We start from the raw sequence: 64439 nt of genomic DNA, 5'->3' as shown, positions 1-64439 counted from the left end.
TTGCTCGCTCGCTCGCTCCTCACTCAGTCTAGTCTCCGTTTCTATAAAAGGGCAGCAGCGCAGTGGCGAAGCGGCAGTTTGGAGGGGAGGGGAGGGGGTAGGGCATGTACATGGATGGGGAAAAAAAGGGTAAAACGGAAACAGACGGATTCGAGGTGGCCTTGGTTGGACGTGAATGATGATAAGTTAGTAGTAGTATAGTTTACGGGATCAAGGATGTGGAAGGGACCAAGCAGGACCAAGGTTACTGTAATGTTACTTTTCGTATGGTAATTTACAAAGAATAGATTGCCGGGCGGCAGCGCGTATGTGGGTTTTTCCCGGATGCGGTTGGGTTGGCCTTGCAAGGTACAGCGGGGAAGGAGGGAAGGATAGGGCGGATCGACGATCTAGTGCGTGGCGCGGCGTGTTTGACGCTTGACCTGTTTTGCGGCGGCCTTTCGTGTTGCTTGCGCGGGTTTGTTGGTTTGGTTTGGTTGGGTGGGCGGCTGAGCTGGGCGTGCGGTTTAGTGGACTTGTAGTTCGTAATGGGTACCATTAACTATAATTGGTGTTGGCGGGAACGACAAACGGCGCATGGCTGTGGAGCTGTGTTGATCTTCCATTATCTCATCGAGGCGTCATGGTGTCGTTGTTTGTCTCAAATGTCACAAGTCTGGTCGCGTCGGCTGGGTGATGGACGGACCTCTTTCGTGCGAGAAGAGAAGAGGGGAGGGGGCAGCGGACTGGCTTGAGCTTTGTCTTGTTTTTCTTTGTTAAATAGGCTGTTTTGGGATGGTGATGACGGGGACAGGAAAAAGGGTAGGTATAGCTGTGTTGAGTTATGGGGATAGATAGTTTTTTGCCCGTTTGGGGGCTGATTTCGGGAGTATCGCTACCGCGAGCGCTTGGCTTGTTCAAGGGCTGAAGTATCGCCCCTCCGCAACCTCCTTACATTACTGCCTCGCTGTAGTGGCAACGTGTGTAACTTATTTTACGCATAACAAAGAGGAAAGAGACAAAGAAAAGTCCCTGCATCTCATCCTCTTTGCGCTGCATGCACAGCTGGCTGAGATAACGGGGAGAGAGAAAGGGGCAGGTGATATGCTGACCCCTTACCCCCGTTCCAATAATCAGCATTGTATACCCTATGTTACTTTTTTCGGTCTTGACTACAGTTGTCATGCTCACACTTGTACATGATTGCTGCCCTTTGGACTTGGCGACGTAATGTGATGGTCGTTGCTAAGGGAGCTCAAGTGTTAGTGGCTTGAGCCACAGGTACTTACGTAGGTATGAGAACAATGAAAGGGGCTTTGCTCCATATGATCATATAAACAAGGTTGAGAATGGGAGAAGCGCGAACTAGAAGTTGTACACATACAGGCGTGCTTCTCATCAGATGTAAGTACCAATTGCATTGGGCTGATATTTATATTCATATTTTTCTCTGCCCTATACTTCAAGACATCCATTATCATTCTTCGTCCCTATTGCTAACATCCAGGTATACTGTTACTCATACACACACGCGCTCATTTCGCTGTTGTGCGTCAATCCAATCGGTATCTCGTTCATCGTTTATACACTACAACATTCGCTGTTGCCGTCGCCCAAATTACTTGGTACATGCCTACCATCAATACCATCATAGACACGTGGCGCATGAATTGTAAGAAAAAAAAAGGAAGAAAAAAAGCATAATATGCAAAGAAGTTTGGAAATGTTTCTCATAACAACAAAAAACCAATCAAGCCCACAATATCCTACTATCTGACGTAGGTGTTGGAGTTGACTTGGCTAGCCATGACCATCATCCAGATGAGAAACACTGTTCCGATGATCCAGAAAGCAAATTGAGCCTGCCAGCATTGGCCTGTTTCCAGCCTGATTAGTCTCTCCCATCTTGCGAAAAGAACGCATGGTTACTTACAGATATTCCTCTGCTGCAAGAACGCCAGCGTTTCCATAGTGGGTCCCCTCGCATTGTTATTGAACACATAGGTATTGCATTGATTGTTGATATTGGGTCCAGCGAAGAGCTGTATCGCAGTTCCAATGACGCCGGCGAGGAAGAGGACGAGTAGGATGAAGGAGAACAACATCATGACGCCAGGAAGGAGCTTTCGTTGCGCAATGTAGATGATTTCGATAATGATGAAGATGATAGCGAGAGTGCCTACTGTGACGCCATAGGGCATGATCCTATGTGGAGCTTGGGTTAGCAGTCGTCTCCAAGGAGAATTGAGTCTTGTTTGCATTTGCTGCTTAAGTATCGGTGATAGACTTTCACGTACCATGGCGTTCCCAAACCCATTCGATTCTGTATCTCCATGAATTGCGCATTCACGCCCAATATCAGCCCTGCTGTTGCCAGCATAACTATTGTCCAGATGTTCAGTTGTAAGTCTGGCCAGTAGTACTTTTCCCGTACTACTATCGCCGAGCCGACGACTGTGCCTGAGTGTCCTGCGCGCGCCATTTTTTCGGTATTTTGAGCTTTGAGGCTTCGTCGCACGTGGTCTGCGATAAATTTGCGTTCAGTTGGGGTCGCGCAGGGCGGAGGGTTTGTTGCGCTTGTGTTGCTATAATGGTATTCCTGGGTGTGGAGCTTCGTTGCCTTGTTTACCGTCGGTTATCCGGAGCCTGACTTGGCAGTATCCCAATCCCTCTTCCCCTATCCAGCAATTGACCAGATGTGCGTCTCTTCTGTTGATATCCGGCCTCTCGCGGAGTTGTCTCCGAGACTTTGTGCGCTGTCGTACAGAGGCTGTGGGGGATTGGCACAAGCGAATGAGTGACGTGAGGGTGCTGCTCAGACACGGCGGTATTGTTGCGGGGTGGAATGCGGAGAGCTCGGTGGAACCAGGACACCCCTTTCAAAGAGCAAAACTGAAGAGGAAAAAGAAAGGTAGGGAAAGATGGGCCGTGTAAGAGGAACGCAAAAGTCGTCCGAGCCCCTACAGAACCTGTTGTTGTTGATGCTTCCGCGGACCGCCGCGACCCCATTGAGGAGGCTGGGCTGGGATGGCTGGCATGTCGCAAATGAGTCTATTGGCCGCGGCACGAAGCTCGATCGGAAAATAAAGGCCCAACCTTTCGACTGTCTCGGGTCTTTTGCAGCATCCGACAGCTGTGACGTTGACATCACGACACGCAGGTGCTTTGCTTAATCTTGCACATGTTGGGAATTACTGAATTTCGTTGTCACCCATGTCTTTAATTGAAGGTTAATTGTTGACTGGTGGAAATCATCAGCATACAGAAAATGATCATTTCCAGAATGAAACGGTGCGCAATCCCACATGGTTCTTTGTAGACTTGTTTTGGTGACATGTCAAAACCTCGGTATCTGGTACCTTTCAAGCTTTTAGTGATGTGGCGCCATCTCTCTCAACCCCAATAGTCAACCATGATCACCACATACACAGCTTCTCAGCTTTCCGTCTTTGCGATTGCTTGTAAAATCGAGAGTAATTTGGCTAGAAAAATAACAATCCGCGCATCCGTCTCAAGGTGTCCGCAACAGGGCGCCATATTTTCGACATGTTACAGTGATTCCATCGCAACTCCAAAACGCCGACAAATGATCATGGTATCGGTGGGTAATCGTAGGCTCGAGCCGAAACGGCAGCGCAAAACGCAGCGCTTCTCCAGCGTGAGGTGATCGTCGTCCCTGGCCGAAGCATTTAGTATCCTCCTCGTCCACGTCCACCAAAGCCACCACCACCACGTCCACCGCCTCTTGAGAAGCCACCGCTTCCGCCACGACCTCCACCACGGGCACCAAAGCCTCCGCGTCCAGGAGGTCCACCCCGTCCACGCGGTGCTCCACGGCCGCGACCTCCAAAGCCACGAGAACCACCTCGTGGTGCTCCACGGCCTGCGCCAGCGGGCTTCTTGACCTTTGTAACGCCGCCAACAGGCTTGGGCTTGGGCAAGAACCTATTTTTGTTAGCGCGCTAGATGGACAGCCAGGTGAGCCACGTTACCTGTCAAGAGGGAGCAGCTTGTCGCCTCCAATGTAGAACTTGTCGCCAGCCTTGAATGACTTTGCTTGTATGCCCTCTTGCGGCTTGATGGTAAAGTAGACCTGGTTCAGCGGGCCCATGATCTCGTCAACTTTTCCGATGGGTGTCTGCAGATGGGTCAATCCTGTTTTCTCCTTGGCTTCAAGATTCGCAATATATGTACCTTGTTCTCCAGGTAGATTGGCGCATTGAAGTAGGGAATCTTGGTGTTTATCGATTCGCAGAACATCTCGTTTTCGCAGTCGTGAACAAATTTTCCCATTTCTTACAAAAAGTCAGCTCCAGCCTCTTCGCATCAAGGTGCTCTTCTTACCAACAACAGTGTCTGGGGGTCCGAAAGAAGCTCCCATTCCACCGCGTCCTGTGGCGCATTAGCTAGGAAATTCTGTACAGCTCTGAGTGTGCCACATACCTCCACGCGCAGAGAATCCACCACGTCCGCCGAAGCCGCCGCCGCGACCGCCACGAGGAGTTCCGCGAAATGCCATTGTTTCTGTTGTGTTGAGAGTGGTCGGTGCGCGAAAGGTGAGCTTGTTCGAGAGCTTCGCGAAAAGTTCGAACTGAAAATGAAGTTGGAAAGTCAGGGCCAATCGGTCCCACGTTTCGCCGATGGATCCTGCCGCCGCATAACCCCACCAAATGCACCTGCCAAGGCCAAGTGGGCTGTCGTGGGCGTGGACCTTTCTGAAATTGTGTATGAGTCGGACGTTGCTTTGCATCCGGACCTGATCCTCCAGACTGGTTTGGAGTCACTCTACCCGCGGCACGGTTCATCGCATTCACATCACGTTCTGAGTCATCTCATCTTGTACGGTGCTTGACTCACCACTGCTGTATACATACAATTTCTGCCCCGCGTGCTTGAGACTCGACAGTAACAACAACATGGCGGACGCAGTCAAGGATGCCGTCAACGCGGCTGTCGAGGGAGTGAAAGACCTGGCCGTATCTGCTGAACAGAAGGCCGAGCAAAAAGGAAACAAGGCCCCGAAACCGAAGAAAGAGAAGAAGGCCAAGGGCGATGCTGGTGATGGTCGTCCATTGATGCTCGACCCTGCACCAGCTTACATAGACCATCGCATTAAGATTTTGTAAGTGGTACTTGGAGTTTTGCGAAGTGCATGCTAACCACGTCCCAGTGAGAAACTCAAGGCAAAGTACGACGAAGAAATCGCCCAGAAGCCCCGCGGTACGCTCGTCACTTCGACGCAAGACCCCTTTGCATAGTACTGACTCATTACTCTCGCAACAGAGAAAATCACCATCACGCTTGAAGACGGCAAGATTGTTGAAGGCGAATCATGGTCCACCAGCCCTGCCGACATTGCGCGAAATATCTCCAAGAGCCTGTTTGAGCGCACCGTTGTCGCGCGTTTGGACAAGGGAACACCGGAGGAGACACTGTGGGATCTTGAACGACCATTGGAGAAGAGCTGCAAGCTTGAGCTCCTGCCTTTTGATGACCCTGAAGGCAAGAAAGTCTTCTGGCACTCGAGCGCGCATATCCTGGGAGAAGCCTCGGAACGCAGATTTGGGTGCGACCTGTGCATTGGTCCTCCTATCGAAGATGGATTCTACTATGAGGTTTGTTTTGTCATAAAATTTCAGGGACACCGTTGATTATCCTACAGATGGCCCTCCCCGATAACGCTGCCGTTGATCCCGCCGACCACAAACCGCTAGAGACCATTGTCAACAGTATTGTCAAGGAGAAGCAAGTCTTTGAGCGTCTGACCCTGTCCAAGGATGATTTGTAAGACTTTCTATTCTTTTGTGGCGGATCTATCTAACTTGTCTTAGGCTTGAGATGTTCAAGTCCAACAAGTACAAGCAGCACATCATTAAGGATAAGATTCCCGACGGCAGTTTCACCACTGTGTACCGAAACGGACCGCTAATTGATCTCTGCCGAGGACCCCATGTACCACACACCGGACGGATAAAGCAGTTCAAGGTCATGAAGAATTCCGCATCATACTTCTTGGGTGATGCCAAGAATGACAGTCTGCAACGTATCTATGGTGTTTCATTCCCCGACAAGGATGCGATGCAACAGCATCTTAAGTTCCTCGAAGAAGCTGCCAAGCGTGATCACCGCAAGATTGGAAGGGAACAAGAATTGTTCTTTTTCCACGAGTACAGTCCTGGTTCGTGCTTCTTCCTCCCACATGGTCAGATCATCTACAACACACTACAAGCTTTTCTGCGCGAAGAATACTGGAACCGTGGGTATCAGGAAGTGGGATCACCGAACATGTTCAATTCTGCGCTATGGAAAATTTCGGGCCATTGGCAACATTATGCAGACGACATGTTCACTTTCGATGTCGAGAAGGAAAAGTGGGCTCTGAAACCCATGAACTGCCCCGGACACTGCTTGATTTTCGGGCACCGTGAGCGCAGTTACAGAGAATTGCCTATTCGCATGGCCGACTTTGGCATCCTACATCGAAACGAAGCCAGCGGTGCGCTTACCGGCCTTACCCGTGTGCGCAGATTCCAGCAAGATGACACCCACGTTTTCTGTACCCAAGATCAGATCACTGAGGAGATCTCTGCGCTGTTCGACTTCCTAAGAGCTGTGTATGGAAAGTTTGGTTTCACGTTCAAGCTGAAGTTGAGTACACGTCCTGAGGGCTTCCTTGGTGACATTGACACCTGGAACAAGGCCGAGGCGAAGTTGACCGAGGCTTTGGATCAATTTACTGCTGAGGGCGGTGGCGCTTGGGAGCTTAACCCTGGTGACGGTGCCTTCTACGGTCCTAAGATCGACATTACCATTTCGGACGCTTTAAAGCGAGAGTTCCAGTGTGCTACCATTCAGCTCGATTTCCAGCTGCCCATCCAATTCGGACTTGAGTATATGACTTCTGAGGTCGTTCCTACAAAGGCGAAGGAGCAGCCGAAGGAAGCCGAACAGGTCGAGCAGAAGAAGGAGAAGTCAGAGGCTACTGATGCTACTGCGGCCAAGAATCCCAAGGAACCACAACCAGGTTATGCAAGGCCCGTCATGATCCACCGTGCTATCTACGGTTCCTTTGAGCGATTTATTGCGTAAGTCTTGACTACCATTCATGGTGAGAATGTTCCCACTAAACAGATCCAGTATTCTCACGGAGCACTTCGCAGGTAGGTGGCCGTTCTGGCTGTCACCTCGCCAAGTCATGGTTATTCCTGTGATGCCGAGCGCAAACGACTATGTCAAGGAAGTTCAGGCTGTGCTCCGTAAGAACCGCTTCCACGCCGACATTGATATTAGTGGCAACACTATGCAAAAGAAGATCCGCACAGCACAGTTGGCACTATACAACTTCATCATGGTCGTTGGTGCAGAGGAACAGCAGGCGAGGGCTGTCAATTGGAGAAACCGCGATGACCAAGAGACTCAACAGCGTGGCGTCATCGTACCGCTTGATGAGGCTGTCGAGAAGCTGATCAAACTGAGAGATGAGCGCAGGCTTGAGAACAAGGTTTAAGTTGGGCGGATGGAGAAGGAACTATGGCCTATGCATACGAGGCGTAAAGGGGCATGAAGATAGGAACTGATGAAGTATAGTGAGGCGGCATGACTGGCATGTGTCTGTTTGAATATCTGAGAGAACTGGAGAGTGCGAAATAGTACCCTCCAATACCCCAAAAGAACTCCATAATGAATTTTGCTCAAGTATCAGCTGTTCGATTTGGTGTATTGTGATGGAAGAGTAGTAACGATGCTCATGCGGCGAAATGTGATTGGAAAAACTTCCCCGCTTTACTGGAAAACCCAAAGCGGCTGGTATCCTAAAGTCACGGATCTACTCCACTTGGTATCTATGATGATAGTATTTCACGGTCTCAGCACAGCTCGAACGTTGGTCGTTAATAAGCTACCTGGGTTTTCTATGCCGATTTGGATGATTACGGCGAAGGTGCGCTTGGGTTGCCAGGTTCGATGGTTCTATAATTGAACCTGTCACGACTGGCTTATTTGCCAAAAGCTTAGCACCTAGCTATGCAGATAGAGTTCGAGATCATAGTATGCAGCGTAGATGCCGAAGATGTACTGGGTACTTACTTACGTATAGGAAGAAAGTTCCAAGACATCGGTAGCCAATCAAGGGGCGGGGAGACGCTAGGGTAGGACCCTGCGTCCAAGTGCGCAGCCAACGGTCAGAACAAGCCCTTGTGGACTCGAGAATGAGGCGGGGAGATTGTACTGCCCCAAGCTTACAGTTGAATAGGGGCGGAGTTATGTACTTAGGTTACATGGTATGACGCCAGGATTTCGCCTCACGGGCGTGCCTACTGTCGTCCATGCTTGCTTTCTCTGCTTCAATCGACGCTTCTCGGGTACACGCTACGTCATTCGTCACTCGTCACGGGCCCGGCCGTCCCTGTAATAAACTACTTGCCCAGAAGCTGTGCTTGCTCTCCTAACCTCCATACCATCTTCAAAAAATACCCAAGTCAATTCACATCTTCCAATCACAATGACAGCTAATGCGCCCACGCTGATCAATCTGCCACCGCCGCCATCTGGAGACGAGACTCCAGGCGACACTCCGTAAGACATCATACGTCCCCGGCGGGGCTGGGTATCGAGCAAGTCGACTAACACCACATACACAGGGGCACACCCAATTCCGTTACAACTACCATGTCTGAGTTGTCTACTGTTGCAATCAAGGACGGACATCGAGGCCACTTTCCCCACCATCGCAATCCAGCTGAAGCTGAGCGCGCGGATCGCATTTCACGCCTGGCTGGCCTTGAGCGGGTTGCAGTCTCTGGTCGCTCTTCTCAAGGACTCAACCCAGGTGTCGCAGCCAATCACCCTCCAGCTTACTTTGACGCAAACAACCAACCCCAGCTGTTCCGTGAGCGCAGTACCGTCGGCAGTGCTAGTGCCACTGGATCTGTCGGTGGCCGCACAACCTGGGCTAGCGGCAGCGATGTGTATGAGCCAGACCGGATGAGTGAGGATCAGGACATGGACACTTCAAGCATGGGCGGCTTCAGCGACGAGGCGGCTTCTCTGGTCGGTTTCGGTGAGGGCGCGAGGACGCCAGCTCGCCACAACAGTCAGCTCGGCAGTCCGGCTGTAGGCAAGGCGAGCGCATTGCCTGGCTATCTAAGGGACCAGACCCCGGCGAGCCCTATGTCGAGCGTCGGCGTCCCTCCCAACGCGGGATCGACACAGACTATGTCAAGCACTGAGCAGCAGAAGAAAGAAGCACGCATGATGAACGGCATGACGTACGACGACAAGATCGTCGACACTGCTAGCAATGGGCCTGCTGCCAGTGGCCGGGATGGCGACTCAACCTCAGGAGACGCCATCCGCGAGCGCATGCAACAACGTCAGGCTGACCAGGAAGCGCTGGCGCCTGAGCAGCAGAAGGAAGCCTAGGCGGAGGGTCCTGGTTTCGTTGAGTTATAATTTCAGGCGGGAGTTTGGAATGCTGTCATGGCTACGGCAGGCGGTCTTGATGATTTTTCACATTTTCAGTATGAATACAACGCAGCATGATTATTGAAAACAGCTTGTGCTTGTTCTGAGCAAGGAAGCCAATAGCGATTTCGATTGAATTGATTGCATGAAAATACATATATATATATATATATATATATCTTAACGCCTGTTGGCGATCAACGCTCTGGCAAAGTTCAGTGGCAACCCCGCATTCCGCCTGCAGCTGGTGATAGGAGATAGCAGCTGCAACTGCGGGCAAGCGCCCCCCGCCCACCTCGGTTCCGCTTCACATGCGGCGACTCTGCTGTAGAACAACCGATAGCTTGTCGTCTCACATCCGTATCGCCGTGTCCTGAGCACATGCATACTTGACGGCATATAGCTCTCTGCTCCACACTGACATAGCTCTTAACTCCTGCTGCGGAGCCCCGCATCCCGCAATACGCAATACGCGACACGCAGGCGTCGCAACCATGACAGACCGCAACCACGACGCCGATACCAAGTATGCCTCCCTCAGTAGCTCCACCTCATCCATAAATCGCAACGCTCCGCCTGCTCTCAAGATGGGCTCTGCTCCAAGTCCCCACTCGTCGCACCGCTCAAGCTTTGCTGAGCATATGCGAGGAGCCCCCACATCACCGCGTGCCTCACGCCAGCCCTCCCTCACACAACAAGCCCTGCAAGAACTTCTCAACAACCCCCCAACAAAGGGTGGTGATTCCAAATTCCAAGGACGTGACTGGAAGACCGTTCATCTTCGCGAGATTGTCGACCCGGAGCTGGTCAGGTTTGTCGAGTACGACACCAGTGTCGAGGATGCTACGAGTGTGAGGAATACGACTGCATCCTCTTGCTGCACGCCCGATACTGATATACACAGATACTCGTCAAGAACGGTGCTCCCAACGTCGTCCTCCTTCGTGAAAATACCAATTCACGACATGCAGTCGGGACCTTTGATTACAGCGATCTGAATGCCTACCTTCTCCTCGTAGTCGGCCTTGCACAACCCGAAGAGAGAGACATTGCATCATTTGACGAGCTTGCGAGGAAGGGTCGAGAAGGCAAGCCAATTCCCCTCAAAGATGTCAAAGAGGTTGGCGGCAACAAAGAGCCGTTGATCACCCTCGATGAGAATACAGACCTGTGCAAAGCGATTGAAGTATTTGGCAGTGGTATACATAGAATACTCGTCGTTGAAGAAGGCTCACAAAATGTCGTTGGAATTCTCACACAGTTGAGACTAGTGCAGTTCTTCTGGGAGAATCGGTCGAGCTTTCCAGCCGTCAACCAGCTCTACCCACAGCTGATCAAGGACCTGGATCTTGGCTCAAAGACGGTCATGGCCATCAAGTGAGAATCCATAGCACTGATCAACGCCTCTGAGCTGACCGGACAACAGTGGAGACAAACCTTTAGCGACAGCTCTCGAGCTTATGAACAACGAAGGCGTCTCGTCTCTACCAGTCCTCGATGCACAGAACAACGTCATCGGCAATATATCACAAGTCGATGTTCGGGTAAGCTTCCAGGTTTCTGGCCTTTTGTATCTGTGACTGACAATATATCAATAGCTCTTGACTAAGTCCACATCACTTCCATTACTTCGCTCATCCTGCATTCACTTCATCTCCGTCATCCTGTCTGAGCGGGGAGTGAATGACGGCAAAGACTCGTTTCCTGTGTTCCATGTAAACCCATACAGCACTCTTGCACATACAGTGGCTAAGCTAGTAGCTACCCGCTCGCACCGTATGTGGGTCGTTGATGCACCATCACCTGCCTCATCAGGGCCTTCCACGCCTGCAATAACACCCGCAATTGTTGTGCCACCTTCACCAATCACGCCGCTGCCTGGGTTGGCCGGTCCAACTCCGGTAACCTCTACGGCACCCACACACCTTGCTGCTACAGGAGCCGTTGCCCCGTCCATCTCGGCATCAGCAATCTCAGCTATGCCTGGAGCTAGCCTTTCAGGCAGACTCAGTGGAGTCATCAGCCTTACGGACATCCTTAATCTCTTTGCAAGAGCCAGTGGACTAAACCCCCATGATCCAGATGAAGCTAGACGGGCCAGACGTAGGTCAAGCTCCAGCAGCATGAGGAGAAGCATGGATAGCTCGCGCAGTGAAAGTATCTCGGCCATTGCAGGCAGACGCAGCAGTGTAAGCGAAAGGGAAAAGAACGGCCCAGCACCTCAGGGTTTGGGTATTTCCAGGGGTCGCGGCCCGTGACAGATGGAACGATTCGACCGGGGAACTTCAATCCTTCGAAAGAATATCATTTCCTTTGCAATTAGAATCAAGCGTGACGAACGTTTTCCGCGTGTTGTCTATCAGCAAACCGACATCCATCATTGGCGAGAGTCGTGGCTCATGACTATTAACACACTCCTTTTCTTTTTCATTTTTAAATGAGCATTATTTATTTTACTTTGCCCAGCCAGTGTTCATATTAGCGAAAGACCTTTTTTCCCCCAGACATATAGCGTTTTTCAAGTGAACCATAGAAGACCAAAGAAAGCAGAAAAACACTGTTATTTTCTTCTCTTTTTCGCTTTTTCCTTTTTGTTTCAGATCGCAAAATGCCAAATATGTAAGCAATTCGTCACGTGTGGATATTTTTTTGGTTGTAAGTAAACACTAAGCCTCACCAACAGGTGTTATCGATGGTCTTTGTTCCTGTGGAGAAACGAAATGAGCGATTTGCACAAAAAAGAAAAAAAAGGAAAGTGATATCATCGCATACTATATATAAAGTTTTCGCCAATCGAACCGTCCGGGATGTTCGAACGATGAAAGTCGGCCACGTTTAACTCTCGGACAGGGAAGAGGAGGATTGGAAGGGGAAGGGGGTGTGACCATGGGGGGGTTAATTAGCGGGAATGAAAGTTATGACGATCAGTACTTGTTGCCGATCCCCTCCCACACACACGCACACATTCCCCGTCTTCTTGCGTAATAAGTGAAATGTGGAATTAATTTGTCTTGTGTGTCTGATTCAAAATTCACAAGGGTTTTGTGATTGAAAAGGTTAATAAATATCACGAGGAGGGGAGGGAAGGGGGATGTATGGCATGAATTCAGTTCTGTCTGGGTTGTGAAAAAGACGTATTTTTTTGGGGGTTGGGGGGATTCGGGCAAAGTTACTGTATGCGAAAGGGTGTGGGATGGATGAGTAGCGGTTGTTATGTTTGGTGTGGTGGGAAGGGATGTTCCCTGCGACGTATACAGGATGTGTGTGTATATGTGTAAAAGGGAACGTGGATCTTTACAGGTTCGGATGCATTGTGCCGGACTTTGTAAGTAAATACCTTGTCAATATGTGCCTTGCAAGGGGGCAAGTGAGTAATGTAGGTTTGGCCAGTAGTTATTCTTGTTGCTTTGTGCTGCGATAAGTAGACATTGTTTGTATGGATGACGGGGAGAGTCTTGGTTGAGATACTCGCCAGGAGCAATATTTGTGCTGAGCTATTATTTTTCGCAATCATAATAATGCAAGTAATCGCATGCAAGTAAAGTTTGCATCCAAGCCTCTTTTTGCTCGGCTTGTGCGGGCGCCAAAAAAAGGATAGCTGGCGTTACTTTGAGTACGGATTTGCGAGCAAAAGAAGGAATTACACACGGCTGTAACGAAGCGCAGGGGGGGGGGCGCTTAGAGAGAGGTTTTGGTGGAGAAAGAACAAAAGATATGCAGGAGAGCGGGACGAGTGGGCGGGTTGCAAGGCCCCTCAGGCGTGAGCCATCGTCTCAGGCTATGCAAGCCTGGCTGCAGGTTGTGTGCCTGACGGGATATTAGGTGTGTCTCCCCTTCCTCCCATTCTCTCCTCTTTCGTGATCCTTCCCGACCGGGACCGTTGTTCGGTATACTTGTCGTAAGCAATATTGCGCGTTCGCTGGGATGCGTGACTCAGGAAGACCGCCCGCTTCAATGGATGGTGCTCATCCCGTACATCGGCCAATAAGCCCATCAGCCGGCGCTATCGGCTTGTGACCGCGCCCGCCGAGATGACTGCTTGGGAGGATTTTGGAAGCACTGGCGTTCTTTTCTTGTTTTCTGGTAACTGAGTCTTTCGTGTCAATGCCGTGTTTGTTGCCAAGGCGGTGGTAATATGACTGAGATACACATGGTATTTGTCCGCGAATACTGGAGACTTTGTCTTGGCAGGAACAAGGTAGCATGGGAGGTTGCATGCATACAATCTACATTTAGTATATTTTTTTGCTTTCGTTCACCGCTATGTGTTTGTTTACATGCTGATACTACTGCTTGGGATAGCAAGTAGTGAGCAGTTCCAGTCGAACCGGCGCTGATCCGACAGAAATTTATCTAACATGTAAAAGTAGCAGGCTTACACGTATTTGTCTTCCGTAGTTGAAGCTAACCCGTGTGTATTTACCGTTTCTCAATTGTGAACTAGTCTGACATGCATGACACAACGTTGAGTAGGATGAAGCTGAGTGGAGTCTTGAATATGCTGATATGTGAGGATTCAAGAGACTGCAAAAGGCCAAGTATACTCGCTTTCTTGTCTCTATGACAGTCGAGCACACAAAGCGCCGCCTTCTTTGGTTAGTACGCGTCTATATTCTAAAACCCTGCATCCATAACTTTAGTTGGTTTGGTAAATATCTAGCTAGGTTTGTGTTCATACAGGTACTAGCGTCGACTAGTGTGCTACGCTTTCAGATAGTGGTCATCATTACAATTTCTCATGTGACTTTGCTGGTCCACTGGGACAAAAGTCTACCGTGGGTGACATTCCGACAGTACGGAATATTGAGATGTTTGTGCTGCCTCGATAGGGTGCGGAGGACCAAATGACACAGGGAAACCATGCACTGCGGTTGATGATAGTGAGATTAGCTGCTAGTACGTCGTCGATCTCCAGAGTACATGTGATGTAGCTGAGTATTGGTTTTTCCCCTACGAGGTGTTCTCCGCGTAGGTGCAGCCTGTCATTTGAAAGCATGACTTTGTTACGCTGCTATGTTTTGTTTGTACGGCCCGTGTGAGTTTCTATTGTTGGTTGGTTTGATGCTAAACTCCGAAGCTGTACAGTGGACATGCAGATTCGGCTTGTAAAATTGATGTGAAGCGCATAAAAGCAACCCAACAATCTATCTAGCTCGGATAAGTAAGTTTGCAGAACCAGAGAGACAGGTTGATCCCAAATGTTGTTGTATTAGCCACGGAAAGATGGCTTCTAGAACAAGAGGCCTTGAGCTGTGGAGGTCGGCGGTTTTGTGCCGAGCGCCTAAGGGAGCTAGCTAGCTTTGTGCTACAATCCAATCACGACAATTGGACTGCCAGACGGTTCTTTTTCAAATGCATAGTATTAATTATTGCCGAGCCAAGGGGCGGCCGGTCGGCTTCTAAGTAACCAAGTACGCGCACGCGAGAAGAGAGCCTACAAACAAAAAGAAAACTAAGCAGTATGGGTTGTCACGAAAGGCAAAGTCTACCTATTACACCTGGCCGAGGCCCCTGCCCAGCCCCCCTGCAAGGTTCCGCCGTCTGTGCCAGGAGGTGGTGCGCCCTCTTGACTGGCGAGCGAGCAATTTGGAGCCCGGGAATTGTATTCGCATCTCGTCCTGGTAGCGGGTCAGGGCGTGCTTGCTCCCAAGACTTTTTTGACTCGTGGCCGCGACCATGGCCATTGAATCTGTTCGACGGATGGTCAGGGATGCCATGACAAGGTTTGGATCGCCTGCACCTCCATCTCAAAAGCTCCTAGTCTGCTCTGCGTCCCTCGTGCATTGGAACTTGCCCTGGGGCGAACGGCCCTTTCTTTTCTACTAACTGCTGTTCTGCATCTGGTCGCGATACCACCCACCCGCGGCTCTTTGTTCTACATACCCCAGCCAACTTACACCCTGCGGACCCCCCCTTCCTCTCTCACTGCCTACTTTGGATTCCGCCCCGACGCCGTTGTATGCGCGCTGGGCCCCCAGTTCTTGTTAGTGCTTGCGCGTGGCTGTTTCTGGCTACATCGTGCAACACCACGAGAACATCGACCGTTTGGGCCCCCTGAAGCACCCCCCGCAACCTTCAGCGTAAACTTAGTTTAGACCGACTGTTTGCTGCGCGTGTCATGCCATTGCAAGACGCCTTGATTCGCCCCTAGCATTTTGTGCAGGCCTTTTGTACATACACAGCACATTGCGTATGCCACATCGACGACGATACCCGACGGCCGTATCCACGCTCCATTCCGCTACTGAGCTTTAACTTCTCTGGGCCGAGCCATCTGCTGCCACGCCAAGTGCCTCAAGGCTTCCAATCGTTCCCGTCTCTTGGGCGGAAAGCTACCAGGGCACCCCCGGAGCATGCTCCATTGCTCGAGTGTGGAAGGTTGCACCACCCCGACATCTTCGCTTCGTCGCATCGAGCCATGGCCGACCACTTGTACCTTGACGGTCCACCTTCTACACCTCCAGGTCCCTCGAGGACAAACCGATCGAACAAACCAATGAGGGCGCTCAACACCAACCAGCCGAAGCAGGAGACTTTCTTTGACGATGCGACTCCAGTCGACCGCCTAAGCGACAACGCAAAGCACAATCCCGTGCGCGACTCTCATGACCTGTCATTCACAGAGGCCGGTGTTAGAGACTCGGTCGTGGATAATATGCTTCTGTCACTGGATCAGTTTTCTTCAGGAGGCTTGTTTGGCGGCAGCTCAGGGCCTCGATACCAAGGCTACGGAGAAGACGACTTCTTCTTGAGAGACACATCCTTTCGCCCACCCGGCGCGCGCCATCGAGGCCACACGTACACATCGTCGCGCTCCTCCGACTACGACCCCGACGACCACTCGCGATACGCCGCGCACCACTCTCGCGCGCGCCGAAGCAACAGCAGCAACAACATTAGCATGCCCATTTCGAGAAAGGGGAGCACACGAGACATTCATTCAAGCAGACAACTCAACAACTCATACGGGCAGCTTGGGCATCTGAGAGGGGGAAGCAAAAAGGGCAGCATGGGTAGCGGATCCTCGAGCATGGATTTTGGCCAGTCTGGTGTCTTGGGCAACCAGCGGCTCGGGTTTGGAAAGCGCTCTGCGAGTTTTGATCATAGCAATGCAAGTGATCGGGGGCGTATCTCACCCCTCAAAGTGGAGTCGGTCTTGGACAGAGGCAGGGTCGCCTATCAGAATTACCACGATGATTACGACGCAGCACCTGAGCCCACCATTCCAGCTGGCCCTCGAAGGGTCCAAGAAGCGCCTCAGTCCCCGCTAGCACTTCCCCCGCAACCCCCCTACGCAGTACCACAGGGCCCTAGGCCCGGACGCAGAGGTAGCGTCCACTCAAACACTAGTTACAAGACCTTGCGCAAAAACAAAAGTCAACCCGGGCCAAGCATGCGAGCACAGGCGGAGGAGTTTGTCAACGCGAGCAGATTACGAGAACTTCCCCCTGTGCCGGCCTGGCACGATTCATCGGCACCATCATCGAGCGTAGCTGCTAGAGTACCATTGTTTCCTCCGCAACCCCCAGCGGCCTCCAAACCTGGCTTCTTCCGCCGTGTCTTTGGCGGAGGCTCTGCAAAGCCCCAGCCGCAACAGCAAAACCCGCCACCTCTGTCAAACGCGTCGCAAACCGAGCCAACGCCGGCACCCAGCAGCAGACCACAAGCCGCAGATGTCAATTCGATATACTCGGCAAACCGACCGCGCACAACACCAAACACTGGCAGCCAAGCTCCCGTCCAGACCAAGACGTCAGCAAAGGCTCCTCAAACCGCGACGTCATCTTCGCATGCAGACACGCAGCCGCTGTCACAACCACCAACACTAGGCAAGAAGCCCTCGTCCTTCTTCAGGCGTCGCAAGAAGTCAATTTCTGAAAACACAAGGCCCCCGGTCATGAATCTTGAGCATTCGCCGCCGCCGAGACCAGTGCTACCTGCGCAACCCAGTCCAGGTATAAGCAGTCTGCGCAAGGTTATGAACCCTTACCTGAACGAGTCAGGACGCACCGGAGACAGAGTCCCGAGAGATGAACAACAGTCTGGGGATGACGTTGCAGACAGCGAGCGACCACAAGGCTTCTCTCCCAACTACAAGCCCCACAAGGACGCAGCTGTCCGCACGGTCAACGCTGACGCTCCTGGCAACGATCAGACGCCACCTGCATCTCGCCATGAACAATTCAAGGCCTCTCATTTGAATAGTGCAAATACACCCAAGCTGAAACTCAAAATGAAACACGGCAAATCAGCCGCCCTGGCTCCACAAGAAGACAGCTTCCTTGCGGATAGTAGCAGCGGTAATGAGGATCAGAGTGGTCGTGCAACACCAACAGGAGAATGTAGCGGTGCAGATGATGTGCACAAAGCGAGCATGGGCCCCACCTGGTCATTGCCCAAACAGGCAGAGGGAAGGAGCAAGCCGGCTGATGATCAGCGGCCCGACCAACTATCACCCCATGAGAACCCAACTTCGAGAAACGGATCTATTTCACAGTCGGCATCCGAAGTCGAGGACGACGGCTGGATCATTACCGAATCATCAGACATTGTCTACTCGTCAGGCAAGAGGAGTGCAGCTTCAAAGCGTGTATGGCTCGACACCACCGTGCCGGATACTCTCGGTGATACTACTGACGATCTGAAACTTCCTTTGGAAGGCACACGCTCATCCGAGCTCTCACTTGAAAAGTCGCTGCCTTGCTCTCCTGATACCCGGACGCCAACCACGCCCAATGAGATTTTTCACTCTGCAACTGAACTTCCCATCGTACAGGTAGAAAGCCGAAACTCTGAATCCGACACCATGCCTGCGGCTGTTCAAGACCGATCGATGCACAGTGAGCCTACTGACGCAGAGCGTGGACGTGCATTGCAAATCTACAGCGGAGACGAATCTTCTGGTCTCAAGGCACAAGCTGCTGCCATGTTGGGTGATGTCACCCTTTCAAGCACACGGACCCGAAAGGCCTTTATGGATCTATTCGACTGGACCGGATTCAACATCCTCGCTGCCATGCGTGACCTTTGCGGCAAGATTATCCTCAAGGCCGAAACTCAACAGGTTGATCGTATTCTCATGAGCCTTTCAGAGCGCTGGTGTGAGTGCAACAGCAACCATGGTTTCAAGGCAGTCGGTAAGTAACCTGCACACCTTCTTGTCCAAACGGGTACACACGATTAATCCGATTCCAGATGTGGTGCATACTATTTGCTATTCCATCTTGCTTCTGAACACGGACCTACATTTGGCCGACATTGAATCAAGGATGACCCGCAGTCAATTTGTTCGCAACACGCTTCCCACTGTTGTGCGTGTATGCCAAGACGCAGTCAAGGCTGCTGGCGAAGAAACACTAAGACCGCAGTCGACCCATCTCCGCAGACCTTCCTTGCCCTGGAATGAACGATCGGAACCAAACTCTCCCGGTCCTGAAGTCACTAACTTCACTGGAGATGCTTCCGAAGAGCCCGCTGAGGCTAGGAAGACCCGTAGTCGACTTTCCATTCGACCCCCTGCTAAGAGCGGCAGCGAAACACTGGTTTCTTATGACGGCACAGGATCAGAGTTTAACACGCTCGTCAACACGCCCTACAATGGCCCCATGAAGGGTTGGGAAATGCAGATTGAGACAGTGCTCAAGGAATTTTACGACTCCATCCGCAAACAACGCCTGCCGCTCCATGGATCCTCGGACCTCGTCGTTCATCATCAGCCTTCCAACAACAATCTTTCGGTTACTGGGATGCTACGTCGGACCCCAAGTGTGCTTAGCAAAGCGCCTTCGGACAATACTAGTTACCGAGGCAGATCACAGAATGATTTGCGTAGCATGGGCAACCGCTGGGCTTCTAAGAACCGCTCAAAACAGAGACTGTACCCTTCGTCTACTGTCGCATCAAGCCGCACAAGTCTGGATGATCAATCTGTATGGAGCCCTGCTGGTTCCAGCACTTGGAGTCGATATTCGTACGGAAAGACCGGCACATCAATGTCAGTGGATTCACTTGGCTCTCATTTCGCGCATGGCGATTACCAGCAAGCTATCGGCTTTGCCAATGCTCTTAGCCAAGCCATTATTCGTGAAGAAGGCATGACTATTGCCAGCGACGAAGAATTCTCTCGTGTCGCTCCTCTCTTGGAGGATGAGAGTCTTGAGCTTGTTGGAGCGCCATGGGCGAAAGAAGGTATTCTTAAGCACAAACGACACCTCGAAACAGTGGGTCGGAAAGCCAAAGACCGCACTTGGAACGAGTGCTTCGCAGTGGTTGAGAAAGGCTGCATGCGCCTGTTTTCTTTCAGCATGAACTCCAAGGCAGCGAGGCAGAAGAGCAAAGGGAAACCATCAACTGGTGGTGTCGTAGGTGGTGGTAACTGGATGGATAATGCCGAGGCCCTGGACAGTTTCCAACTGCGACAGACGATTGCAAGCGCACTACCACCTCCTGGATACTCGAAGACTAGGCCACATGTTTTCGCTCTTTCACTTCCCAACGGCGCCGTCCATTTATTTCAAGTTGGAACCCCTGACATTTGCCGGGAATTTGTGTGTACTGTCAATTACTGGTCTGCCCGTCTCTCCAAGGAGCCCCTGACTGGTGGTGTCAGCAGCATGGAGTATGGCTGGGGTGAGAACGTCATCAACCCAGCCTTGATTCGAAGGGACAGCACACCGTCGGTGCAGGGGCACATGCCTCGTCCGAGTGTCACAAGCTCTCTTCGTAGTTCGATGGACCATGCCACTGGCGCCCCCAAACCCAGGCTTCCTGGTGACAAGGTTGTCCTCTCTGACTGGAGCCCACCGGCGTCGAGCATGATGGCTAGCACTCTTATGGAGGTGGATCAGCTCAGAGCCTTGACTGATTACGTAAAGAACATTGAGAACGAGCTCTCCCATCACAATGAATTGAGAGCGCCTCTGCTTATAGCGGTAAGTCTTGCCACCTTTCGTATTCGGAGCAGCTGCTGACTAACAAAACCAGTTCTCTCCTCGCCACCCCAATGCGGCAAAAGCCATGGCCAACTGGGAGCGCAAGTCGCAGTACCTTCTCCGGGAAATCGTCAAGTTCCGGACGTACATTGACACTCTAGCCAATGCACAGGCCCAGAAACAGAAGATCTATGCCGAGCGCGAAGCTCGCGAAGCAGAAGCGGACGAGACGAACAAGGATGGGGAGTCGAGTGGCAAACTCAATGAGGATGATGGTGCGAATGAAGCCTCCAAGCCTTGTCCATCCGAAACCTCACCCAGTCCTACCCTGACCACCCCTTCTACCCTTTCACATGCATGAAGGCCATTACCACATGGCTTTGTGCATACTGATGATTAATCTTTGTTATGAACAGTTACCCCTTTAAGGTGCACAGTACGGCGTTTGCGGCTTCTCCATTCGTCGCGACCGAGCTTGAGACAACAGCGCCCTCATTCAGTGGCTTGAAGCCCCTCAACACTTTAATGTAATATGTACGATTTTGTACGTTTCGATATGCTTTTCTTCTTCTTTTTCTCCTTTTTGATTCTCTTCTCTTTCTTCCTTTTCTCTTTTCCGCTTTCTTTTTTTTCTCAAACGATTGCGTACAATGATCGTTAGAGCTGTTAGAATTGAGACGCCGACCCCATGTATCTTCTTGGTTCCTGTTTTTTTTAGCATTGCGTCGGACTCGGGAAACTTGATGGTGCATCTATGGTATCTATTTTTCGTACTGTTTGGTTTGAGCGTTTATTCATATGGACGAGGATTGGCCAATAGGGACGAGAGAAGCTTTGTTCGAATACTATATACCCCATGTTGCGAGACCCATACGACTACAGGCACTGCCCGCGCGCTTGACAGCTGGATGTGATACCTAAGATGCTTCTGACATGTCTATGATCTAAAAATGATGGATGACTGCATTAGCAGGCTGTAGGGCATACCGACGCCGTCGGTCAAGTGCATCGAGTAGGGCATCTTGCAACGCTCGGCTATGCTAGCTTAAGACTAATCATTCAGCTACGATGGTTCAAACAGAGGCACCATGCACCCACGGGGGACGAACTCGTACAGGGCAAGAAAAAACGTCCCAATCAAACGCGTCCGAGCCCTCGGTCCTCGCCGTTGGCGTGGAACAGGCAGCGCAAGCCACCAGACGGGCTGGACCCTTTTAGCGCCGTCCTAGAAGAGGTTTTCTGGATGGAGCTAGAGTGCAGGAAGGGTGTGCGGCAGTTGGATTCGGCCGTACGAGAGCGTGTGTTTGCGAAAGGGCTGGATAAAAAAGGTGAGTTGGCATGGGGTGTTGTGGACGGATTGGGAACTGGAGCTGAGTTGGAAAGGGTGTATTGTGTATGCGGGTATCTGTAAGCGGAAATGGAAATGTAGCAGGGACAGGGGGGTTGTCAGCAGCGTCGCTACGGAGGTTTGGAATCGACTAAAGGGGGGGCGGAAATAGGCGAGCGGAAACAGACATGGCTGTAGGGCGAGGGACGAGAGGAAAGAAGGGCCGATGGAAATTGAGAGGTTTTGTGGGCGGAAGGGGATTTGATGGGAGGGGGAGGGTTGCGAGAAGGCGTAGGAAAGTTTGGGTGCTTTGGTAAAGAACACGACTCGATGTCCACAGTAACACTCGCAGTTGCGTGCTACCCACTGAGTCGGTAAACATTAAGCAACACAACCCACCCCCCGGCTCTCCAGAACCGTTCTCACGGAAGGCTCGCTTCGAGCTCTTCGGCGATGCCGTCTGCTCCGCCTTGTGCCACGACGTCAAGCCACGAGGAGGCTTGACAGCGGCCCAATGCACACACACCCCACGAGTGTAAATTAAGCAGAGCGTGATAGTGGACAAATGGCAGCGCAGAGGTCCGATGAGACACGGCACTGGGGCATGGACTTGCAGATGGTGACAGACACGTAGGATCGCGCTGGATTGAAGGTGTTTTTCGGTCGAGGAACGGGACGTTGGACCTGACTTGGACATGGTCTACCTAGTCTACCAGCGTTGGAGGCAGAGATAAGAATGGTAGAAGAAATACGAGGTAGGTACGCCAATTGACAGCGAAACGTTGCAAGTCGTTAGCTGCGCTTGTTTCGGTTGCTCTGGCGGATCGAGGTTGGAGTAGATGCTTGGGACATGGTTAGTTACTGCAGGTAGATGGGACTGGAGATAGCGGCATGCAAGTCAAGCCGCATCGTGCACCAGGGGAGGAAGCGCCGTGGGCCCACTGCATGTCGTCGGGTGGCTGTGGTATTCATGTCCCTGTGCCGAAATCGTGCTCGTCAGGCGATGGTCGCGGCGTGGTAGTATATGTTTGTTGCTTGTTGCTCCTTGTTCCTTGCTCTTCCTCATCCTGCTCCTCCTGCTCCTCCTGCCGCCTCCCCCTCGGCTTCTTCATCGAAGTTAAGCCGCCAAGATACATGTGTGTGTTGGTGTCTCGAGTTGGCCCAGGGGGTTTGGAAGCTTGTTAATAATTCGGGTCGGTGCTGGTCAGAGCTCAGGCCTTACCCAGCCATTCATCCCTACCCACTGCTACTGTGTTCGTACCAGCAAAAGACCAAGCCCGCCGCCCCGCGCTACCCTACGTATCCACTCCAAAGATCATCTGCCGACCGAACCGTCAGCCGCACACCACCTTGCATCCTGCGACTTTCTCTGGCTCACCCTACCCTCTTCATTTCCCACTCAACCTAGCATCCCCCACCGCGGCGATCCCTCTTTAACCATTGACCACCATCCCCCCCAATCGGGTATTTCCTCGACGATCGCTCCGCCAAAACTGCGACACGCCAGACTTCCACTCTCCACCACCTCTTAGTTCGACATGTCGTATTATCCCGGACAGCAGTATCACGGCGGCGGCGGCGGTGGTGGCTACGGCGCACCTCCGCCTCAAGGTGGCTATGGCGGACCTCCCCCGCAAGGATATCCACCGCCACAGCAGAACTACGGCGGCCCTCCGTGAGTGGACACCAACTGGCTGCTCTTCGACAACCCGCTGACGTATTTCAGGCCTCCACAGCAGTACGGAGGATACAACAACTATGGACAGCCTACTCCTCCGCCACAGCAATACGGGTACAACCAGGTACGCACAGCACTTGGTCGAGAAGACACCAAAAGTCATAGTGGATTTTGGAAATTGGATATTGAGATTGAAACCGAAGAAACAGGCTGACAAGCACAGGGACCACCACCACAGCAGTACGGAAACTATGGAGGTCCACCCCAGCAACAGCCTCCGCAGCAGCCTCCACGGCCAGGCAAGTTCCCAGTCTACCCGGACCAAGACGGTAGAACTGACAGTCGCACACAGGCATGATGCCCACAGTCAACAGCAATCAATGGACACATGGAAACCATTCTGCTCCTCCCCCACCGCCCAGCGGCGCTCAGAACTTCGGCCACGGCGCGCCCAACGGTTACTCGTTCCAATACTCGGCATGCAACGGTCGGCGGAAAGCGCTGTTGATTGGTATCAACTACTTTGGCCAGCGAGGCCAGCTTCGAGGATGCATCAACGATGTTAAGAATATGAGCACATACTTGAACGAGTTCTTCGGATACAAGCGAGAGGACATGGTCACCTTGACCGACGACCAGCAAAACCCTATGAGCCAGCCGACCAAGGCAAACATTCTACGAGCGATGCACTGGTTGGTCAAGGACGCACGGCCAAACGATTCCTTGTTTTTCCACTACTCAGGTGCGCTGCGCTGAACTTGGCAAATCCAACCACAACATACTAACATTCATGCAGGCCACGGCGGTCAAACAAAGGACCTTGACGGTGATGAGGACGACGGCTACGATGAAGTGATTTACCCAGTGGACTTCCGCACTGCTGGCCACATTGTTGATGACGAGATGCACCGTATCATGGTTGCGCCTCTCCAACCCGGAGTCCGACTGACCGCCATTTTCGATTCCTGCCACTCTGGTTCCGCCCTCGACCTCCCATACATTTACTCCACCCAGGGTGTGCTCAAGGAGCCAAACCTGGCCAAGGAAGCCGGCCAGGGATTGCTTGGCATTGTATCGAGTTATGCGCGTGGTGATATTGGCAGCATGATTGGCGGCGCTACCAGTTTGTTCAAGAAGGCGATTAATGGTGACGAGGTGTACAAAAAGAACCTGAGGACAAAGACCAGTCCCGCTGATGTCATCATGTGGAGTGGATCCAAGGATACCCAAACTTCGTAAGTTTCGTGCCATCACAATGAGTACATAACACGGAATACTGACTTGAACAAACAGAGCCGATGCAAGCATTGGCGGTGAGGCCACCGGAGCCATGTCATGGGCCTTTATTACTTCACTGCGCAAGAACCCCAACCAGAGCTATGTACAGCTGCTCAACAGCATCCGTGACGAGCTCGAGGGCAAATACCAACAGAAACCCCAACTAAGCTGCAGTCATCCACTTAGTAGGTCTTGTAGGCCTGACGGTTAATCGAGGAGACATGCTGACTGGTACAACAGACACGGACCTCCTCTACGTCATGTAGATGTGCGTGAATGATGTAGAGCATGGACAAGGGAAAAGAAGAGTTTAACGGCCGTTCTATTGGTAGTGGCTGCAGCATTTGGATGGATATTTTTGGCATAATGATACCCCTAGCACCCCTTTTTTGAATCAGGGGGATGCGGGTAACGAAATGAAGGCGCAGAGAATTAATAAAAATGATAATAATCCAATCACATTGTGCACTTGTGATTGTAAAATGTGAATGTTCTGTGGCGGTGTGACACGAAGGATATCACATCACTTGTCATGCCGATAAAATAACGTTTCCCTTTCCAGTATTGCTTTTTTCCCCTCGTAACGAGACCACATGTGCATACATTCCGCTATTGAAGGGGTTCCTTTTTTTAAAAAAACAGAAAAAGAAACAAAAGGCGGGATCCTACCGTTATTCCATCACATGCCGATGTCGAACAGGCACAGGGATACTTGGAACCACACATAACTCTATTTAGTCTTTAGTTTTTTGTTTTTTTTGCATCCGTATCGGCATGTTCCGCCGCCCAACTCGGTTGATACTCGTCGTGTAATTTAAATACCGTTTCTATCCACAACCCGGCATATAGTTACCAGAGCCATATGATCTAGAAATGTATATGCATGGAGGATGGCATCTCTATGTAAACGCCGAAAAGAGAAAGAAAAGGGGAAAGAAGTATGAAATCCTAGAGAAGAGATAATTGTTCAAGCAAAAAAGAATAAAAAATCAAAAGTTCATGAAACCAATACTACTACTGCATTAAAACTCTCTCTGAACTCATTAACCCCCCGATTAACGAGCATACTTCATCTACTCAGTGACCTTATCCCGCCACGCCTTCCACTCATCCCACGCAAGACTAACCTTCTTCCCCTGATACCGCACAACCTTGATCTTGACAGCCCTCCACTCGCTCTTGCGGCCACCCCACCCCGCCTTGCGCATCAGACTAACAATCGTTTCCTCCTTGCTCCACCCTTGCTCGCGCGCCACATCAGGCAAGTAGGTGCTGCCGTAGCGACGGCCCTTGTCCGTGAAACTGATGCGCAGGCCGTGGATACCAACCTCCCAATCCATGGGGTCGTCGACGGGCTCAAAATGCGTGAGGAGCGTGACTGCGCACTCGAGAGATGGGAGTTCCTGCTTGGTGATGGGCGGGAAGCGCGTGTCGTCAAAGGCAGAGGTGAGGGCGTATGAGGAGAGGCCTGTGGAGAGGGGGAGGGGCTCAAAAGTGCCGATGCAGCCGCGAAGTCGCCTTTCCTGACTTCCTGGTGAGATGGTGTTCCAGGTTACAAATAAAGGGTGTTCCTCTTCCTCATCCTCGTCGTAGTCTGATTCTTGTTCTTGTCTCGTCGTCTTATCATCTAGGTTGGTTGTGCTACTGTTTTGGCTTGTCATGCTGCTGTTTGTTTCACTGCCGCTAGCTCCACTAGGTGTAGAACTCGCACTTGGCAGACTTGAAGAGCTGCTTGATGAAGATGGCGAGGCCAGGATGCGTGATATAGCAGCAGGCTTCAACGATGCGCCTGCTGCTTCAACAGATCCATCTTCTATCCCAGCGTTGAATTTTCTCCACATGACTTCGGTCTGGGCCAGACTCAGGGCAGGCCGCTTCTCGAGGCTCGCAACCAGGCTTTCAAAGCAGTATGCGCAGTGGGCTTGAGTCGCCATGGTGTAGGCTGTTTGGAAGGCGTGACGTAAGAGCGGGCGTAGGAATAAGAGGTAGGCTATTTGTAAGAGAATAATAGCAAAAGTGAGAGCATGAACAGGCTTCAACTTTATTCGCGATAGAAAGAAGCAAGGTATGACGGCGAGATCCAAAGATACGAGACGGGTGCCAGCTAATCGAGCTGCAAGAGGGCTGTGCAACCAGACCGGGAACCGGAACGGACTCGGCTGACCTACCTCTGCGGTGAGACGTGCAAGAGCGTGAGGAACGTATTCTTGTTGGTATGCAGTCTTGACGCTCTTGCATCGACTCTAGAGGGTCAGCAGGGACGGAAGGATGGCGGGATGGGAGGATGTGGGAAGAAGAGTAGATGTTGAGGTCACTCGGCTGCCCCACCTGTTCGGCAATACACGCGCTTGGAAAATCGTCACCTCAACAAGCAATGCCAGAGGGTCAGAAAGTAAATCATGTTTCATATTAATATTCAGTCTTCATACGCTACCTCTCGGTACCGTTTTACTTGTAAAAGCTGTTCTGAACCATAAGAAAAATGTAACCCCATCTTCATGCACACGTGCCCTACGGGTCAAAGGCAGTGTGTTTGGTAATGATGGGGTAAGTTGTTCTTGCCACGATAATTTTCCTTCAGCAGGTCGAGCATTGAAGAGCTCTGTTGCTGTACACACTAATGGCTGGGTTGAGGTTTGCACCTCGGTCACTCATCTCACTTACCTGGCTTTACGTTGTCCAGGAGTCGGCCAATGTAACACATCACATGGATAGGCGTGCGCTGGGAGAACCGAGCTGACTTTTCGACTTATTCATTGTTCATGCCTGCGGTAGGCGTGAAGCCACATGCTTCCATCCCTTGAGTTCGAAGCTGTCAAAGAAAGTCCGAATGCCATTGACGCCGACCAGATGTCTCATAAAGGAATCGAAAACCGCCATCGTCGCTCGCTCGTAGTCGTATCGGCCTTTATGCGCTCTCGCGCTTGCCCTCCTTAACCTCCTTCTGTGCAGGTGTTAGCAGGCCGAAGCTGACCTCGGAAAGTGCATTGTTGCTACGCACCAGAGCGCGCATGGTGCCGTGAAGCGCATGCCTGTGGTTCCTCCTGAACTTGGGGTCGGTTCCCTTGAGCGAAGGGTAACGGTGGGTCTTAGGCTTCTTGATACTGTATTGCAATCAATCAGTCGTTGCTCTCAGATTCATTCATCGACAAGCGTTCGATCCAACGACATGGATGGACCATCTGGGGGGATTATGGCGCGCGTGCAACCGTGGTAAGGGATGCGTACCCGTTTCGGTGGTTCTTCTTGGACTGGTTGTGCTGAGACGAGTTCTTGGATTCTGCGCAGCTGTGTTAGTCTTGTCGTACGCTCCATCGCGAGGCTTCGTCAACGTACTGGCCATGGCGACGGTTGTGGATGTCGATTTGGCTGTGTGGTATTGTCGAAGAGCTGAGGTTCTGAGCCACGAATTTCCACTGTGGTGTTTAGCGAGTAGAAAACCGCGCTAGCAACTCTTAGCGCGGCTCCCAGCATCGACCGCCTTCGGGTCACGATACCACCACCAACCCATTGTGGCTATTTCAGATCAAGATAATCTTTGCGATGAAGAGAATTTTTTTTGCAGGAGATATTGGTTTTTATATGTGCTTGCCGTTGAAATCTAACTAACATTCCCGCCTAGATGGCCGCTGCTCCAAATCTGCTTCTGCGCACCAATGCAGGACCCATTTCGCTGAGCTGAGCTGGTTAATGATGACTCTCCAAATAAGCCTGTGCCCTCATCCTCTGCTGTAGAAGCCCCTCACATAACTGTGCAGTTTGTTGCAGGCTTGTCGGTGTACTTATACTTGTAATGACTTTTGTGCCTGCTTTTCTTGCGACTGCCATCCACATAATACCCATTGTCGTAATGTCTCGGTCTATTCGGAATGATTGCTGGTCCATATGGCCCTGTAAGCCTATGATCGTATGTGAAGCCTCGGTTCATGCTATTTAGGTGAGACGCACTGCCAGCCGTTGCAACGCAACTAATCGCAGCGCTTCCTGGTCCACTTAGAGCCAGTTGAACATTACCCCACTGGCCTGGAATTGCATGATTGCCCCCAACATGGTTTCGAAGTAACTGATTACAGCCCCAAGGGCCCTGGACCATTTCGATCGTTTCTTGGTCTGCAAAACCACCATTGCACGTTGGACATGTGTACGGTGGTGCAATCAGAGTCTGGTAAGTCTGGCGATAGGGACAATTGAGGAAGTCGGAGAGAAAGCCACAAGGCTGACTCATAGAAAGCCAGGAGTGACCGCATGTCGGCGAGTCATAGAGGGTACATCCACACATCCTATATATCTCCAAGTTCGATGTCTGAAAAAACCTTTTGGTGATACTGGGTTGAGTTTGTATGCGCAGATACTTCTTCGAGATCAGGCAAGATGCTGTACGGATATACAAACTCTAGCAGTCATTCATGTAGGCAATGAATTGGGCCTCGAGACAGTGATATCGTTGGCGCCCCCGGATAGCAGTGAAGGAGCGATGGCAGGAACGGACGCAGAAGTGTCGGATACTGTAATGATATTGCTGATATATAATGCATCTCTCTAGATGCGAGAAAACGGAGCAAGATTGCGTATTGTTTACGTCCCCGTTTTGAGGCGTGAAGTCTCTAGCGTTTGTCTCGGAATGGTTGATGCGTGGCTTAATTCAATATTTCGCAATCACTGGTCCGTTGGGGGCTTCTTGTCAAGCATTTCCACTACTCTCACGTCTTCGGCATCAGCGTCTTCCTGCGCCTGGTTCTTAATCTGCTGCATTAGCTCATACAGCTGGCCGATTTGTTGATCTAAGATTCAGTTAGGAGTGCCTCATGTAGAGAAGGCTAGTACATGCCGCTCATTTTATCAATCTTTGCTTTATCCATCTTTGCGTCTTTCCATGAATCTCCTTCAAGCATCTGGCAGTATGTTTGCCACTCCGACAAAAAGCCGATCTGTGATTGTTAGCTCGCTGGCATTGTGGTGCGCCTTTTGTGAAGATGGCTTCACTCACAATTTGTACGGGGTTCTCAACGTCCCTGTGAGCTCTGAACTCAGCCTTCACATACATGTCACCCAGCAGGCGTTCCTCTGGGCCTAGCCTCTTTCGATGTGACCTTAGCAGACGCCGGTAGAGCGGTATTGGCGGCAACAAAGCCGCAGGCGCCGGCTTGAAGGGTCTCGATGCACCTGCATCAGTCGCAGTCGCTAACAATCGTATGCCAGCTCTCATTTCGGCAAAGTTTGTAAAAACAATAATATCTAGGGCGTTGCGGTAAAGGAAACGGAATGTATTGAGGAAATGATGACCTCAGCCTCGGCTTTCTAGACTAGAGTGCTCCAGATCTCCTTCCATTCCAATTGGCCCCACACGCCACACCTCCGATCTGGAAACAAAATCACAACCATGCTACCCACGCCCTCGACATCGCACGTTTGTTTCGATCGCGTCTACGAACCGGCTGAAGACTCATATTTGCTGCTTGACACAATTTCATCTGCATCAGAAACCACATATCTAAAGGATCGATTTGGTGATGCGTCTTCAACCCCGCCGCTGGTGCTCGAAGGTATTGTCATACCAACAGTACCCAGCATTACCCTGTCGCTAAGTCTGTGCTCGAAGTGGGCGTAGGATCAGGAGTTGTACTGGCATTTGTTGCTGCGAATGCGCAAACTATTTTTGGTCGGCATGACGCACTGACGCTTGGTGTTGATATCAACAGCTTCGCCTGCAACGCTGCTGCGCACACTGTTCAAAATGCAATCCAAGAAAGAGAAAAGGAACGCTCGATTTTCATGGATATCGTAAATGGCGATTTGGCGAATGCAATTCGTCCAGGTACTGTCGATGTCTTCATCTTCAACCCGCCATACGTACCTGCTGAGCTGCCTGATCTGTCGAGTCACGAGAAGTACAATGTGATCCCAGAGGGGAAGAAAGCTACCTCATTTGAGCAAGATTCGTACCTTTTGGAGCTATCCTACGCCGGAGGTGAAGATGGCATGGTGGTAACGAACAGGATGCTTGAGCAGATTCCGGATATACTGAGCGCGGATAGAGGAGTTGCCTACCTACTGCTGTGTGCACAAAACAAGCCCGAAGTAGTTAAGCAGCGGATAAGAGAATGGGGGGCAGGATGGATGGCAGAGACTGTTGGATCGAGCGGCAAGAAAGCAGGCTGGGAGAAGTTGGTAATTGTGAGAATATGGCGCGAAGCGTGCTAAATATCAAACGTTGGTCGGATATCAAACGATTAGCAGATGAGTTTTCAGTGGCACCTTCACGTATTGGCGGAGAAGTCGACTTCCATGGCAGGATCTGCATTGTTGCCAACCTTCTGGAGCTTTTGCTCCACAGCGAGGCTCATGCCGTGCAATAATCGCTCTGCACTGGGCTGCCAATTTGCAATGCGGGCCGAGTGTCGCATTAATTACTTACACACGTCGTTGCTGTAAGAGTGGTTTCCTGGGCCTATATTCTGCGCCCACTTTCTTGGTTACCCGGCGGTTCGGTGGTATAATCCAACTTGGCTAGGGCTGGAAGAGACTGCGGGCTAAAGAATGTTGATAGTACAGAATGTGGTGCCACGCTGCGGGTCAGGAGTTCTGTAATGACGAACAGGAGAGAACGTATGAGCGGTAATATCTAGTACTCATGCATGCTCTTCTTATCGAGGCTGATGCCGTTTTTTCAACAAGGTTGTGTCTTGAAATGTCCATAGTGCTATCGATGAATAGTTCTTTGGAAACGGTTGGATATGTCAAATCCTCCAAATAATTCACACAAGCCATTTTCTCGTATCATATCTCATATTGTACACATTCTTATACATATGCTGTGCCCAGCGTCCGCCCCTTTTTATATCCTACATTCCTGTATATGCTACCAGAACTTAATATTCTTCTGGTACCAATACCCCCAACTTCTTCTCCTTTCTTCTTCTGCCCTTTGCTCCCTCTCCAACCGGTCTTGTTCCTCTCGTGCCCTCCGCCTGGCTTCCTTCTTAGCCTCAATACTCGCGCGCTTCTTCTCCATAAGTTCTTGTGCTTGTTTTATTCCGGCCTTTTCTTTGGAGCGATAGTATTGGCATACTTGGTAGGAAACGACAGAAACACCACACCAAGTTGCTACGGCCCAGTTCGAAGCTGTGATGACGGGTTCTGTTCCAACGTTAGCATTGTGCCACACCTAGCCTTCACCGAGTGCCAGCCTGAGTAGTCTCGACATACTGCCTATTATAGCTGCTAAGCTTCCTCCTGCAAAGCCGGCTGTCAACCCTTGCAATTGACTGTCTCGTACACACGGTCGCTTGTGAAAGTTCAAGTAATATTCTGGCCCTAGACTTCGTACTGCGTCGATGTATGTAGGACCGGCATCCGATGTCTTTTCACCTCCTGCTGTATGCGCTGTACCGCCGGGCATAACATTTGCAGGCGCGCGGGGCTTTGGTGGAAGCGCATTTAGGTCAACCGTCGACCTCGAATCTTCAGACATGGTGGGGCGAGAAATAAGCTGTTGATACGATGCGGGCGAGTGGAATTGGGCGTTTATAGGTGGATATTTCGAATGGAGGTATGGCGCAGATTTTGCAGTTGCTATAGGCGCGTTCGGTGCGGGAGGAAGATGTTGGTTGCTCACTTTCTGGTAGAGCGGAATAGGGCCGAAAATATCCAGCATCCATGATTCCACGATATGTGCACGGCCACACTTTGTGGCTGAAAATCAATTTGCCGGGAAGGGAATAGCGCGCAACACGCTCCAACGCGTCGCGCTTGACATTTGCAGATCCACATCCGCCCTTCAACTCTCCTAGTCCCTGCGCACCACACGCTCCCTACCAATTGCCGATTCAACGTCTCTTCTGTCTTTGCGCCATACCTATGATACCCTGTTTTGCATAGTTCTCATAATTAGCATTTAATACTCTTCTACTTTGCACCCCCACCGCACAATATGGCGCCCCGACGCGCAGGCCAGCCCTTTCGCCGGGTAGGCAAGAATGGAAACGCATCCTATGGCCCACGCAAGCCCAAGACGGTTGACGCATCGACATTACGAAGCGGAGAGGCCACTTCACAGAACGAAAAGCTGGAATCTACACGCCTGGCGAACCGCATCGATGAGACTATGGGCTTCGCACGTTTCGATTCGGGGAAGAAGAGAGTGGGATGGCTTGTAAACATGCACTCGACAACAGTCGAAGATGAAGATGTCCCAGGTGGCAGAGCTGGTGTTGACTTCTACTTCATTGGCGAAGAAGGAGACACATTCAAAGCGACCCTCGAATACGACCCATACTTCCTGCTAGCGGTCAAGAAGGGGAGGGAACAGGACGTGGAGGAATATTGTAAAAGGGCATACGAGGGCCTGATCAAGGCTGTGAAGATCGTAGAGAAAGAAGACTTGAGCATGCCAAACCACCTTACTGGTTACCGAAGAAAATTTCTAATGCTTACCTTCGCGAATGTCAACGATCTTCTTGCTGTGCGGAAAGGCGTTGCTCCGATAGTAGAGAAGAACAAAAAGAACGTCAACGCCATGGATACCTATGCCGAGGTGGCCAAGTAAGTGTGGCTCGCTCTTCGTGTGACGCATTGCTAACACTACTCAGTGGCAATGCCAACTTTGATTTTTTCGATAATGAAGATTACGAATACGAGAAACGACTTACGACTACCGTTGATGCAAGCGATTTCATTATAGATATTCGGGAATACGATGTTCCCTACCACGTACGAGTAGCCATCGACAAGGACGTTCGAATTGGAAACTGGTACACAGTCGAGGCCAAGCATGGTGTAGTGAGCATAAAGTGTATAGAGGATCGCCTGACACCTGCGGACCCTGTGGTGATGGCCTACGATATCGAAACGACGAAGCTCCCATTGAAATTTCCCGACGCAGCCATTGACCAGATCATGATGGTATCGTACATGATCGACGGCCAGGGATTTCTGATTACGAACCGCGAGATTGTCTCAGAAGACATCCAGGATTTTGAATATACACCGAAACCGGAATACCATGGACCATTCATGATTTTCAATGAACCAGATGAAAAGGCCCTACTGGAACGATTCTTTGAACACATCAAAATAGCCAAACCTACAGTCATGGTCACATACAACGGAGACTTCTTCGATTGGCCTTTTGTGGAGGCAAGAGCCAGCGTCCAGGGTATCGATATGTACCAAGAAATCGGGTTCAGGAAGAACAGCGAGGACATTTATCAGTCGGACTACTGCGCACACATGGATGCTTTTGCTTGGGTCAGTCGAGACAGTTATCTTCCACAGGGTAGTCGTGGTTTGAAAGCCGTCACAATGGCCAAGTTGGGATACGATCCAGACGAGCTTGACCCCGAACTCATGACGCCTTACGCAGCCGAGCGACCTCAGACTCTTGCCGAATACTCCGTTTCCGATGCCGTCGCAACTTACTACCTGTACATGAAGTATGTTCACCCCTTCATTTTCGCGTTGTGCAAAATCTTGCCCCTTGGACCGGACGATGCGCTACGTAAGGGTACGGGTACTCTCTGTGAGATGCTGTTGATGGTCCAAGCGTACCAGAAGGGCATTGTATTACCAAACAAACATCAAGCGCCAAAAGAAGCTTTCTGGAATGGCCATCTGCTTGAGTCAGAGACTTACGTCGGAGGTCACGTCGAAGCTCTGGAAGCTGGCGTGTTTCGAAGCGACATCGCGTACAACTTTGCAGTCGATCCTACCGCTATCGATGAATTACTCGGTGATCTTGATGCTGCGCTCAAATTCAGTATTGAGGTGGAAGAGAAGAAAAAGATGGAGGATGTTATCAATTACGATGAGGTCAAGGCTGAGATTGTCGACAAGCTGATGCAGCTCAAGAACACACCAAATCGTAGCGAGCGACCTCTTATCTACCACTTGGATGTTGCGTCTATGTATCCGAACATCATGACAACTAACAGGTTACAACCCGATTCTATGATCAACGAATCCAATTGCGCGGCTTGCGACTTTAACCGTCCTGGAAAGACATGCGATCGTCGGATGCCATGGGCCTGGAGAGGTGAATATCTCCCAGCTAAACGCGATGAGTACAACATGGTTCGCAACGCACTGGAGAACGAACAATTCCCTGGAAGGTTTCCCAACTCGCCAAAGCGGTCGTTTCAAGAGCTCACAGAAGACGAGCAGGCCGCTCTAGTCAGGAAACGCTTGACGGACTACTCTAAGAAGATCTACCACAAGGTTCACGACGCGACGACAATTGAGCGCGAGGCCATCATCTGTCAGCGCGAAAACCCATTCTATGTTGATACTGTTAGCGGTTTCCGTGATCGACGATATGACTTCAAGGGCAAACAAAAGGTTTGGAAAGGCAAGACAGAAGCGTTGAAGGCGGCGGGTGCCCCGGCAGCCGAGATTGAAGACGCAAAGAAGATGATTGTCTTGTTCGATTCCATGCAATTGGCTCACAAAGTTATTCTGAACTCCTTCTATGGATATGTCATGCGAAAGGGATCACGCTGGTACTCTCTGGAGATGGCTGGCGTTACTTGCTTGACTGGTGCTCGCATCATTCAGTTGGCACGTTCCCTTGTCGAGCGCATCGGTCGACCCCTAGAATTGGATACCGATGGTATTTGGGCCATCCTACCAGCGACTTTCCCAGAAAACTTCTCTTTCAAGCTCAGCAACGGCAAGAAGCTAACTATCTCTTATCCATGTACCATGTTGAACCACCTAGTACACGCTCAGTACACCAATCATCAGTACGAGACGTTGGTAGACCCTGTGAATTTCCGATATGAGAAGCACAGCGACAACTCCATCTTCTTCGAGGTTGATGGTCCTTACAAGGCTATGATCTTGCCCACCTCGAAAGAAGAGGACAAGAACTTGAAGAAGCGTTATGCTGTGTTTAACCATGATGGCAGTTTAGCAGAGTTGAAAGGTTTCGAAGTGAAGCGTCGTGGTGAGCTGAAGCTTATCAAGAACTTCCAAGCTCAGATTTTCAAGTTTTTCTTGGAAGGTACCACTCTTGAAGAAACCTACGGTGCTGTTGCCAAAGTAGCAAACAGGTGGCTCGATATTCTGGATACACGTGGAGCAACTTTGGCTGACGAGGAGTTGATTGATCTGATTGTCGAGAACAAAAGCATGACAAAGACACTGGAGGAGTACGGAGCGCAAAAGTCAACCGCCATCACAACCGCCAAGCGTCTGGCCGAGTTCCTCGGTGAGCAAATGGTAAAAGACAAGGGATTGAATTGCAAGTACATCATCTCTAAGACACCGAGAAATGCGCCCGTTACTGAACGCGCTGTTCCTTTGTCTATCTTCTCCGCCGAGGAATCGGTAAAGCGATACTTTCTGAGGAAGTGGCTGCGAGACGATCCAGGAGAGATGGATATTCGATCAGTTCTCGACTGGGATTACTACCGCGAGCGTCTGGCTTCTGTCATTCAGAAACTCATCACCATCCCTGCAGCATACCAAAAAGTTCGGAATCCCGTTCCTAGGGTCCCACATCCTGATTGGCTTGACCGTAGGATTCGTCAGAAGGAGGACAAGATGCAGCAGACAAAGATGACGGACATGTTCAGCAAGAAAGTCCTAACTAACGGCGACGCCAATGTCGCGAATAACAAGGTCACTGGCGACTTAGAAGATTTTGGCTCCGCCAAGTTGACGCAGAATCAATCACAGATGAAAAAGGGAATTGTTACTAAGATGGTCGCAAAGCGCAAAGAACCTGAGCCTGCAGTACCGATTGTCGATCCTTATGCTGCTTTACCTAAAGTCATGCCGAGTATCGATGAAGACTATTCCGATTGGTTGGTGTACCAGAAACAGAAATGGAAGATTCAACGTGAGGCACGGAAACGCCGACGCCAATTGTTTGGAGAGAAAGCTGTTGACGCATCCGACGCGATTGGTAGTTTCTTCAGAAACCAGGCACAATCCCTCTACATCAGCAAATGGCAACTTGTACAACTTCGGCCAACAGAAACACCAGGAGAGGTTAGAGCCTTTGTTCTCATCGATAAGAAGATCCACGCTCTCAAAATCATCGTACCGCGACAACTATATCTCAATCTGAGGAGTGAAGAGCTTCCAGATGTATCGATCAGTGGATGTTCAGTAGAAAAGGTGGTTAACCATACTTTGCCGAATGGGCATCCTTCGATTCATCTGTTCAAACTTCAGATGTCAGAGGAGACCTATGTCCATGAAGCTGATAGCATCTCGGCTCTGTTCAATCACTCTAGTATCGAGGGTGTCTATGAGAAGCAAGTTCCGTTGAACATTCGGGCCATTCTTGAACTGGGAAGCGTTTGCACATTCGACGAGTCCCAGAAAGGTGTTCTTGGAAAAGGTCTTGAGCATGGATTCGACCTCTCCGCACTGCGCAAAGTGCCGACCAAGGAGCCATATCTTGCCGAAGCGCCCTTCAACTACGTGTATCTGTACCATGTCAGCAGCGGAGACCGTAACATCTATGCCGTTTTCTCAACGTCGAAGAGCGACGCCCACATAATCATCCAGAATAAGTCCAAAGACTCGCAAGGTATGCCGAATGTCGACCGTATCTACCGCGATGCCTTACAACGACGAATGGGAGACAATGACGGTGAACCATGGCAAAACATGATCAAATACCAGGAGGACCTTCATTTCAAGACGACAACAGTGACCACGAAACGCAAAGCTCTGCTCGAGATAGGCGATGTCATCAAGAGGATGAAAGCAGATGAGACTGGGCCGATCATTGCTGTCATCCAATCTCCGAACCAGGCCCTTCTCTCACACGATGTCCCTGCCCTGAAAGACTTGCCCATCTTGACACTCAACCCCAACGAATCTGACAAGCAATTACCACCACTTGGCTGGCAGTCCTTCATTGCCAAGCGATTGGTAGGACACTACCTTGATCTTGGGTCTTGGGTTGCTCATCTACTGGAGCTAGCTCGCTATGGAGACATTCCGCTCTGCAATCTCGAGAGTAACGACCCACGCTTCCTTATTGACATCGCATATGCCAGAAGGCTACAAAAAGACCGCGTGATCTTGTGGTGGTCTGGCCAAGCGAAGCCGGATCACGCTGGATACGAGAAAGATGATGTCCTCGGACCTCTCGAGACAGTAGAGATGCCATCAATCAACAACCCAGGTACCTACTCATCTGTGTGTATCGATATCAATCTACGCAACCTGGCTATCAACACCATCCTATCTTCGTCTCTTATTAACGAGCTTGAGGGTGCAGATTCCGTTTCGTTCAATCCTGCTGCACCATCATACGACTCGGCTAATGATGGGTCTAATGTCATATACTCAGACAATGCCTTTGCGAGTGCAGGTATTACAGTCCTTCGCGAAATGGTGAAGGCTTGGTGGGTTGAAGCTGTCCAGGCTGGCCACGGCTTTAGTATGGCCGATGTCATGGTACAACATCTTGTCCGTTGGGTCAGCAGTCCTGGGTCCTTCCTCTACGATCGCTCTCTACACTACTACGTCCAAATGATGTCAAAGAAGACACTGCAGCAACTCATGACCGACTTCAAGCGAGTGGGTTCACACATTGTCTTTGCTAGTCCAAATCGCCTTCTCCTTCAGACAACCAAAGCTGAAATCGGCAATGCATACGCCTACAGTCAGTACATCATCAAGACAATCAAAGCGAAGCCACTGTTCCAGTTTATGGAGCTTGAGATCAAAGAGTTCTGGGATTATCTCGTTTGGTATGACGAGTTCAATTACGGAGGCAAGGGCTGCGACAAAGTGACCGAAGACGAGGTCCAACCTGTGGAGAACATTATGTGTTGGCAGCTTGCGCAATTCTTGCCACAAAAGTTCCAGCCGACCTTCAACGACTGGGTGATTGAGTTCATTGAGCTCATGCACTCACGTAAACGCCCAGCCATCACTGAAGATGGCTCGACACCACGACCAACTCAGATTCCTCTTCGACCTCTGACTGTGGATCCCAATGAGCAGACACAGATACTACCGAAGACATTCACAAAGCCCCTATCCAAGCAGATGAATGCCTTTGCGAAAAAGCAGCACGCAGAAGTACTGGATCCTCTATTCGCATCTGAATACGTCTTCCCAGAACTTCCAGGCTCGCACCTCAAGCTCACAAACCCGGTCCTCCAACTCGTCAAAAGCATCATGCAGGTCCTTAGTCTGGACCGTGCTATATCGCTCGAAGCACGCGCGCTGCGAAAAGAATTGCTGAATCTCTTCGACATACGCGAATTTAGCGCAGAAGCAACATTCACTAACCCAAGCGCCGCACTCGTCGTTCGAGGCGTCATTTGCGACGACTGCACATCCTCACGCGATCTAGATCTCTGCCGCGAGTCCTCACTTCTCCCCGTCATTCTCCCCGACAGCGACGCCGCCCCTGTCATGCCCAAATGGAAATGCGACAACTGCGACTCTCCATACGACAAGCGCTGCATCGAGGAGCAACTTGTCGGCGAGGTACAAAAAATGGTTCTCGAATGGTGCACGCAGGATCTCAAGTGCGGAAAGTGCAAGAGGCTACGCAGCAACGAGTTCATGGAACACTGTGCTTGTGCGGGAGAATGGGTGCCTACTAAGAACAAGGCTGAAATTAAGAAGAAAATGGGAGTGTATGGCAATGTCGCTCGGTTCTACACTCTGGGCATGTTGGAGGCGGTTGTGGAGGAGTGCTTATCGAGTTTCTAGGCGTTGTCAGCTTGGTTACGTCGGCATGCATCAAATGCGAATTGGTCTTTAGCTTCTGCACGAGCATGGGCAGAATCAAACGGCAACTGTATGTGTTTTGCGACGGTTTTCGTGTATGCTCGGATTTTTTTTCCCGTTATCTCCCGATCATGTTTTGGTGTTATCGGCGTTCATTGGGGTAAGGGCAACGGTTTTTGATGGCGACTAGAGCGACTGAGTGGGGGGAGGGGAGTGGGGTTGTTTGTCTCCGCAGTTCCTTCGCTGCATGTACTTTGTTTATCTTGACGTCTATCTATCTATCAAGCTTTCTGTATACAATGAATGATTGTCCTCGATTCCCCTCTTACAATTGAGGTGCTACGACCTCAATGATCTAGTAAGAAATACGACAGCCATGCTCATGCACCACCGTTATGATGTGCAGTTTTCTTGTTGCAGAGTGAGGTCATAGCAAGCACGGCAAGGGTTGTTGGTGGAAGCGGGGGTGGGCTTTTGCGTATCTTGCGTCAACTGTGCCTCTGGATGCGTGCGAGCACGCCATTTTGCCTAATTTGTTGCCAACGGGATATGCGCGGTTGCATTGCACCACACGCAAACAGTCGCGAATGGGAGTGTCCCGATTGAGGAATCCGAAAGGTTGGAGTAAGCAAGTGAGGGGTGAAGTTATGTCAGTAAAATGCTTTGGAGGGGTCAGGGTGGTATGATGATTGTGTGCAGGGTATAAATACGGTACATAAAACGTCTACTCTGCGCCTGGCTTTTTTTCCTCTTGTGTTTCAATTATTGGGATTTTGTGTACAAAGAGAGCAGCAGCAACACCTGTTTCTTCCAATTGAAGAATAGAAGAGTGTCAATTGGAATTGAACAGCTTCGAGTTTATCAATCCACACTCTTTCAACCTTCCAACTCAAACAAACAAAAAAACACGCCCAAAACCAAGAGCTACTACTACACACACATACACAACCATGGCGCCAGCTCTAACATCCCAGGCGCCCGACGCCCCTCACACCCTCTCCTCGACGCCCAAACAACTCTCCAAAACCCTCTTCCCAGACGGCCTCCTCACCTCCGGCCAACACGAACCCATCTACTCCCTGCTAAAACCCTACTCCTCCTTCCCAAAAACCATCACCGGCCCCACTGCCTGGCAAGCCTCCGACTACTCCTCCAACCCCGAACGCTGGACGCACATCTTCTCCGCAGCCGAAGTCGCGGAAATCAGTGCGGCGGCAGATGCGTTTCTGACGAGCGGCACACCGCTAACGGGCATTACGTCTGAGAAGTTCCCTTTGCCAGAATTCTCGAGGTTCTTGGCGCCGCTGAGGAAGGAGCTTATTGATGGAAAAGGGTTCATTCTTTTCAAAGGGTTGCCGGTGCAGGAGTGGGGGAATAAGAAGTCGGCGGTTGCGTATATGGGGTTGGGAACGTATCTGGGGTACTTTGTGAGTCAGAATAGTCGGGGCCATGTGTTGGGGCATGTCAAGGATCTGGGTGAGGATGCGACGGCGATTGATAAGGTGAGGATTTATCGGACGAATGCGAGGCAATTTTTCCATGCCGATGATGCGGATTTGGTGGGGTTGCTGTGTGTGGCTAAGGCGTTAGAGGGGGGTGAGAGTGATCTTGTAAGTTTTTTCTTTTTCTTTCGTTTCCTCCTTTCTTCATTTGAGGAGGGTTTGGGGGTTTTCGAAGACTAACGGTGTTTTTGAATAGGTCAGTAGCCATACGGTCTGGAACCATCTCCAGGAGAACCATCCCGATGTTGCGGAACTGCTTACACAGCCAATCTGGTATTTTGACCGCAAGGGCGAGACGAGCAAAGGGCAGAAGGAGTGGATCCAAACTGCAGTCTTTTACCTCGAGACGGGCGATAACCCAAGAGTGTACAGCAAGTAAGTCCTGCTCATCTCTCCACGTTGGATCGTACAGAAACTGACGCAGAGAATAGATGGGACCCATACTTTGTTCGCTCCCTAAGCCGCTTCTCAGAAAAGGGTCTTGTTCCTCCTCTTTCTCCAGCCCAGGAACGTGCCATTACCATCCTAGAAGAAACGTGCCAGAAGTTTGCTCTGCACATGATCCTTGATGTGGGCGACATCCAGTTCCTATCCAACAACCACATTTTCCATGCTAGAACAGCGTACAAGGATTACGCACCACCAGCACCGCGGAGGCATCTGATGAGGTTGTGGTTGAGCACTCCAGAAGATGAGGGCGGCTGGAAACTGCCATACCATGATAGCAAGGAGAAGAAGAGGGGAGGTATCCAGGTTGACGATACGCCACCAGTGGCTCCTGAAGATGCAGAGTAAGATGTAAATAAGTTCGATGATGCAAATATCCTCTAGATCCGTAGCTAGCCTGTAATTTGTGAGCATAAAAAAAATTCAAGAGTCCCTATATCCCGGTTGCAAGTGCCAGATTCTGCATTTCAAAGTGGTATCATTCTTCTTTCGAGGCGCGTCTTCTGCACCAATCCTGAACTGCCAAACGCCGTGCATGCTATACCATCTGTCCAATCATCGCCGATCCGATAGCTATCTTTTCGCGCTCCATTCTGGCATCCTGTGTGGGGCACTCGCCCATATGCTGGGTACCCCAGATTCCGCTTGCGCTGATTTTGATCGTGTTGCAATCTCTGTCCCAACACTCTTGCGTCATTGCGTCTCTTGCATCTTGATATCATCCCTCAGCCCTAGAAGCCTCGTCCACGTCCCCTGCCACCGCCGCCCCTTCCACGACCGCCTCCACGTCCTCGGCCACCTCCGCGGCCACCGCCCCTTCCGCCGCGGTCACCACCAGCAACCTCTTTCCTTGCTTTGTTCTTGGGCTTTGGCGCATCGTCAATGAGAAGTGTATCGAGTGGTAATGAGTCGGGAAGTATGATGTAGCGAATCGTTGAGCCACGGACAGTCATTGTATCGAGGGCTACGGTATCGCGAGACTTGGGCGTGTACTTGACCGCTCGGAGGGCGACGTTCATAAGCGGTGAGACAGAGGTAATGGTTCCATTTACAATCGTGCCTGTGCATGTGTTAAGATCGTATCCTTGTGGTAGGGGTATGAAGTGTTTGGGTAGGAGATTGCCTGCCTGCGCAACTCGGTATACAACGCGCCCGAAAGCAAAACATCCGCTGTTCATAGGCCGAGTCGACGAAGATGAACTGTGAGATTGAGATCTTCTACTTACCATTCTTGAGCTCAACCGTGACCGTCTCATTCTGGCACTTCATAAGAAACCTGCGCGAAACCGTTAGCCGCAATTGTAGCATGCTGTCCGAGGCCATCGTACCTGACGAGCTTCATATTTGCTGATTTTGAATTTACGCGACAAAAGAGGTAGGATTGTGAGTCGGTCAATAGTGAAATTAAAGGTGACCCGTCGCGTTGCTGCTGGTTACCAAGGTAGACTCGCGGGGGAGCTCCGACTAGGAAATTGCGATGGAGCTTCCCAGGTTACACGCAACATAATTGATCCGGCCGCAGTCACGTGCAGCGACCGCCTCTCATCCATCACCTTCACTCTTTTAGGAGCCAATAATGCGTCGGTATGTTGGAGATTGAACTATTGATTTTTCGATACCTTTTGGCCTATCGCTACAACTTGCAATATTTATAATGCACGATTAGGGTATAATGTACATATATGACATACGTTGTGACCCTCTCTTCTATCCGCCAAACGAAAATGTGCCTGATTTCTTCAGAGACTTATGTCCCTTGTAGTTCGCCTTGGTATTTATACGGCTGTTTCCCGGTGATTCTAGCCATACTTGTTCCTGGACAGGAGTAAGATCCGCCATCATAGCTTGCTGCATCTCGTCTGCCGATGACTGAGCCGTGGATTCTGCAGGAACGTACTCGATTGGCTTGTGTGTGACATCGAATTCATACACTTCCTTCAAGTATTTGGCGATGGCGGCGTTCTCCTCCTCACTACCGTTGCCGTAATGGCGCTTCAGCTCTTTTGCGACGAGTGTATCGATAATGTGACCTTCGTCGAGAGATTGTCTGACTTCTTCATCGGCAGTATTTTGCTTTGGTAGATTGACTGTTGCTCTCCAGTGTATGCCCATAGCAGCAAGTCTGTCCTTCCTCGACCATGCCGTAGCGCGCAGTGGAATTGTCTGGACAAATCGCTTGACACGCTCTTCCAGATCGTCCCAATCAACGTTCCAAACAAACCAAGGCTGCAACATTTCGTCGATAGCACGTGGGAAGTCTCGGAAGTGCTCTGTAGAGTAGAATATGTGCTTGATTTTGCCCATCAGGAACTCCACATCCATACCTGTGATAGTAGGGTTCACGCCAAGTCGACGCAAAGACTCACACCAATCAATGTGGACAAGCTTCCGGAACTCGGTTTCAGAATAAATCTGTAGGCGATTGATGATCCGGGAGAGAACTACACGGAGTTCTTCTTGGGTCACTTCTCCAGAGATATCTATTGCCGAAGCATCGAAGAGCGAAGGGTGAGTCTGGGTAAGGAGACGCGCGCGACTCTTTTTGAAATGTAGAGCATCCAATTTCTTTTCACCAATTTCCACCATTGCATTTTCAAAAGGCTCCTTCAGTGCAACCGTATAACTCATCTTTCGAAGATACTCCCGAAGACGGTGCTCAATCTGCTCGATCTTCCGTATATCCTCTCTCGACATGTCCCCAGGTTGCCTTTGCAGATCGAACGGTGGTGCTAGATTTGCAGCTCGCAGAGGTTCCATAATGTCGCTAGGCAAGAAATCTCTACTGTTAGGACTGACACCCAGGTTGTACAAGAAGATCCGGTAATGTTGTGACAGGAAGCGCGAGTCTGTTTCGATCAACTTCGTGGCCCGGTCTACAATTTGCTGCCTCATAGATGGTGTCAACAGCCCGTAAAAGTCACTGAGCACTTGTTGACTCTCCTGTCCGGACTTGATTTTATTAGGGAGTTTCTTTTCCTTCCTACACTCTGCAACAAGTAGCTCCACACTTATGCCGAGACTTGACGCAGGATATGGTAGATTGCTTTCAATGATCCGATACGTGTCTTTTGTTGGGTTCTTGTAATAGGTGGGGTTTGCCTTTATCAGTTTCTTGACCTCATTCATGTATTCTCGTCGCTCCTTGTCGCCTGGAAACAAAGGATGTTTCCAGAATGACGAGACACCTTCGCTAGTGGACGCTTGTGCCCTCTCCGAAGAGTAGACAATTGGACCCTTGGGGTTCCGGTATCTTCTGTCAATGTAGAGGATAGCTGGCCCTTTTGAAGCTTTGTGTTCCATACTGTCGACTTTTGCAACGAGAATAACGTGGTCGCCAACGGGGAATTGATGAGTGACTTCGCATTCCATTGCAGCTATCACAGAGTCACTCAAGATCTGTGGTGCGCAGGAGCGTGTTGTGGCGGGGTGCTTTTTGTCTTTGGGCTGATAAAGCTTCAGCCTCTTAGCTCGCCGATTGTATGTCTCAGCACTATTCCCGTGGCAGAAGAGGTCCACTACATTGGCGCCTCCTCTTTCAGCTGCCAGAAAATGGACACGGAAAAGGCCATTTGCAGCTCGGATTGCATCTAGAGTCTGGGACGGCTCTTTTATATTGAAGGAAATAGTGGGTGGATCCAGGCTAACGGTACTGAGTGAAGAGACAGCGACGCCCATAGGTACATGCTTTCCAGTCTCGGGGTCAGTGTGTACGACCGTGATGACCGCAACAGAGCTGGGCACGTTGCGCATTAATTGACGAACAGAGTTTTTCAATTTTGCCTGCTTTAGCTCAGAATCGGAGACTTCGGGTAAGATGTCGTGCTCTTCGGTGCTTGGCTGGCTGTTTGCTATTTCCTCCCGTATACTGTCTGCTGGCTGAAGCACTGGTATTTCTGTTCCATTTGCCATCCCTCTGATATCATCACTAGGATTGATGGCAGACTCATCCTGCACTTGCGATTCAGGTTGGGCTTGCTGTCTGAGAAGACGAGTTGTGTGGTAGTGCTGCGGGAGGCCAATGCGGTTGCGGTAGTGTGTACTGTTCAAGGCACATAGTTGTGTGTTTCCTAGGCTCTGTGTCAACAATGGCTGGTTTCAAAGGACGTAGGCACATCTCACGAGTGTGTAACTCCCATCTATAGAAGGCCGCAAAGAAGCGGCACGCCGAGCGCTGCGCAAGCGCCATTGCTGCAATGAAGCCTATATCTTTCTTGCCGCATACGCAGGAAATTCGCAACACTTTCGTGCAATTGGGATTATCGAAATACGAGAATAGGGAAAAAGAGGGGTGCGATGTGAATGACGATGGTTCGCGCATTGAAGATTGAATCGACTGGGGTGTCGGAAATATTAGCGCCGCCCAAACCTCCGTGTCTTCTCCGCAACTTTCTATCTCGACCCGCCATTACCATCCTAGCACCCTACCAACCACCATGGCATCTCCAGTCCCCTCAATGAGCGCATTACGTGCGCTGCGCCAATCAATTCAGCCCCAGATACAACAAAAAAATCAAGTGCGGCACGCGACACTGCTCCGCCGACCGAAGCGACCTTATACCTTCACACAACTCATAACCCTCTCCGACGGAAGCGCCTTTACCGTACGAACAACGAACCCCCAGCCCGTGTACAAGAGCGCAAAAGACATTCGCAACTCGCCGCTATGGAACCCCAGTTCGCAGAAGCTATTAAATGTGGAAGAGGATGAGGCAGGAAAACTGGCAGCTTTCCGAGCCAAATTTGGGCGGGGGTGGGATGCCGAGACGGACGCCGACAAGGTAGGGGGTTTCTGTAAAAAGGGCGCAACAGGGTGGAATTAAGGGCAACTGTTAATTTATCGTATAGGGCAAACAGACGGAAGATCATCTTTTGGATCTCATCAGCCGCCAGGGCAAGAAGACAGCAGCGCCACCGACAGATGCTACCAAGGCCCCGCCTGCGAAAGCACCGGCGTCAGCTCCAGTAAAGCAAGCGGGAAAGAAGTGAGGGAATATGGTGTGATGGATGAATTGGCATTATGTACACGCCAAGGGAACTTTATACAGTAAGCCACAATAAGATGGTGAATTCTATGCAGAAGCTCAACGACAGTGCGTTTCCCTTGTGTCACAACCAAAAACAGAAAGAAACAAGCTATTGGCAAAAGGCCATGGATTTGCCAAATTCCCACATTTCCAAGTTTTTTTTTGGCATTACCACAATCAAAGAAACCCAACCAAAATGACACTAAGCCTTGGAAATTTCTCTTGAGCCAAATTCCCAAACCATGCCCTACCAACCAACCGACCAACCAACACGAACCCGCCCTAACCAGACTAGCCCACCGCGTATATTGGAAGGAAAAGAGAAAAAAAAGAAAAGGGACTACCGAATAAGAGACATCACACATCCGCCGCTTTCCACGCGCCCGCTCGCCCACACACAACCCAACCCTGCAGCTCCAAGAAAACGGGCCATACGTGGCGCAGTATTCAGTCCGCTCCTCGTACTCGGAATGGAGGAAAAGGGAGATTAAAGCAACCCCACCAACCAATCAGGAGCAAATTTGGAATTTCCAGATTGGCACTGAGGCGCGGTTGCATGTAGGTAATATGTGATGATGATGTGATGTGATATGATATGGAATTTTTGTGCTCCAAGCTAAGGGGGGGAGGGAGGGATGATGAGTCGGTGTTTTGATGCATGCGGAAGGGAAAGGAAGTGTAGCTAGGTAGGTAAGTAGGTAGACTAGCCCACCAACACACACATGCAACCTTCTCGATTCTGAGTAAGTGATGGGGTACATGGGAGTGTTGATGGTTGCACAGCATGGGAGAGCAGCAGGGATAAGGGCAAGGGCAAGGAAAGCTGCAGAGAGAACACAAAGCGAAAGTGTGCAGTGTTTTTGTGGGCGGCGGCCCCAAAACAGATCTGAGCACATTTTTTCTTCCCTCTCTCTCCAAACCGGAGACGGGTTTGCGGCGTTCGTCAGTTAATGCATGTTTTAGTCGGGCATGGGGGGCTTGGCGGCCGAATGGGGAAGTACAAAGTGCAAAAGTGCGAAAGTGCCATTTTCTTTCACATGCGAAGAAAGTTTAAAAAGCAGTGACATTAAATTGTCATCTTTTGTCTTAGCGTTACGTGAGATGGTTGATGGTTTTTTTGTGGCGCTTCAAAGTTTTCATGCATATTTTTCTTTCTTATATAAGTAAAGCCGTAAAATACTCAGCGCTTGTCAGACGAGTTATCTTAGCCGTCGGTTAATGCCAAGGTGAAACAAGTAGCGGAAGAATGGATAATTGGAGCTTTGCAGCGTTTGTTGCAGCAGTGTTTGAGGCTCAACTGTTCCTGGCAGTGAGGGTACGCGTATAAGCGGAAGGAATTCCGGTTTTGGTTGACACGTTCCGTGGTAACGTCTGCAGCTGCAGTTTGCTCGGACAAAGTCCTATCATGGAAAGGCGGGGGGGGGGGGTTTCTCTGCAGTCGTGTGTTTGTAAAATCAGTCCATGTTACCGGGATATGGTTGCGGTTGTAGTTATTGGAATTTTATAACGTTGTAGTGCATGAAAGGCAGGGGTGTGCCGCAACGGCATCGGCACTGGTGCCGAATGATACATAAGGACTAGAAGAACGGTACGCCATAGCTCCATGAACAGCGCTTGATTAATAGCAAACATGTAGTATAGCACCAAAATGTGCATGTGGGGTATAGCGGGGTGTATAGCAGGCACCAGAATGTGCCCAGGTTCACTGTCGCCTGACCTGATCCGGCGAGCACGTGTCGACGGGCGGGAGCAAGCGCTGGTAGGATTGCTCGCCTACGATGGTCGACTCTCTGTGCTCTAAGAAGGTGCGGATGCGCTCGTCGCGGTTGCCGCTGGCGCTCAGGGTTGCGTTCCTGCTGCGCCGGTACTCCATGCTTGCCTCTCGGTGGATCTGGTCGCGACGCTCAATGACAGAATTGTTGAAGGAGTTGAAGCGAGTGCCTTGGACGACACCTCCAATGCTTACAAATGCGAAGAGGAGGGCCATAAAGGTGAAGTTTGACATTTGGATGGTGCGGGCATCAGAGTCTTTGGCGCCGCTGTTCTCATGGTGCCAGCGCTCCCAATCCTCCCAGGTTGCATTGGTGCGGGGGTCGGTGGTCCAACGGCGTGCGTCATAGTCCCAGTCGCTGTGTCGTGGGGCAGTGGGTGTGTGGTGGTGGCCTGCCCAGCCGTGGCCCCAGGCATCATACGCCTTGCGTTTCTCAACATCCGAAAGGATATCGTGCGCAGTGACGAGCATGCGATAGCGCTCGAGGCGCACGTGGAGAGGCAGCTGGGCTATGGCAGGAGAAACATGGCTGCGATCCGGGTGGTAGAGCTTGACGAGGGCGTAGAAGCGATGTTTGGTATATGCATCGCCCTTGCGGCACTGGAGGATCTGGTAAGGCGTGGGTGTTTTATGGGGCCTCTGGGGTTCGGGCCACGTCAGCAGGTCGGCATCGAGGTGTTGGGCATATGTGCGTCGCTGTTGGTAGTAGACGGGGTGGTGGTGGTGGTGATGGTTGTGTTGGTGTTGTGGTGCGGCGATGTGAGGGTGGACAAGTGTATGACGGCATGACTTGGGCGGGCTGGTGGTGGTGGTTGTGGTGTTGCTGCCATTGCCCAGGCACAGCGGGGTGAGGCTAGCATACGACGATACAAAGAGCGGGCATTTCCTGGACAGCATGGTCGGGCGACAGCTGCCATGGGCGGGCGTACATTTCACAGCCCGTCAGTTGGTCGGTCAGTCAGTCTGTCATCAGTCACTCAGGCAATCGGTCGGTCGGTGGTCGTGTGGGGATGGTGGCGCTGATCCATTTCATGCGCCGCGCCGCCGCGTGCGCTAAGCCTGTTTGGGTCGGGATGCGGCGTCTGGCCGTCTGGCCGTCTCCGTCGTCCTTGTCGTCCCCCTTTGCTGGTGTAGTAGTGTGTACGTACACCTATCGTGATCCGACTCGCAGCAGGTCAGAGGGAGAAAAAGGGCGGCCGCGGGCGCCGTCGTCGCAGAGCAGCCAGCCACCATGCACGCGCGGTCAGTTCCGCTCCCCTCCAGTTGCTCCGAGCGGGCGCGGCGTGGAGCCTCGTAGAGCGCGAGTCAGGCCCCGTTTGACGTGAACTCCTTCGTCCTCGCTTGCGCATGCCATTCAGACGCCTCCCCCTGCACCGACACCGACAGCTGGGTCGCCGTGCATGAACGGCACCCTGCAACACATCCACCCGCCGACCCTTCTTGTCCTCGTCAACCTCCGCCTGCTGGCCGGCCCAGTGGGGGCTAGAGGCCGCTGTCCTGCCATCAAACATAACCCGTTTGCTACCTCCCAGGCGAGACCGCCGCCTTTGTTCTCGTCTCGTGCCCCCGTCGTCTTAGCCTTTCACCTACTTCTCTACGGTCCTTTCCGCCTGACACTTGCACTACTTGCTGCTTGCATTTATATCCTGCAAACCCCCCCCCTTCCCTGCCTTGGCCACCCACCCTCACCCTACCCCATCCTGTCATCATCATCATCATTACCCTCCAGCTTTGTCAATACGTACCTGAAAGAGCAATGGCAACCCTCCGTGACACCCCCCGCCAGCCCCGGGAGGGCTACCTCAACTTGACTCGCCGCATGGAGAATGAAGAGCAGGACCAGTTTGATGTCGATCTGACCATCCTCGACTTTCTCGTCTTCAAAGCCACCGGCCTCATCTTCGAGTGGAAGTCAAGCAGTGACCCCTACCATTCAGACCTTCCCAATGCCCTAGTCAACATGACTGCCGGTATGCCTAACTTGTCTTTGCCGTGCTGACCCTAAATCGTTGACGGCAAGTAGATTGGAGGGTCTTTCTTGGCCACCGGCACCAAGGCCGCTGTCTGGACCCCAAGGCCTCATTTCGGTCGCGCCTGCTTCAGTTTGCTCTACTCTTCACCCACCGCCTGCACCACACCGAAACATGGACCACCGAAGCATCTCTCAACAGCCTGCGCGACCAAAACAAGAGCCGCGGCGAGTACTGGCGCCAGCGAACCCAGCACCCACCCGCACTCGAGCAACCTTTTGACCAGCACAAGGACTTTCCCCTTTCAGATGGCGCTCTCTACGAAAACCGTTCCGAACTCGCATCTGCCCTAAGGATGCCCATGGACCAACGAAGATGGGTCACCGACGTCGCCAGCACCCCCTCTCTTCACTGTCTCCTCCCCGTCTTCATCGAGCTGACCGCCGCCCGCGCCACCCTCGACGACACCTGGCTCCCCACCTCTAAATGGTACGACCTAGCCGCCCAATTCATGCTACAAGCCGTCATCGGCGAGTACCTCCGCAACGGCTCCTACGGCCCGGAAACCTTCAACACAATCTTCTCCTATGGCTGCCCCGGCGTCGAGCGCTGGGCCGACGAACCCACCGATGTCTCCGCTATGCGCATCCTATTCTGCGACCCGGATAACCAGCGCCAAGAAAATCGCGAGTGGACACGCATCAAGCGCCGCTATATCGATGAGTTGTTGCCCAAAGATCGAGCCCAGTCGAGTCTTCAGGCCCTACAGGCCGCACAGCAGCGGTATCCCTATGCCGCGTTTGAACGGGCGTTGCTGGCGTTTTTGCAGAGTCTGCATGAGGGGCTGGTCAAGCCTGATCTTGCGCAGGTGGAAGAGGGGAGAATCAATATCGATGGGAGTGAGTTGTCAGAGGCTGAGTCGAGAGCCATGATTCGACGCATGGGGTTATGAGATACCCCTTGTCTGTTGCTTCTTGCTCTTCTCTTCTTCTTGTTCTTCTTTTCTCTCATCTCGACTACCCCTTTTTTGCATCTTTCTTCTTTTTATCAGTGGTGCTGGACAAGACTTGTCTTTTTCTAATTTCCACACTGAGGGCTGCTTCTGTTCGCCTTGGCCTCCTTCCTTCTTTTTTTCTTCTCGGATATCCTCGTTTCCGTCCTCCTTTTTCCCTTACTTAAGCGAGGACTTTTGCCTGTTCTTTTTCGAGGACCAAGTGCGACTTAGCGAGAGTGGGACTTGTCCCATTTCCACATGTCCCCTCGAACTGTCCCGGAACCCCTGCACTGTATCATATTGCTTGTCGACTGACATTCGTTCTTTTTCCTTTTTGGCTGTCTATATCCCCTTTTCTTCTTCAGTTTTTTTTTCTTTCGGTATTCTCTGTAGCTTTCTTGGTTTACCCAGGCATAAAGCTAGTGTGTAGTCTCTTGTTTTTGCTTTTACGCTTCTATCCTGCGAGAAGCGGTGACGGCCGGATGCGATGTTTGCTCATGAGATAGTAGGGGTTGGGTGGGCGGTGACGAGGAAGTGGAAAAATACCCATTGCGATATGCCTCAAAGCAAATAGCTACTTGAACAAAAAAACTCACACTGAAAAAAACTTCTTCCCAAGACCTTTTTTTGCTTTGTATCAATTTTTTGTGATTTATGTACAATTTTTTTTTAAAATCGTCAGCATCCAGGGAAAAGACGTGTGTACCATAAGAGAGTGAGTTATAACTTTGCCCTCGTACAAAAAAAACAAAAGAAGACGCCGACGACTACGACGACGACGACGACCACAACACCCCCTCCTATCCACGCCCACATGACCAGAGAAGGGAGGGAGACAGAAAGAGAGATATCCACACAAGAAGATGCCCTAAAAGGCCACCATAAAATACACAGAAAAAAAAACACATACACATACACATAAGACGAAGGTAATCACGAAGGCCAGTCCTACAAAGCAGAATAAACCGCCGTACAACCCCTTCCACACTCGACCTTTTGCTCAAACTCAACCGTCCTCCCCTTAAGCTTAACTTTGTTCCTTGGTGTAATCTGGAACCGATGCATCTCCTTTTCTCTGAGCTGCTTTGCAAAACCACTGCCACCACCAGCAGTAGCAGCAACAGACGCGGCTCTCTCGAGCTCTGCCGCCTGGTCCAGCGGCTGAATATACGCGGGAGTAGCAAGATTACTGCGCTTCCCCGATCCAATCTGGTAGAATTCGTTGTTGCCCCAGAAGAGGATGTCGCGGCCCCAATTCGTGTCGTTTTCGGTAAGTTTTGATTTGCGACCGGAGACGGCGACGCTGGCGACGTTGTCGAGGACGGCAGCTGCGTGGGAGGCGCCGACGGAGATGGTAGAGAGGCGAATGGGGATGGGCTTGTTGTTTGCTTCGTCCCATTCAAAGAGGCCGGAGAAGGCGGGGACTTTTACTGGTTCCGACTGGGCGTGCACCCAGCGGCCCACGCCGAGTTGACCGGTGAGGCCAAAGCCAAATGCCCAAGTGTCTGCTGTCGTTCGGTTGCCTTTTGTTGCTTCAATGGCGAGGAAAGATGTGTTGCCACCGGCAAACACATTGGTTACCTTGGCTTGCTGTCCAGAGTAGAACTTTTGGGTGGGGAGCAGAGACGGCGCGTCAATATTTTGTGCTTCTGCATTGAAGGGGAAACCAAGTTGGCCAGCTGTGTTGTCACCAAAAGTGAAAGCGCGTCCCTCCGAGTCACACACCAGACTGTGGTAGTCGCCTGTTGCGATCTTCTTGATGGGAAAGCCTTTAAGTGTGGTAATCTCGTGGGGAATGTCAAACGCACCAGCCGGACGATTCTCCCATGTCAGTCCAGGTATGCCGAGTTGGCCTTTGTTAGGAAAATTCTGGGAGCCCGAGGCAAAGGAAAAGACGCGACCGGATGAGGTGAGCATGAGAGCGTGCTCGAGGCCGGAACAGATGTCTGTCACACGCTCGCTCCATCCCAGATTTTCAGGTGTGCGTCCACGGTACGAAATGTCGTTGGAGCCGCCCCAGAAGGGAATCCAGGATTTGGACTTGGGTTTAGGTCCTTTCTTTTGCTCCGCCTGAGATACGGGGATAGAGTAAACGGAGCCGTTGTTGGAGAGGCCAATGATGCGATCGCGGGAAATGGCGAGCGACTTCAAATTCAGCCCTGTCAGAGTTTTCACAGGTTCCTTGACATCATCTGCGAATGCTGTGCCCCATTGCAAAAGATCGCCCTTCTCGTCTATAGCGGCTCCAAAGTTTTTGTCCAGCTTGATATCTCTCAGCAGCTTGCCGTCGAAGAAGCTTAGCCGCCGTGGAGTCTTGATGTACTTTTCGTCAGAATCGGGTGCGACGACCTTTCCCGTATTTGAGCCCCATGCGTACACCCCGGGGTTCTCCCAACTCTTGATGACCTGGAGGTGCTGGGAGCTGATAATGTTGCGATTGTCGTCGCTGGATGTGGCCTGCCGCCGTGGGGTCTCAAACTGCAGCTCTGGGCCCTCTATCGCCTCTGGTTCTTCGGCGTGGGCGTCTCTTAAGATTGACTCGCCATTGACCCACTGCCATGCGGTGGCAGTGGCCCAGAGAGCACCGACAGTGGCGATGGAGCGTACAAAATGCTGCTGCCGCCGCTGTGCGTATGGGTGTGCGGCGGCCCGAACCTGAGAGCGCGGGGCTCTGGCCGATATGTTCCTACATAGTCGCGGGGTGTGGCGTGTGGGTAGTGTCGCGCGAGAGACGCATTTGGTGCTAAGCATGGTGCAGCGTGATGGAGGGCGTGTGGGATTTGCGTAGTACAAAGAGAAGAAACGACCCAAGGGTGTCGAGTAGGATCAGGAGAGCAACATTTGCAGATTGTGCGTAGGTCCGATTATGGCCACCGGACTGGTCATTGGACACGCTCGATGGCTTCTTCACATTGCAGCGGGCGGGATCGATGACGCTTGGAGAGTTGGCGTCGGATCTCGTCTCCACCTGCTCGGGCTATACCTGATACGGTTAGCATTATTCAAATCCCCCCACGACACGTAGACCGAGCTCCGACGTGCAAGCTGGCGTGTCCGCTTCTGCAAGGCAACGTCAAGGAAACCATCCCAATTGGAGAAAAAAATAATGTACGAAGGAGACTCGTGGTACAATGCCTTCGTCCCGCGTGTGGCAAAGCCACAGGAAAAGGGCAATCGTCGCCGGCGGGAGAGCCTGCTGAAGCAGGAAAGCGTAAGCCCACCATCCGCTGCATGGGTATGTTTGAGCACTTCTGATGATTGTTTGTATAGGAGGCTCAGGCTGACTTCGAGCGCGCAGAAGCCATTGTAGAGAGTGCAGAAGAAGAACGCCCCGGCAAGCTTAGTGGTCCTCCCCCGGCAACCGTAGCCCGACGCGCAAAGTCATACAGCGACTTCTACACTGTAGTGCGAGCACACTTGAAGAAGGAAAAGGCATTGGAGAAGAAGAAGTCAAAAGAGGACATTAATACAGAACTTGAGTTGGTCGAGTGGTATGGTGGAGTCAATGACGAGCTGCTGGAAGCCAGCCATGAAGAGTACAGGTATGCATTGCCAGACTAGGATGGCCAAGAGAGTTACTGACTGATGGCTCCCAGACGTTATCAAGACCAGCTTCATATGACGCGAAACCACCTCCAGACTATCATCTCTGATACCACATCCACCCTCGACACCCTCTCCTCACTCTCGGAATCCTTCAAGATTGTCGAGGCGCAGACCAATGCGTTCCGTACAAAATGCGAAGGCCTCATTGACGACCAGAAGCGCATCACCAAGCTCGCCGATGATATGGAGGAGAACCTCAGGTACTACCTATATCTCGAGCCTACGACTAAGCGACTCAACGCGCCAGGCGCAGGCAAGATTGTTCGGGGCAATGAGTTTGTGGAAATGCTGGCCAATCTAGACAGCTGTCTGGAATACATGCAAGCACACCCTAAGCACCGCGAGGCGGAAACGTATCGCTCAAGGTACCGCTTGTTGCTCACTCGCGCTCTCACTCTCATCCGTGTTCATTTCACCGAAGCCCTGCGAGAAATTGCAGCAGACGTAGCGAAACGGATAGCTGACCGACAGCTCAATGACACGACCATGTCTGCGCTATTATACGCTAAGTTCCGTGTTGGTGCGCCAGAACTGAAGAGCATTGGTATGGAAATACAAAAGCGTGCAGTACTGCCGCCTGGTGCTGCCCCAGGTGCAGAAGCGGAATATCAGAGTCTGATGAACGAGTTGTACCAGAGCTACTCAGCCACTCGCGGCCGGCTCATTCTTCCAATTATTACAAAAAAGATTGGAGAGATTGCACAAGCCCCGAGCACATCGACTGACTTGGTTGCATTTGCTCGTAGTAGCATAAGCTACATCCGTGGCATATGTTTTGACGAATGTGGTCTATGGCGTGAGTGGTTCGAAGGTGATGGCGGGCTGTACGACTTTCTTGAAGCCGTATGCGAGCCCTTGTACGACCATCTAAGACCGCGGACTATTCACGAAACCCAAATACTCAAGCTATGTGAACTATGCACTTTAATACAGACACGGTATATGGAGGAAGAAGAAGAAGAAGAAGAGGAAGAGGTCTCTCCAATGGAAACCAACAAAATCGACTTCTCAGTCATAGTGCACCCCGCACTACAAGATGCGCAAAACCGCCTCGTGTTCCTATCTCTAGCCATCTTGCGGGATGGTATTGAAAGATACAAGCCAAAGCCAGAAGATCTCGATTACCCTGCGAAAAACAAAAAACAAGCGACTTCCGGAACCAAGTTGAATCAACCAGCCTTATCTGGCAAGAAGCAACCAAAGTCCGAGGGCCCCCCTACGCCATTACTGCCAAATGCACCCACGATTGTTGACGAAGATGATCCCGATACTCGGTGGAACTTCAACACTGAAGCTGCGTTTAAGGACTGGTATCCAACCTTGCGAAAAGCTATTTGGTTGCTCAGTAAGATTTACAGGCTTGTGCATGTAGGTGTTGAATTGTCTTCATTGAATTTTGTGCTAACAACGCCCATAGTCCTCCGTCTTTGACGACCTGGCTCACCGCATCGTCCACAGCACTACCCTCTCGCTCACCCAAGCCGGTTCACTCCTTGCTAAATCAACATCACCTACAGATGCCGCCTTGTTTCTCATTTCGCATTTGCTTCTCTTGAAACAACAAATCGTAGCTTTCGACATTGAGTTCGTTACACCGGAGACTGAGGTTCAATACAACTTCTCCAGCGTGACGAATACCTTCTGGGAACTCCGTGCACGAGGTGGACTTTTCAATCCGCGCAACCTCGTCGGCCTCTTAATTCCTAAAGTTGTGGAAAATATGCTGGACGCGAAGGCAGAAGTAGACGCCCGTCTACGTCAAGCAATCAATGATTTTACTGGCCAATTTGTGAACAGGATAACAGCGCCGGTCGACACAAAGAACAACAAGAAGGTGCCAATTAACGAAGCTCCCGCGCGCATCAGCAAGATTCGGCAGAACATTGAGCATGAAACACCGTTTCTACGTTCGAAGCTGGAAGAATACATCACCGATGCGAGGACACGTGAAATGCTTGTCGCAGCCGTCATGGAGTCGGTAACCCAGACCTACGAAGACTGGTACGACACTTCGTATGCGCCCTCTCTCAACAACCAGAACGGACCCGGCCGTAGCGCCAAGGGCAAGGGTAGGGAAGACGGTGTCTGGGACCCCGACATGTTCAGTGAATGGTGTAGTAGCGTCTTCAAAGTAGGCACGCTGGGGTTGGGCATTGCAGATAACGACCAAGAAGAATATGGTGATGGAGATGATGGTAGCGACGCTGATAGTATGGGTGCTATTAGTGGGCGTACAGGCACAGAGAGAACGGGTACTACGGGCTTGAGGATCAAGATGTGAGGGATTCGATACTACTGGCAAATAAAAACAGACAGGTGTAAGAGACCCTGACAGTCTACGTAATGTGTACAGTAATATTCACTATACCGTAGAACGAATCCAAGTGACGGCTACTTCCTCGGCGCCACCCGCCGTACGCTACGTACAAATAGTTTATTATTTGAGATGCTAAGTCTGTTCATGTGTGGGTATTTGAGTAATGCTTTCTTGAAACTTAAAGTAAGTAGCCGTTGTCAATCCATGTCCAGGATAAGTGCCAACTTTACAATAACCACCATGGCACCTCGCGAACTCGATAAATATTGCATCACTACATCCCGAAAAATGACAGTGTACAGCAGTACTGCAAAATCATAGCGACTCCTTCTAGCATTTGGCGGCGTTAGCACACTAACGCTAGTCGGGAACTAAAGTAGCCGGTCGATCGTGTTCGTGCATCAAACTGCATCGCGAAACACAACTCCAAACATCGACGTTTGATGATTTCAGAACATCGAAAGCACATCACTTGAAACACCATCGAGTCAACAGACACTCCTCGTAGCAATTATCTGAACCGAGGGGAGTTTTCGGTCTTCTCGAGCAGACTGGTGCTTTTACTGCAAGCAACCGTCGACCTACGCGACTTTCCTTTAGAAAGTCGCGTCTGAGAGCTAACGTAAACATTTGTGCTTTGCATACAAACCAGGCTTCTCTTATCGGCCAGTAGCCGGCGACACTCGGCAAAAGCTTGTTTTACGAGACAAGTTCCCAGAACAGTTTAGTTGTCCGACATCGATTTGGACCGTCTCGTCATGCGCAGGACAGTATCATAGGCCACTGCTAGGGTTCGTGTCCCCGGCAAATATGTTCCATCCCTACAGCAGAAATGTTCTGCCTGACGCTTGAAACTATGTTTGCAGAGAAGCTTCAATGTTGCCATGAGGAATCTCTTGGCCGACACCATATTTGTAAGGAACATGGTCAGGAAGGGTAAGACAGTCGAATGAGACCGCTTCAAACAATCCCAAGTGGGGGCCTTTGACTACGGGGCAGCTCAGTATGCCTGGCAGGTATGCAACTCTGCGCCACAGGTCATTCCGCCATCTGCACATGTAGTAAGACTCGAAACTCTGTGGACGGCAAGGAGGTATGCCGAATTAAGTCATGAAGGCTTGGGACGAAACCACAGTTATTCATATTAATAGTGAGCGCCACTGTTGAATATTGGAGCATCTCACTACCACAGCAAGTCTGTTCAACCATCTTTGTTTTCTTCTTTCTTCCTTTTCTTATTTTTTTCTCTTCTCTTAGTTAATATTTCTTCATAACGCCCAGGTGGCTTTTATTATTTTCAAAATGACGTCCGGTACTGTCACTTCTCTTTTCCTTGTCTTCTTGAGCTGTACACAGGTGTTCGCTCAGTCGCAAAGTGTCCAGTACAACCAAGTACTTAATGTCAATGGCGATGTACGTATCCACTCATCGGGTCTTGTGGATATCTTCATACTAACAAGCCTAGATGAAACTCAACTCTTTTGTCTTCCCCGACCGCTCCAAGGTCGAGACTTTCTCTCAAAAACAGCAACAGATTATCGTTAATCAACAAAACCCCTCTATCCCTGCCAACCAGGTTGTTGGCACAACCGGACAGCCTTTTGTCGCTGTCTCCCCCCAGTCAATGACCATCAGCACCAATGGTGCAACTGACCTGGTCGGTGGCCAGATCGAGATGGCCATGACAATGCAGAACCTCCAGGGTGTAGCAGTCCAGCCAGACAACACCTATGTGGCCAAGCTCTCACCTGATCGACAGACTTGGATGATCCAAGAGACCATGAGGATGGTCAACACCACCGACATGACTGTCCGCATGGTCAAGCGTAGCCAGATGGATGGCGAGTACATGGTTGTTGGTCGCCAGACCGTTGAGACCAACACCGTTGTCGTTCCCTTTGGCAGTGATGGCAGCACCTCTGTCGGTATCCAGGGCACTGGCCTCCAAGAGAACGAGTTCCAGGATGGCTTCAGGACGTCCATTCGTGCTACCCAGCCCATGACTATGAACGTAGATGTCAAGGATGGCATTGACAGCAGCATGTTGGCTGCTCTCCAGGGCCAGGACTCCGTCAACGACTACCGCTACTCGGTCACCACCAACCTTGGTGCTGTCGTTCCTAGCCTTAACCAACAAGTTACCGTCGTCCAGATGCCCAGTAAGTCCTTGAACCTCTTGTACACCTGCCCACAGACTAATATCTCTTCCCAGTCAACGCTGTTCGTATCCAGAAGATGATGCAAGCAATGGGTGTCCCACCTACTGGATCCGTCGCCATCGCCGTCGCACAGAGGAGCGTTCTTCAGAACCCCGGCGGTGCAACTGGCAGCCTTGGTGGAGCCGCTACTACGCGCCGTGGCCTCTCCCGCACTGAGTTCAGGAAGGAGATTGCCCGCCAGGTCCAAGGCACTACCCCTACCACCAACCAGCCCAACCCTGTCGCTGCTCAGCTTCTTCTCGCACCTACCTTCACTCCCGTCCAGGCTGAGGCCGTCCTCGATATGTCTAACATGCGCATTGCCATCCCTGTCCGCCAAATCGATGGAGAGTACATCCTCACCATGCAAGTCATGGGCGGTGCCGGTGGCGCTGCTGCTCCAGCAGGAGAAGCCACTCCTCCTACGGGCTCCACTGCTACTCCTGCCGAGGCTCCCGCTGGTTCCAGCCCTGCTCCCTCCATCGGGTCTCCTTCTACTGCGGCTCCTGCCACCGAGTCCTCTGCTGCCACTCCCAAGACCCCCGCAGGCGAGATGCCCGCTCTCCAGGCTCCCACCAACGGCACCGAGACCGCTAAGCCCGAGGCTGCTAAGCCTGAGCGCCGCCAGGACAGCAAGGACAAGTACGGTGATGTCAAGGCTCCTCTTGGCTCTGTCATCATGACCATGAAGCAAATCGATATGATGGCCGAGATGGACACGTGGGGTGGCCAGGCTCCCATCACCAAGATGATGAACGACTATGTCAAGGCACAGACTGGAAAGGATATGGAACCCATGAAGGCCGATGCTGGTGATGCTGCTGCTAAGCTCGTTGTTGCATAGATGATGTTATGGGTGATAGGTGAGGGTTTGGTATGAAGGAATTGGGGGTTTGGGAGGTGATAATATGTTTATATCTGAATGAAATGGATGGATAGATGGAAAGAAGGACTGGTGGAAGGATGTAATAAGGCTGTGAATAGTGGATGTAAGGGGTGACTGTACCTTGCTGGTTTTTTTGAGATGGTGGAATTTGATTACGTGGTAGCTGGTATATATATTATAAAATTCAACGACAGGAGTATGTTACAAATCGCATGATTTTGCATCTTTGGCCTTTCTTTTTTTAAGACTTGAATATGCTTCTGCACCTTGCTCACATATAGATCGTGTTAAAGATATGGGAAGATCGTGTTATATTTTTCATTTCTTCGTCTCATGCAGATGCTAACTTTTCAAATTCTCTTCGCATAACCTCAAGGGTTGGACAAGAGGACACAACTCCCCAAGCGTTTATCCATTAGGCGATCCACGCTTCTTCTCCTCTATCGACTCCCCTCCTTCCCTCTCCTTCCTTCGCTGCGCAACATCCCAATTGTACACACGCGCGAACGCAACTTCAAGCGTCTGCAAAACCTCATTAGCCACTCATCAATCCCAAAAACAAACAACTTTACAAAATTAAACCAATAAAAAGGAGAAAACACATACAGTAATCTGTTCCCGCAAGAAATCCAAATCCTCCTCACAAGTACTCAAGCTGTGCCTTGCCGTGGCCAACTTCGATTGCAGCAGCTCCTCCGCCTCGGGTATGGGGTACGCAAGCATAACATTCGCGCCAAGCCAAAGGTACACTTCCTCTGTTGGTGGGACCTCTGCCTTCGCATAGAGCGTATCATTCAATTCGAACGTTGTCTCTAGCGGTTCAGCATCGTCCTTTCGCGACTTGAGGAAGCGAACTGTCTCGAGTGTCTTTTGGATATCAGGGATCTTGTCTTTGAGGCCGGCAGCTCGTCTTTGTGTGTTTTGCTGCATGAATTGGTATTTTCTGCGGGGGTTGTATGGATTAGATGGTGGGTTGGGGTGTATGAGTATGAGTGGAGGGCGTACGAGATCATCTCTTTGAAGTTGTTGATTGTGGATTCCACCTCGGAGCGATCGGTCACATAGTCTTCTACTCGGTCGATGAAAGGAGCCACAGGGATGCCCCGCGGGTTTGCTGGAAGAGTGGCATTATGTTAGAGGTCGGTCGTGGTAGAGGGACGTATTGGTATACATACTCGCGGGCTCGCTGCTGACATGTTAGCTCTATTCGTATCCACTGGAGACATAGAAGCTCCGTATTGTTACTGACCTCCCGGCTTTAGCTACGTCCGCCATTGCGCCTTGGACTTGTAGACTTTAGCAGTCCGGGTTGTTTGTTTCGCGCATCGGAAAAACTGCCCCGCCATGTCCGCTCTTGGCACCTAGTGTATCTCCACCCCGCTTACCGTTTATTCTCCCCGCTCCACCCCTAGCTCTACTTATCTTCTCGCTTATACCACGGGCCTTACAGGGATCGTACATGTACCTGTTTAGTCATGTTAAGCTAATTATACTATTGTGATCTCAACACTTGGCACCCGGTATGCTGACCCTTGTAGTAGACATCCTACGCTACCGAACGCTGCGCGCCCTTGAGAGGAGCGTCTCCGCACCATACTAAGCATCAGGATTACATGAAGACTTTTCTCCGGAAATCCCTCAAGAAATCTCGGATCCTTTAATCTGTAGGATCATGACACCATGACAATACCGCTTGCAAGGACGCTATCTCTGAGACGCTCACTTCCAATCAATGTCAATGCGGCCCCCCACGTACGTGGCTGGACTTTTCTAGCATTCGAAGAACTGTAGGGCCATGCCCAATCCTGCATATGCTAACAGTCGATAGCCTAGCGCGAATAATGGGCATGCCCATGCGCCCTATGGAGATAGTAACCGCGTCCCCGATCTTCGCATCATGGACTATCGAAGGCTACTGCAAGGCCGACGTGAGGTAAGATGTAAGCACATATGCTGATGGCCCGCCTTCAGCCACGTTAAGAACCGATCCAATTACGAACGAGTTCATTATCCTTGACCAGCCCGCAGACCAGTCTGTAACAAAACACGCCACAAAATTAATCATCAGGGAAAGAAACGTCACCGGTTTTCTCGTGGTGGTTGCGATCAGCGGCTGCATCCGCGTCTTTTGTACTACTTGAGGAATAGCTGTAGATGACCTTGGCCCTGCACGTTCGGGCCTCCTCACTATTCTCCGAACATATCAGCTCGCGGCATCCTCGCCAACTGAACCTACTGTAATCACATTGGGCCCTGTCCTCATACCATGCCAAACATGGTCCAATCGCCAATCAGGCAGAATCCCATTACACACATCTTAACTCAGCCTGTCACCGCCATCACACCAAGATAATTTCAGCACCTGCGGATACACCCGGAGCGTTCCTATGTACGCGCTCTGTCTCAGTTAATAATAGCAGACTCTGGTTCTTTGGTTCTGCATATCTGATCGTACCACCTTTAATTAGGAATGCGGTATCATGAGTTTCGTGCATACGAATCACATGTAAAACAGTCATTGCGAACCAAAACGAGCTCTCCATTATCCATTTTCGGAAAGCTGTTTTGCATAAGGCTAGACATTCGATATTGATCGACATGATGATCCGCGTATTCCTTCAGGCATGCAGCATTCACAGCAGGACAACTGTCAAACGGGTTCTGGGGATCCCCACAATCAGGCCTTAGAGATGATCGGCGAATTCCCTCCCTTGGGCTCCTTTACGACTTCATTCAATGATTCAGGAAAGCTTCGGTCCTACTCGGTATCATATTTGCGATGAAATGGCTGGGGGAGTGAAGCTGTAAGGCGTCTCGTACTATGTTGTGCCACCTGCATGACGTGGCGTACCCTCGCTTGCGAGCTGAGCAGGGCGATGTGATAAGCAAGCATACGAGTGTATACAGTGGAGCTTAAATGCGCCTAATGAGGCTATGTATCAGGCAACCCGAGGATGCCGCTTAGGCCTTGTACGGTGACTTTGCTGTAAACGCAACTACTTCCACGGCATCACTATCTCGTACTTGAAACCGTTCAATCGGTGAGTACAACGACTCGTTGAGCTGACATGCGCTTGTTGAGCTTCGCTTCATATACCATGTTCTGAGAAATGGCCTGAATGTGATGTGACGCGAGTCGCCTTAAGCGTGACCGCATAGACGGATGTTTAGTGACATGGTTTATGCGGTCACGTGCTTAGCTTGTTTTCTGGAACGCAAGGCTGACCGGAAGCGCTGTGCGTCGCAGTGCCTGATCGGTAATTTCGAACCGAGCGCCCGGTGAAGGGTTTGTTGGAACCATACGGCTAAGATATTTTGCCTGAACGACTCGGGGAAAGACAAATTGCAAATCCAAATGGAAATTGAGATGGGTTCGGATTAAGAGCTGTGCAGTGCCGAAAATGCAAATTATGACCCGTAAATTGCTCATCTCAGTATCTTGAGACTGTTTTCCGTGGCGCAAAGTGGTGGCGAACAAGAGTCGTTTGCTATCGTTCGTACAAGACTAAGTCCCACAAAATATCTCATAGTATGAGGTTGTACAACAGAAAACCAAGATCCAGGGTGATTCTGGAATACTCGGCCCAAATAATAGACCCTGGGGTCGTTTGCCCGACAACCGAACTGCACTTCATCGGCACCGATACTCTGTCGCTCAAGCCCTTATATGCCGGTGTGGTAACAGGCAAAATCCCAAACCAGCATATTTCGCGAGTGTGAATTGCATGCCAACCCAAAAAAACCTGGAGTAGCGCTGCATATCAAACCCGGACATAGCACATACATATTACTTCCAACGCATGGAAAACTGAACACCAACAGACCCGCGGATCTACTCCAACATACAGCACGCTCGTATCCACCAAACGTCCACCCAATCTAAACCCAACACTATACGATCCGTCCCGCCCGTCCAAATGGCCCCGTTCCCGACGGACCGCATAGATGGAAAGGCTCCACCCAAGAAACCCTCACCTATCCCGCACACTTCCAACATCACCACAAGAAAAACCCCTAACCAGCCCCATCTCAATTCAAAAAAAAGCCACACCAATCTATTCCCTTATAGCCAGAAACCCCCCCCCCCTCCCTCCCCCCAACCAACCAACCAACCAACCCTCCCTTTTTTACCGGGCGACACCCGCCGCGATCCAAGCGGACCCGAAACCAAAATAAGCTCTCTTCACCATATATAGCGTGCGCACGCGCTTCGTATCCGTATCGCAAGGAAGACGGGATGGCAGTAGTAAGGAAAGAAAGAAAAAAAAGAGACAATACAGGATTTCTGTGTGGAATTTGGTTGGAAATATGCAGGCAATTTACCCGTTTCGCCTAGGACTGGGTAACGAGGGTACCTGCAGCCAGC

The 64439-nt window shown here is 51.0% G+C and overlaps 25 protein-coding genes across 25 annotated transcripts; 12 read left to right on the top strand and 13 right to left on the bottom strand.

Moving 5' to 3' along the window:
• Window positions 1-1748: 1748 nt before the first annotated feature.
• On the bottom strand, window positions 1749-2461 carry COCMIDRAFT_2671 (uncharacterized protein; the record flags this gene model as incomplete). Its single annotated transcript, XM_007686811.1, has 3 exons — window positions 1749-1855; window positions 1913-2184; window positions 2277-2461. The coding sequence occupies 3 exons, from the start codon at window positions 2459-2461 to the stop codon at window positions 1749-1751; spliced, it is 564 nt and encodes a 187-aa protein (XP_007685001.1).
• Window positions 2462-3391: 930 nt separating this feature from the next.
• On the top strand, window positions 3392-3646 carry COCMIDRAFT_34092 (uncharacterized protein; the record flags this gene model as incomplete). Its single annotated transcript, XM_007686835.1, has 1 exon — window positions 3392-3646. The coding sequence occupies one exon, from the start codon at window positions 3392-3394 to the stop codon at window positions 3644-3646; it is 255 nt and encodes an 84-aa protein (XP_007685025.1).
• Window positions 3647-3668: 22 nt separating this feature from the next.
• Window positions 3669-4498, bottom strand: COCMIDRAFT_87360 (uncharacterized protein; the record flags this gene model as incomplete). The annotated part of the gene is made up of 5 exons (XM_007686860.1): window positions 3669-3924; window positions 3972-4117; window positions 4174-4274; window positions 4324-4371; window positions 4423-4498. The coding sequence occupies 5 exons, from the start codon at window positions 4496-4498 to the stop codon at window positions 3669-3671; spliced, it is 627 nt and encodes a 208-aa protein (XP_007685050.1).
• Window positions 4499-4895: 397 nt separating this feature from the next.
• COCMIDRAFT_87472 (uncharacterized protein) lies at window positions 4896-7486 on the top strand (the record flags this gene model as incomplete). The annotated part of the gene is made up of 6 exons (XM_007686859.1): window positions 4896-5101; window positions 5150-5199; window positions 5263-5594; window positions 5642-5763; window positions 5811-7064; window positions 7117-7486. The coding sequence occupies 6 exons, from the start codon at window positions 4896-4898 to the stop codon at window positions 7484-7486; spliced, it is 2334 nt and encodes a 777-aa protein (XP_007685049.1).
• Window positions 7487-8479: 993 nt separating this feature from the next.
• Window positions 8480-9399, top strand: COCMIDRAFT_2668 (uncharacterized protein; the record flags this gene model as incomplete). The annotated part of the gene is made up of 2 exons (XM_007686810.1): window positions 8480-8553; window positions 8619-9399. The coding sequence occupies 2 exons, from the start codon at window positions 8480-8482 to the stop codon at window positions 9397-9399; spliced, it is 855 nt and encodes a 284-aa protein (XP_007685000.1).
• Window positions 9400-9935: 536 nt separating this feature from the next.
• On the top strand, window positions 9936-11699 carry COCMIDRAFT_87252 (uncharacterized protein; the record flags this gene model as incomplete). Its single annotated transcript, XM_007686858.1, has 4 exons — window positions 9936-10292; window positions 10346-10818; window positions 10868-10985; window positions 11040-11699. 4 exons carry the CDS (start codon window positions 9936-9938, stop codon window positions 11697-11699), a joined length of 1608 nt encoding a protein of 535 aa, XP_007685048.1.
• Window positions 11700-15859: 4160 nt separating this feature from the next.
• On the top strand, window positions 15860-20733 carry COCMIDRAFT_34087 (uncharacterized protein; the record flags this gene model as incomplete). Its single annotated transcript, XM_007686834.1, has 3 exons — window positions 15860-18578; window positions 18637-20372; window positions 20425-20733. The coding sequence occupies 3 exons, from the start codon at window positions 15860-15862 to the stop codon at window positions 20731-20733; spliced, it is 4764 nt and encodes a 1587-aa protein (XP_007685024.1).
• Window positions 20734-23734: 3001 nt separating this feature from the next.
• Window positions 23735-24866, top strand: COCMIDRAFT_87470 (uncharacterized protein; the record flags this gene model as incomplete). The annotated part of the gene is made up of 3 exons (XM_007686857.1): window positions 23735-24119; window positions 24174-24612; window positions 24671-24866. The coding sequence occupies 3 exons, from the start codon at window positions 23735-23737 to the stop codon at window positions 24864-24866; spliced, it is 1020 nt and encodes a 339-aa protein (XP_007685047.1).
• An 862-nt stretch (window positions 24867-25728) lies between these two features.
• On the bottom strand, window positions 25729-26589 carry COCMIDRAFT_87489 (uncharacterized protein; the record flags this gene model as incomplete). Its single annotated transcript, XM_007686856.1, has 1 exon — window positions 25729-26589. The coding sequence occupies one exon, from the start codon at window positions 26587-26589 to the stop codon at window positions 25729-25731; it is 861 nt and encodes a 286-aa protein (XP_007685046.1).
• A 974-nt stretch (window positions 26590-27563) lies between these two features.
• On the bottom strand, window positions 27564-28046 carry COCMIDRAFT_87475 (uncharacterized protein; the record flags this gene model as incomplete). The annotated part of the gene is made up of 4 exons (XM_007686855.1): window positions 27564-27599; window positions 27657-27759; window positions 27884-27935; window positions 27992-28046. Coding segments are annotated over 4 exons (246 nt in total), but the record flags the coding sequence as incomplete, so codon positions are not given.
• A 351-nt stretch (window positions 28047-28397) lies between these two features.
• Window positions 28398-28934, bottom strand: COCMIDRAFT_23764 (uncharacterized protein; the record flags this gene model as incomplete). The annotated part of the gene is made up of 1 exon (XM_007686822.1): window positions 28398-28934. The coding sequence occupies one exon, from the start codon at window positions 28932-28934 to the stop codon at window positions 28398-28400; it is 537 nt and encodes a 178-aa protein (XP_007685012.1).
• A 377-nt stretch (window positions 28935-29311) lies between these two features.
• COCMIDRAFT_34082 (uncharacterized protein) lies at window positions 29312-29861 on the bottom strand (the record flags this gene model as incomplete). The annotated part of the gene is made up of 3 exons (XM_007686833.1): window positions 29312-29436; window positions 29484-29583; window positions 29643-29861. 3 exons carry the CDS (start codon window positions 29859-29861, stop codon window positions 29312-29314), a joined length of 444 nt encoding a protein of 147 aa, XP_007685023.1.
• Window positions 29862-30035: 174 nt separating this feature from the next.
• Window positions 30036-30856, top strand: COCMIDRAFT_87457 (uncharacterized protein; the record flags this gene model as incomplete). The annotated part of the gene is made up of 2 exons (XM_007686854.1): window positions 30036-30198; window positions 30255-30856. 2 exons carry the CDS (start codon window positions 30036-30038, stop codon window positions 30854-30856), a joined length of 765 nt encoding a protein of 254 aa, XP_007685044.1.
• Window positions 30857-31514: 658 nt separating this feature from the next.
• COCMIDRAFT_34080 (uncharacterized protein) lies at window positions 31515-32126 on the bottom strand (the record flags this gene model as incomplete). The annotated part of the gene is made up of 2 exons (XM_007686832.1): window positions 31515-31792; window positions 31862-32126. The coding sequence occupies 2 exons, from the start codon at window positions 32124-32126 to the stop codon at window positions 31515-31517; spliced, it is 543 nt and encodes a 180-aa protein (XP_007685022.1).
• An 8182-nt stretch (window positions 32127-40308) lies between these two features.
• Window positions 40309-41655, top strand: COCMIDRAFT_87321 (uncharacterized protein; the record flags this gene model as incomplete). The annotated part of the gene is made up of 3 exons (XM_007686853.1): window positions 40309-40968; window positions 41057-41235; window positions 41292-41655. The coding sequence occupies 3 exons, from the start codon at window positions 40309-40311 to the stop codon at window positions 41653-41655; spliced, it is 1203 nt and encodes a 400-aa protein (XP_007685043.1).
• Window positions 41656-42038: 383 nt separating this feature from the next.
• Window positions 42039-42649, bottom strand: COCMIDRAFT_23759 (uncharacterized protein; the record flags this gene model as incomplete). Its single annotated transcript, XM_007686821.1, has 3 exons — window positions 42039-42367; window positions 42534-42583; window positions 42636-42649. The coding sequence occupies 3 exons, from the start codon at window positions 42647-42649 to the stop codon at window positions 42039-42041; spliced, it is 393 nt and encodes a 130-aa protein (XP_007685011.1).
• A 365-nt stretch (window positions 42650-43014) lies between these two features.
• COCMIDRAFT_34076 (uncharacterized protein) lies at window positions 43015-45493 on the bottom strand (the record flags this gene model as incomplete). Its single annotated transcript, XM_007686831.1, has 2 exons — window positions 43015-45374; window positions 45427-45493. 2 exons carry the CDS (start codon window positions 45491-45493, stop codon window positions 43015-43017), a joined length of 2427 nt encoding a protein of 808 aa, XP_007685021.1.
• Window positions 45494-45740: 247 nt separating this feature from the next.
• Window positions 45741-46293, top strand: COCMIDRAFT_87357 (uncharacterized protein; the record flags this gene model as incomplete). The annotated part of the gene is made up of 2 exons (XM_007686852.1): window positions 45741-46085; window positions 46153-46293. The coding sequence occupies 2 exons, from the start codon at window positions 45741-45743 to the stop codon at window positions 46291-46293; spliced, it is 486 nt and encodes a 161-aa protein (XP_007685042.1).
• Window positions 46294-47535: 1242 nt separating this feature from the next.
• On the bottom strand, window positions 47536-47826 carry COCMIDRAFT_87502 (uncharacterized protein; the record flags this gene model as incomplete). Its single annotated transcript, XM_007686851.1, has 1 exon — window positions 47536-47826. A coding segment is annotated over one exon (291 nt), but the record flags the coding sequence as incomplete, so codon positions are not given.
• Window positions 47827-48033: 207 nt separating this feature from the next.
• COCMIDRAFT_87352 (uncharacterized protein) lies at window positions 48034-49033 on the bottom strand (the record flags this gene model as incomplete). Its single annotated transcript, XM_007686850.1, has 2 exons — window positions 48034-48891; window positions 48965-49033. The coding sequence occupies 2 exons, from the start codon at window positions 49031-49033 to the stop codon at window positions 48034-48036; spliced, it is 927 nt and encodes a 308-aa protein (XP_007685040.1).
• An 825-nt stretch (window positions 49034-49858) lies between these two features.
• On the top strand, window positions 49859-51024 carry COCMIDRAFT_87487 (uncharacterized protein; the record flags this gene model as incomplete). The annotated part of the gene is made up of 2 exons (XM_007686849.1): window positions 49859-50072; window positions 50123-51024. The coding sequence occupies 2 exons, from the start codon at window positions 49859-49861 to the stop codon at window positions 51022-51024; spliced, it is 1116 nt and encodes a 371-aa protein (XP_007685039.1).
• Window positions 51025-52014: 990 nt separating this feature from the next.
• Window positions 52015-53817, bottom strand: COCMIDRAFT_23754 (uncharacterized protein; the record flags this gene model as incomplete). The annotated part of the gene is made up of 1 exon (XM_007686820.1): window positions 52015-53817. One exon carries the CDS (start codon window positions 53815-53817, stop codon window positions 52015-52017), a length of 1803 nt encoding a protein of 600 aa, XP_007685010.1.
• Window positions 53818-54172: 355 nt separating this feature from the next.
• Window positions 54173-56953, top strand: COCMIDRAFT_87280 (uncharacterized protein; the record flags this gene model as incomplete). The annotated part of the gene is made up of 4 exons (XM_007686848.1): window positions 54173-54301; window positions 54337-54608; window positions 54663-56040; window positions 56090-56953. 4 exons carry the CDS (start codon window positions 54173-54175, stop codon window positions 56951-56953), a joined length of 2643 nt encoding a protein of 880 aa, XP_007685038.1.
• A 1338-nt stretch (window positions 56954-58291) lies between these two features.
• Window positions 58292-60031, top strand: COCMIDRAFT_87396 (uncharacterized protein; the record flags this gene model as incomplete). The annotated part of the gene is made up of 3 exons (XM_007686847.1): window positions 58292-58402; window positions 58455-59148; window positions 59202-60031. The coding sequence occupies 3 exons, from the start codon at window positions 58292-58294 to the stop codon at window positions 60029-60031; spliced, it is 1635 nt and encodes a 544-aa protein (XP_007685037.1).
• Window positions 60032-60481: 450 nt separating this feature from the next.
• Window positions 60482-61348, bottom strand: COCMIDRAFT_2650 (uncharacterized protein; the record flags this gene model as incomplete). Its single annotated transcript, XM_007686809.1, has 5 exons — window positions 60482-60595; window positions 60680-61016; window positions 61079-61187; window positions 61249-61259; window positions 61323-61348. The coding sequence occupies 5 exons, from the start codon at window positions 61346-61348 to the stop codon at window positions 60482-60484; spliced, it is 597 nt and encodes a 198-aa protein (XP_007684999.1).
• Window positions 61349-64439: the final 3091 nt, after the last annotated feature.

The sequence above is a fragment of the Bipolaris oryzae genome (genome assembly GCF_000523455.1).
Source record: "Bipolaris oryzae ATCC 44560 unplaced genomic scaffold scaffold_23, whole genome shotgun sequence".
In the NCBI taxonomy this organism is placed as follows: domain Eukaryota; kingdom Fungi; phylum Ascomycota; class Dothideomycetes; order Pleosporales; family Pleosporaceae; genus Bipolaris; species Bipolaris oryzae.
The sequence above is the reverse complement of the archived record's forward strand: the minus strand, read 5'-3'. Positions and strand labels throughout refer to the sequence as shown.